Source organism: Megascapheus bottae, chromosome 17 (genome assembly GCF_031878675.1).
Source record: "Megascapheus bottae isolate mThoBot1 chromosome 17, mThoBot2.hap1, whole genome shotgun sequence".
NCBI classification, from domain to species: domain Eukaryota; kingdom Metazoa; phylum Chordata; class Mammalia; order Rodentia; family Geomyidae; genus Megascapheus; species Megascapheus bottae.
Window position 1 is genome coordinate 46,241,516 of NC_143525.1, and position 70,730 is coordinate 46,312,245.

At 45.2% G+C, this 70,730-nt stretch overlaps 2 protein-coding genes across 2 annotated transcripts; one reads left to right on the top strand and one right to left on the bottom strand.

Annotated features, from left to right (window-relative positions):
* Nucleotides 1–1,035: 1,035 nt before the first annotated feature.
* On the bottom strand, nucleotides 1,036–2,699 carry Znf830 (zinc finger protein 830). The gene has a single exon (XM_090351253.1). It carries the CDS (start codon nucleotides 2,642–2,644, stop codon nucleotides 1,529–1,531), a length of 1,116 nt encoding a protein of 371 aa, XP_090207379.1. The 5' UTR covers nucleotides 2,645–2,699; the 3' UTR covers nucleotides 1,036–1,528.
* Nucleotides 2,700–2,736: 37 nt separating this feature from the next.
* Nucleotides 2,737–26,000, top strand: Cct6b (chaperonin containing TCP1 subunit 6B). The gene is made up of 14 exons (XM_090351252.1): nucleotides 2,737–2,949; nucleotides 4,624–4,687; nucleotides 5,894–6,028; nucleotides 9,360–9,533; nucleotides 12,169–12,272; nucleotides 14,586–14,696; nucleotides 14,969–15,128; nucleotides 18,656–18,738; nucleotides 19,991–20,087; nucleotides 21,202–21,349; nucleotides 22,978–23,111; nucleotides 24,221–24,323; nucleotides 25,223–25,295; nucleotides 25,805–26,000. The coding sequence occupies exons 1-14, from the start codon at nucleotides 2,813–2,815 to the stop codon at nucleotides 25,875–25,877; spliced, it is 1,596 nt and encodes a 531-aa protein (XP_090207378.1). The 5' UTR covers nucleotides 2,737–2,812; the 3' UTR covers nucleotides 25,878–26,000.
* Nucleotides 26,001–70,730: the final 44,730 nt, after the last annotated feature.

Consider the following 70,730-nt stretch of genomic DNA (forward strand, 5'->3'; position numbering starts at 1 on the left):
TTGGGGCTTAAACTTAGGGCCTGGGCACTGTTCCTTAGCTTGTTTGCTTAAGGTTAGTGCTTTACCACTATACTTTCGGCTTGTTTTGGTTGGGTAGAGAGAGATAGAGTCTCATTCAAACCTTATTTCTTGGCATTCTTTTCTGTAAAACCTGAGTTTTAATTAAATTAGATTTGAGTTAATAGATGCAAAGTACCGAGAACCCTGCCTGGCCCAGGCTAAGAAAGTTGCATGCATGTATCTAAAATACTGCTAATTCTCTTTTTCCATTAGAATAGTTGAACCTCCAAAGGGAGATAAATTTAAATTATCAATGATTAATGCAAAGCTATGTTTCTGCTAGAAAGACAACTTAAATAGCTTCCCAATAACTGAAAGCCCTGTAAACATGAACTCTGATTTGCCACAAAACTAAATTTCACCCTGGGTTAGGTAGAAATAAAAGGAATTTGTTTCATTCAACAAATATACCTATAATCATAGTTACTTAGGAAGCTGCCAGCCTGGGCAGTAAAGTTCATGAAATTCATCTCCAAAACCATCAAAAAGCTGGAAGTAGAGCTATGGCTCAAGTGGTACAATATGCCAGCCTTCAGTGGAAAAAGTAAGGGACAATTCTCAGGTTCTGAGTTCAATCCCATGTACCAGCACACACACAAAAAAAAGAAACATCTCGGGCCAGGAGCATAGCCTAGTGGTAGAGTGCTTGCCTAGCATGCACGAAGCCCTGGGTTTGATTCCTTGGTACCATGTACACAGAAAAAGCTGAAAGTGGTGCTACAGTTCAAGTGGCAGAGTGCCTTGAGCAAAAAGTGTCCAAGGGCAGTACCCAGCCCCCCCCAAAAAAGAAAAATAAACATCTCTCAATGGTGAAAGAATATCTGTCTACCATGCAGATAGGCCCTGGGTTCAATTTCTACTAAGGAAGTGAGAGGGAAGCAATTCAGGCTTCAGAGATTGGACTTGTTTAGCATCTGTTTTCTAAATGGTCTCCCAAAGTGTTTTGAAAAACAGAATACTCAGCTGAAAAAACGATAAACAACGACTTGTAAACTTTATAAGCAGTATCCTAAAAAAATAATAACAAAAAACAAAAGAAGCAAACAAGAAAGTCAACCTGTTTGATTTAAGCATCAAAAAATATATATACACCCCAAACAGCAGTGTCCATATAAATACTTGTCTGTTGGTTACTTGCATTACTTTTCAAATTGTCTGTAAATATATATTTAACTATGCACCTTTTTTTCTTTACAACTTACAGATTTTACAACTGAAAACCAGACAGTTAAAAGACTGTGAATAAGTTTTAAAAAAGAAAGGTTGGCATTATTATATAACACAAAAATTTAAGAACAGTTTTGCCTCAAATATTTTTCACCAAATAGCACCCCAAAATGCGAATGCTCACTTTCTCATTCTCTCTCAACAACAAATGTTGATCAAAATCGCTGGGAACGAGGTAGAGACCGCCGTTTATAAAACACAGTGGAGGCAGGTGGAGAGCTTGAATCTTAACAAAACAACCTTACAGCAAAGCCCCCTTTACCCTCCAATCCTGGGACAACAAGTCCTGCAGTTCTCCCTCATCGTCGCTGTCCGTGTTCTCCTCTTCCTTTTTCTGCAGTTCTTTTATGGTTAGAACCTCTTTAAGTTTGTTCTTTATTTCGTCCTGGCGGTTCCGCAGATTCTCCACCCGACGGTAACACTCGATCTGCTCGTCAATCTCTCCGATCTGCCGGTCCAGCCGTCCCTCCTCATCCTCTTCTGCAACGATCGCTTCGGAGATGGTGTTGACCTGCCTCATGGCCTTCTGAAATTCGTCCCACTCTTTGTCCATCTGGTCCTTCGGGGCGTCGACCTTTCGTACCTTGGCGTCGACCTCGGGGTCGTCAAAAAACCCTTCGGGCAGTGCTTCTGCGGTGTTTTCTCTTCTTTCCACCACTTTCTCATGGATCTCTGCTTTCTCAATGGACCCCGAATGAGGAATCACGGGGGCCGGGGGAAGATCTGTATTAAAAGAACAGGATGGCAGCACACTCGACGCCTCCCGCGACGAGGAAGGCGAAGGTTCTTTGCCCTGGGCGTCGGAGGCCTGTGTGCCGCCGTCCTCGTTCTCTCCTCCTCCTCCTCCCCCCTCCTCGTCGTCGTCGTCGTCGTCCTCCTCCTCTTCGTAAGCGGGGAGTAGGCCGAGGCCCGCGGGTTTGGAGGCGGCGGCGGCTCGGGGCGCCTCCTTTCCCGCGGGCGGAGCGGCCGCGGCGGGGGTCAGTACCTGGGGCGCCGCGGCGGCCTTGGCTCTCTTGGCCTCCTGGCTGTCAGGCTCGGGCGCCTTCCGCTTAGACGAGGACGGAGGCGCTGCGGAGCCCGACGGCGCCTGGACGGCCTCCTTGGCGCCCTTCAGCTCGGCCACTCTCTCCCGGTGCTGCTTTCCCAGGACGTGGGTCTGCCACAGAAGCTCGCTCTTCACCGCCGTGTTACACAGGGCGCAGCTCAGCTGCCCCAAACGGTTGTACTTAGCGAATGGCGAGTCTATCTTCTTCCGGTTGGTGCTTTGACGCTGCTTCTCTTTCATCAACCGCCTCAGTTCTTCCTGGTTCACCACTCGCTTCCCCGCCGGAGTGCGGGAGGAGGTGGAGGACGCCATCTTGGCGACCAGACCTCCCGAGATTCCTGGCTCTCCGTTCCGGCGCGGCGTGACGGCGTCACTTCCGGAGGGGTGCCGATTGGCGGAAGTTGAGCCGAGTGGGCGTGGCGACCTGGTTTCGCCTCCCCGCTCGGATGCCGGCGGTTTTCGGCCCGGACGGTTGAAGCGATGGCGGCGATTAAAGCCGCCAACTCGAATGCGGAGGTGGCGCGGGCCCAGGCGGCCTTGGCGGTCAACATCTGCGCCGCCCGGGGGCTGCAGGATGTGCTGCGGACCAACTTGGGTCCCAAGGGCACCATGAAAATGTGAGGCGGCGGTTGGGGCGCCGCGCCGTGTGGGGGACGCGGGGTGCCCCGCGGGGCCCGGGCTTTCCGGGAGCCGCGGCGTCCCGTGTGGCCGTCAAGCTCTGTGCAGCAAAGCATTTCGTGTCGTGGGGCTCGAACTCCGGACCCGGGCGCTCCATCCCGTGAGCCACACGCAGCTCCGCCTCTGGCTCCCTGCTGGTTCTCGGGGGAGGAGAGGCTCGCGGGCTTCCCCGCCCCTCCGATCTCAGCCTCCTCCGCCGGAGCTGGGACTAAGCTCCGCTTCCTCCCCCCACCCCACCCCACCCCACCCCAACCCTCCCCAAGGCGGGAACTCTAGGCAAAGGCTCAGCCACCGCGTTGCATCCTCAGCTGTCCATCAGCCTGCCTTGGGTTTGCCTGGCAGTGTGTTGACATGGGAAGGGGTCAGACCCGTGTGCCGTAGTCTTCCTCCTGTGAGTGCTTAGGCCTGTGACTTGAACGCTCTGTGCCCACAGTTCTCCATTCTTTTTTCTTTTTTTTTGCCAGTCCTGGGCTTGAGCTCAGGGCCTGAGCACTGTCCTTGGACTTTCTCAAGGCTAGAGCTCTACCACTTGAGCCTCACCACCACTTCCGGCTTTTTTTCTATGTATGTGGTACCGAGGAATCGAACCCAGGTCTTCGTGCATGCTAGGCAAGCACTCTACCACTAGGCCAGACTCCCGGCCCCCACAGTTCTCCATTCTTACAACATAATCCTTACTTAGTGCCCTTGTTTTCTCTACACAAGAGGGAAAGGCAAAAGACAACATCCTGACAGGAACGGATAAACTATTACTAATAGCAAAAGAGAGCACTTAGTTACTGGATCCTGCGGAACAGAGATGAGATCGTTTCTCTACTTAAGGGGATCTAGCAGAACAGGTGTGTCAGTTATGTATGGAGGCTGGTCATTGTACTGAGGAATAACTGATGTAGACTGAAAAGATGATATTTGATCAGAGCCTTGAAAGAAGAATGAGTTCACCAGCTGGAGAAGAGCGGGCATGCCTACTAAGTAGACCAGTTTCAAGAGTAAGGAAAGCTGAATGATGTAAATGCAACAAAAAGCATGATGCATTAGGGGAGCCCGAAGACTTGCTTGAGAGGAAAGATTGGGAAAGGTCAAGAATGTCATTGGTAAATTACTTTGGATGTTACCTTGAAGGTGATGGAAAAATAAAAATCATTAAGGAGTTTTGGGGCAGGGAATTAACTGAGTTTAGGTTGCCTTTTAGGAAAATTCAATGTAGAGATTCAAGTTTAGAGAGGCTCAGGAATTGATCTCCACAATCCAGGGTGAAGGTAGTCAAGTTAAGATTCGAGACATATGTAAGTTATAAAATTGACAGCACTTGGTGATTAAAAGGGATGAGTGAGGGGAATTGAGGGAATAGTTCCCCCCAAATAAACCTGCAGGCTAGATACACATTTGTGTGGTCATAACTCATTGCTCTTTGAACCTGGTAAGTCCCCTTTGAGAATGATATAACATTTAAGTCCATCTGAGGGGAAGTGATTCTGTGAGCTGCAAATGGCGCTGTTTACCACAGGACAAGGGAAGCTTTCCAAATCAGTTCTTCACATTAAGAAAGTGGATGGCAAGTATCAGGAATGTCTTGCCATGTGAAGCTAATGACATCGTTGTTCTCGGAACAGGCTTGTTTCTGGTGCAGGTGACATCAAACTCACCAAAGATGGTAATGTGCTGCTTCATGAGATGGTGAGCTGATACTGCCCTCAACACCCTGCCCTCTCCCACTCCCCCACCTTACTGGGGCTTGAACTCAGGACCCTCCCTATGCTTGCTAGGCAGGCTCTCAGCTTTGCTGAGCCACACAGCTCCAGCTCCTTTGGCTTTGTTTTTTAAATGGGGTCTTGCATTTTTTTTCCCTGCTGAGTTTTGGGTCAGAATCCTTTTACCTGAGATTACAGGTGTTGACCACCACATCTAGTTTATTTTTTCATATGGGGTCTTAGTCACTTGCTTTGGTTGGATTGATTGGCTTTGATTCTGCACATAGCTAGAATGTTAAGTGAGAACCGCCATGCCTAACCTTGGGTCTTCCCTTTTTTTTGGGGGGGGGGATGGAGGACAACAAGATCTTGCTGTTTAGCCAAGGGTGCTTCAAATTTGCAACTCTTAATATTACACCACTGTGCCTGGCTGCTGTTGACTTTAATAACCTTAATACATTTTTCCGAATTTTATTAGCATGAGTTAATTGTACAGTGGGGATTCATTGTGCTATTTGCACTCATCCATATAATGTGCTTGAATCAAATTCACCCTGTCTGTATTACTTTCTTAAACTCCTTCCTTCCCTTAAACTTTGATAAATCTTAACTAAGGATAGGGTACAGTTTAAATATATGTCCTGTGTGACTTTATTTTTACCTATTAGAAACGTGTATGTATATATGGTATTAGGAATTGAAATCAAGGCCTTGCTAGGCAAACACTCTAACACTGAACTATATCCCCAGACTTGAACAATTTATATGTCTTTAAGCCAAAATGAATAAATACTACAGTATTTGACATACCTGTTAAGCCTCAATAAATTTTTTTGTCTATCTCCAAATATTTGTATAGTCCAAGTCCATTACATATTTTGTAATTATGGAAAAAATCCTTTGCAAATTTTCGTAAATGAATTCCTCCTTGGGATGGAAGAACTTAATCTGATGGAAGTGTCATTGCATTGTGAAGCCAAGACTTTTATAAAATGTTTGGACTCCATTAGTTATCAATTATTAAATTTTGGACTTGTCATTTATTAAGTATTGACAATATCAAATGTGAAAACATGTAGAATGGAGCTTTTCCATGGTTTAATTGTAGTACTGTCCCCTAGGTTATCTAGGTTTTGGTGGCCTCCTTTCTCTCATTCCTCTCTTTTAAATATTTGTTGCCTACTTTTTGCAGCAAATTCAGCACCCAACTGCTTCCTTGATAGCGAAAGTAGCAGTTGCCCAGGATGACATCACAGGAGATGGTACCACTTCAAATGTTTTAATCATTGGCGAGTTGTTAAAGCAAGCAGACCTTTACATTTCTGAGGTATTCACATTTCACACTTTATTTTGAGCAGTTTTAAAAAGTGGCTTAATTTTAGAGGGTACAAGTTAATTTTAATCAACATATTCTGGTCAAATATAAGTAGAAATAATAATGAACCTTCTAGGCCAAAGCAGTGCAATTATCATACATCTTGTTAAAAAATCAAGTGGGGGGCCTGGAGTTTGGCCTAATGGTAGAATGCTTGCCTAGCATGCACGAAGACCTGGGCTCGATTCCTTGGTACCACATACATAGAAAAAAGCTGGAAGTGGTGCTGAGGCTCAAGTGGTAGAGCTCTAGCCTTGAGAAAGTCCAAGGCTCAGGCCCTGAGCTCAACCCAGGACTGGCAAAAAATAAAAAAATAAAATAAAAAATGAAGTGCGTAATACATGTATAATAAAGGTAAAAATATTATCCTTATACATGTTAGTAATGACCTAAAAAAGAAAATTCCAGAGATAATTTGAAGCCAAATTACTCAGCTTTGAGCAAATAGCTAGAGAAAAATGACTAAAGGTTTCCTACTTTGTGAGATTACCTTTAGCAATCACCTATCCTAGCTAGATCCCTCCATCAAGTGAGATCACCACATATGAACCCAGAGGTATATTCCTTCCTTGACATTACCTACTTGAATCTGTCCTTTATTCATGGACTATTTCAGCAAAGCACAACCTGGTCACCGGGCCAAAAGTATTACTCCTTTGTGCTTCATTTACTGTTGTGGATTGTCTAAATTCAGTACCAGCAACTTATCTCAGAATGCTTTTGACTGTAAGTAATCAGATGCTGGAGTAAAACTTGCTTAAACTACCTCCTGTATAGAACATTGAGAGATAAGGCAGAATCTAGGGTTGCTGGTATGCAAGTCTTTTCTGTCTCTGCTCTATCACACATAATATACTTCCAACCTAAGACTAATTTCCATCTTGAGTATATGACCATAAGAGGAAATCAGTGCTACTTGCTTCAGCAGGAGAGTGCAAGAAAGAAACCATTCACCCTTCCAAGGAGGACTAGGTGTGGTTGCATCTACTTTATGGCACTGTATTGAGCTACAACACTTTGGTGTTACTGGAGTTTTTGTTTTTGGCCAGTCCTGGGGCTTGAACTCAGTGCCTGAGCACTGTCCTTGGGCTTTCTCAAGGGTAATGCTCTACCACATGAGCCACAGCACCTTTTTCTGTGTATGTGATACCAAGGAATCAAACCCAGGGCTTCATGCATGCTAGACAAGCACTCTTACCACTAGGCTATGCTCCCAGTCCATTACTGGAGTTTTAAGTGATTGCCCAGTAATGGAGAAGAGGCTACAGAGGGAGATAGGAGCCAGATCATGAAGCATGCAGAGTATGTTAGTGAAGAATCCTACACTTTGCTGGGTGGTGAGTAAATTAAGCAAAGCAGCCTGCTAATGACTGATGAGGGCAGAGTGGCATTTTAAATATTAGATGACAATTTTAAGGGTGTCAGGATCTGAAGTTCTCCTAGCAGTCAAGATCCTTGTGAGCTCTAATCAGAAAAAAAAATTCTATTAGCCCAGGTTTTTGAGGCAGGTCTTATAATTTTAAATCCTGCCCCCAGTTCTGGACTAGCACACACACATATTTCATATATACACACATTCATATACACATGTATATATACATGTATTTATATGACATACAAGACTATATATGATATAACATTTTCCAAGTGGTATGAGAATAACTGTAGGTTTGAGTTATATGTTACAGTATACAGTATACATTTTGTTGTTGTTGATGGTGGTGGACTTTGAACTCTGGGCCTGGGCACTGTCCCTGAGCTCTTCAGGGCAAGGATAGCTGTCTATCACTTGAACCACAGTGCCACTTCCAGTTTTCAGTTGGTTAGTTGGAGATGAGTATCTCACAGACTTTTGTGTCCAGGATGCTTTTAAACTGTAATCCTCAGATCTCAGCCTCCTGAGTAGCTAGGATTACAGGAATATACCAGTCCCAGGGCTTGAACTCCTGAGCACTGTCCTTGGGCTTTCCTCAAGACTGGTGCTCTACCACTTGAGCCACAACACCACTTCTGGCTTTTTCTCTGTATGTGGTACTGAGAAATCGAACCCAGGTCTTGGTGCATGCTAGGCAAGCACTCTACCACCAGGCCAAACTCCCGGCCCTTCAGGAGATATTTTTAAGAACCAAGGTAATTCTCTTCTATGACTACTGTACATACATATGAAATAGGAAATTAATATTAACATGATACATCCACACAGTGCTAACCTTCTGGGTCCCCCCTCCACACCACCAAATTTCATTCTTCTAATAGTGTCCTTAGCAGATGACGACAATCTAGGATAATGCATTGCATTAGCTGTCATGTCCCTTTAGTCTCATTTAAAATGAAACAGTTCCTGAGCCCCTTTTATGCTTCATGGCATCGCTACTCTTTTTTTTGTTTTTGTTTTTGGCCAATTCTGGCGCTTGAACCCAGGTTCTTGGGCACTGTCCCCGAGCCTCTTTGTGCTCAAGGCTAGTGCTCTACCACCTGGGCCCCAATGCCACTTCCAGCTTTTTTGAGTAGTTTATTGAAGAGTCTCATAGAGATTTTTCTGCCCAGGTAGGCTTTGAACCATGATCCTCAGATCTCAGCCTCTTAAGTATCTAGAATTATAGGCCTGAGTCACCAGTGCCTGGCTGACATTACTGCTCGTAAGAAATGTGGCCTAGCTATTTTGTAAGAAGTCCCTACTTGTCTGTTTCTTTATGGTAAGACTCAGGCTACTAATTTTTGGCAGTAATAGCATGGAAGTGCTGTTATGTTCTTATAAATGCATCCTGCCAGGAGACACAGGCGATGCTCTTTTATTACTGTGACCTTAACTTTGATCGTTGGGTAAAGGGGGTGACAACCACTTTCTCTAAATCAATGCTGGTTTGTTTCCTTCCCATTGAAAGGAGGGTTGTCTTCTGAACCTATTTAAAAGGGCACTGAATGATAATTTTAGGGTGGAAAAAAGAATTAAATGCTAGGCCTGGTGGGGCATATCTGAAAACACAGCACTTAGGAGGCTGAGGGAGAAGGATCATGAGTTTGAACTTGGGCCACTTAAGTATAGCCCTGTCTCAGGAAGGAAAAAAAAAGGTGACTTTTATAAATTTTTGCACTTGTACCTTTTTTGGAAGTTTGAGATTGTTTCAAATACAAAGCGCTGGAAAATGTACATATAAATTCATTTAATGTCATGAATGCTGATAACATTTACTTTTTTTGGGACATAACCTATTAATAGGAGAGGGTACTTTTACGTTGGATGAATTACTTTGTAGTTTTTAATTTTATATTGCTACAATAGGGCCTGCATCCTAGAATAATCTCAGAAGGATTTGAAGCTGCAAAAGTAAAGGCACTTGAGGTTTTGGATGAAGTTAAAGTGAAAAAGGAGATGAAAAGAGATACCCTGTTAGATGTGGCTCGAACATCTCTACGAACCAAAGTTCACGCAGAGCTGGCCGATGTGCTGACAGAGGTATGTGACAAGTGTTTGGTATTCACAGTGAGTATGAGCAGACCATGGTCAGCATTTCTTTCCTGTGTGATAACCATGATTGACTGTGAGTTTTTAAATGTAGCAACAGGAAGGCAAACAATTATAGTCGTATATGTATACAAGATTGGTCAGAAAAGTATTTGTCATTTTTTTAAAGTACCATAATACTTAACACTTAAGTGACTTGAAAGTTGGAGGGTCTTGGCACTCGCGGATTATCTGCTGTGGAGCCCTTGGGTAGCAGAGGGGTCTCAACTTAGAGCTCCATCTCCTGTGACACGGGGTGACACAGGAGGAGGTGGCACTTAAGGCCATTGTTTTAATGAAGCATGATTGATTGGCTGGATATTTTAGGAACGCTTGTTAAGGTGATTATCAGTTGACTATATTAGTGTTTTTCCTTAGCTGTGCAGTTTCTGAAACTTCCTAATAACCAAATTCATAAGACATTGACATACAAACCAGGATACCATGTTACTAATTTACTTTGAGAAATACAGGTACTGAGTAGGGGGGGGCACCTGAGTTGTTTTTGCTCATGCCTCCTTACCAGTAGGTACTATGGAAATCACATTCCTGACGATGACTTGCTGAGCAGTCAGAAGGAAAGCTCTGCTGCTTTTGTCTTTTTTTTTTTTTTTTTTTTTTACAGTGGTGGGGTTGAACTCTGAAGGCCTGAGTGCTGTACCTGAGTCACAGTGCCACTTCTGGTTTTCTGGTGGTTAATTTAGTGCCCGGGCTGGCTTTGAACCTTCATCCTCACATCTCAGCCTCCTGAGTAGCTAGGGTTACAGGTGTGAGCCACATGGCCCAGCTTCTTTTCTGCTTTTGAAGAGTGATCCGGTGGCCTAGGTCTTTCTGCTTAGGACAGCCCCTTTTCTGTTGAACCTATGTACACACTTGTCCAGTGGCCTATGTCTCATTTCTTCTTAGGTGCCACAATTAAATGTCCAGATTCACTCTCCTAAGACACAGTGGATTTTGGTCTGGTTTTACTATGTTTTAGGTTGTTTATCCTGTAGTTTATAATTCTGTAGCTAATTATTTTCATATTTGTATTTTGAGATATACAGGAAGATGTGATGTGTTGTGCTCTGCATCCTAAATTGCATCTGTCTGCCAAAAACGGAGGGCTCATGCTTGTAATCTCAGCTATACATGAGGCTGAGACACCACTATCTCAGATCCAAATCAGACATACCCAAGATTTTCTTATCTCCAGTTAGCAAGAAGCTGGAACTGAAGATGTATGGCTCAGGTGGTGGAGAACCTGCAGTGAATGAAAGAGCTAAGCAAGAGTGAGAGCCCCTGAGTTGAAAGCCCGGTGCAGACACGGACACACACACACACACAAACACACACATCCGTACATAAACACACATGCATATTCCTGCAACATGTGGCAACATAAATGAGATATGTTTCTCTGCAGTCTCAATTTTACTTGATGTTTTTGGGGAAAGCGTTATTTTTACACTAAAGAATATATGATGTGTGATACGCTACGATGTGATGTACGATGCAAATGTTGTGGCATGGCACAGCAACTCTTCATGATAAGAGAGATTAAATATTTCATGTTACTCTCGAGGAAATGGAGACTTTATTTTGTTTGTTTTCTTTTTGTCTTATTTGCTTGTTTATCTGTGTTTGGGGGGATACGGGAGGTACAGAATGGAGGGACACAGGCTGAACAAATGCAGCAGTGGCACTGGGGAAAACCGGGCATGAAGGAAGCGGTGATATTGTGGAAAAGAAATGTACTCATTACCTGACTTACAACACCACCTGTATGATTACAATTAAAATACGTGAAAAATCGCAGTAATGACAAGTTATTATGACCTGCGAATCTGAGCTCTTTTGTTCATTTATACCCTTTCCCTGTCCTTTAATGTGTGTTTTGACGGGAGTTTGAGTCGTGTTGGAGGCGGAGGCAGCAGTGGCTTGGCACCGAGTTCTGGAGACCGGGTTCCTGTCGAGGCACAGCCACTGTTAGATAGTATCTGTAAAAAAGAAGTTTGGACTGCACGATCTCGGAAATTCTCTTAGTTCTCTAAAGTATCCGTTGGCATGTTTATTGTTGTGTTCTTTTTTCCAGGCAAAGTCTATCTATAAAGCCCAGGTTGACCTTGAACTTACTTGGATTTTTTTTTTTGCCAGACCTGGGGCTTGAACTCAAGGCCCAAGCACTGTCCTTGGGCTTTTTCCTCAAGGCTATCATTCTACCACTTGAGCCACAGTACCATTTCCGGTTTTCCTGTGTGTGTGTGTGTGTGTGTGTGTGTGTGTGTGTGTGTGTGTGTGTGTGTGTGTGTGTGTGTGTGTGTGTGTGTGTGTGTGTGTATGCATGTAGGTGGTACCACTAGGCCAAACTCCTTGCCTAACCTTGAACTTAGAACCCTCCTACCTTCGCTTGTCACACCAAGTTCAGCTCTCCACTGGTACTGCTTTTCCTTAGTGTTGGTTTTGCCTTATTTTTTTTTAAAGCTTGAGGTCCTCTGACTTGTTTAGTGTAGTTCCTATCTAACTGGATTACTTGAGCCTCTCGTTTTTTTCTTTTAATATTTATTATTAATAAATAATTTATTATTCTTATCCATTTCTCTTTCAGGCTGTGGTGGACTCTGTTTTGGCTGTTAGAAGACCAGGTTATCCTATTGATCTATTCATGGTAGAAATCATGGAGATGAAGCATAAATCAGAAACAGATACACAGTAAATGAATTTGATAATACGTAACAATATTCTGTGTTCTAGGATATTTCTTCATATATTCTTTTTCTTTTTCCCCCCGGTTCTGGAGTTTTATCTCAGGGCCTTGTGCTTGCTAGGCCTCTTACACCTAAGCTATACCTTTACCCCTGCTTATTTTAATTTATTGTCCCAGTCCAGTGTTGGGACTGTGATCCTCCTGTCTATGCCTGATGGGTAGCTGGGATTATAGACACAAGACACTGCTACTAGCTCTTCCTTAGATACTTTTCAATAATTTCATTAGTTGCTTTTCCTCTCCTCCCCCTGGCCAGTCCTGGGGCATGAACTCAGAGTCTGGTCACTGTCCCTGAGCTTCTTTTGCTCAAGGCTAGTACTCTGCCACTTGACCCACAGCTCTTTGCTGGATTTTTGTTTTATGTGGTACTGAGGAATTGAACCCAGAGTTTCATGCATGCTCAGTAAGCACTCCTACCACTAAGTCACATTCCCAGCCTGTCTCTTGCTTTTGTTCAACATCAGAGTATTGATTCAATACATATTAATTGAGTCAGATGCTTCCTGAGTGCTGGAATGAAGAGTAAACAAAGCAATTTCCTTAATTTAACAAAGCAATTTCCTTTCTAATTTAACTAGAAAACAAACTAATCTGTATTGTTGCATGTGTTAATTTGTTCCTTTTCATTGCTGTTTAATATTTTCTTGTGTCACTATTGTATAGTTTATTGTATATTTTTTGTGTTACTATTGTATAGTTTTTAAAAATTCATTCTACTATTGATAGGCACTTAAGTAATTTTCAATAAGTGGTCTTTATGAATAGTGCTTCTATAAACTATGTGACATCCTTTCGTTAGATATAAATTTGTTCCCTTGACTTTTTAATAGGTGGTGTGTGTGTGTGTGTGTGTGTGTGTGTGTGTGTGTGTGTGTGTATTTGTGTTATTTACTTGTTCATAGAAGTTCTATTTTGTTCTTCCTTAAATCTGCCATGTTGCTTTTTCTTGCTTTCTATTCTCCACAAATCTTTTCAAATTTGCTTTTTTTGGGGGGGGGCTAGTTTTCTGAATTTTTTAATCAGTTACTGTTTCATGAAAAATCCAGACAGCATTTCATCCATTATATGCCAATTCAAGAAAAGTAGTTTTATTGTTATGAGATGGATGTTTAAATAAGGCATTGTCTAGTTTTGTTTAATATAGACCTATAAACATGGGGGTTTGGGGAGCCTCAGCTTCTGCTTTAGCTATTGTCGGCTGGCTGTTAGGACTGGCCCCCAGCACCAATGAAGCACCAAAGCGAATTACAGGCAGACTGGAATGCTAGAAAGGAAGTGCTGTTGTCAGGGCCACCTTAGCTTCATCTTTGTGTGTGTGTGTGTGTGTGTGTGTGTGTGTGTGTGTGTGTGTGTATGTATGTGAGTGTGTGTGCGCGCGCGTGCGCATATGTGTGCGCCAGTCCAGCTCAGAGCCTTGGCAGGCCCTTAGCCTTTTTGCTCAAGGCTGGCACTGTACCACTTGTGCCATGGCTTCACTTTGGGCTTTTTGTTGGTTAATTTAGAAATAAGAGTTTATAGACATTCCTGCCAAGGCTGGATTTTCAGAGCCATGATTTTCAGATCTTAGTCTCTTGAGTAGCTAGGATTACAAGTGTAATCCCTCTGTGCCTGGCTTCTTGCTTTTCATTTAGTTTTAGAGTTGGAGACCAAATGCAATGTCTCAAGTCTTCTAGGTAGGCACTCTACTATCTGATTGACTACATTTTCAGCTTCAGTTTTCCTTTTTTTTTTATTAAAGAATTTATTAACATTGATTTTACATCATATTTCAAATGATGTATTTAACAAATAAGTATTCATGAAGGGAATCTCTATGTCAGTTTTCCCTTTTAATATCTTGTTTTATATACAGTTTGCCCTGAAAATGATCAGGATATCCCTGCAAATATTTCCCCAAGGCATTATATATTTTGCAATGCCACCAAATGGCTGAGTTCTTATTTGTTGAACGGTGTCCTATTGTTAGACATTTGAGTTAATAATTTTAGTTGTAGACAATGATTCTGAGCAAATGTTCCAAGAAAGTCATTGTGTACTTGTTACTATTTGATCCACTATTTCATATTTTTGAGCCATGGAACTTGGAGAATAATTCTGGTTTGACTTTTCCTTGTGACTTACACACTAATCAAGCAGCTTCTCTCCCCTAATTTTGCTAATTACATGTAAGAATTGAAGTTGGTTCAAGAAAACCATGTACCCTATGCTAAAACCTTGAGTATAATTCTAAGTAAAAAATATTGTGTGTATTTTAATAGGCTGATCAAAGGATTAGTTTTGGATCATGGTGCCCGACACCCACATATGAAGAAGCAAGTGGAAGATGCATTTATCCTTACCTGCAATGTATCACTGGAATATGAAAAAACGTATGTCTTAGTTTTTCTTTATAACTTGAATTTTTTTTGGAAAAGTGCTTTTTATTTATTTATAGGATAAATGCTGTTTTTCTTTTCTCTCTGGCCCTTCCTTCCATTCTTCACTAGCTTGTGGGGTTTTTCTTTTTTTGAGGTGGGGTCTTGCTATGTTGCCCAGATGGCATTGAATTTGCAACCTTTTTGCCTCAGCCCCCAGAGTGCTGGGATTATAGGTATATGTTACCATGCCTGGCTGACTAGTTTGTTCTTATGAATCTTTTTAGAGAGGTGAGCTCTGGTTTCTTTTATAAGACTGCAGAAGAGAAAGAACGATTTGTAAAAGCTGAAAGAAAATTTATTGAAGATCGAGTACAGAAAATAATAGACCTGAAAGACAAAGTCTGTGCTAATTCCAACAAAGGATTTGTTGTTATTAATCAAAAGGTGAGAAGGAAGGAAAGCTTAGCTGTTCATTTGTGAGGGTTTTCAGCACTTCTCAAATGTGGTCTATGGACCCCTGGTGGGTTTTGTTTTTTTTTTTCAGGGAGCCTGAGGTGAAACTGAGTTCCCCATTTCCATGACCATCAGTGCCTTGGTACTTTGATGGTGGATGGTGTACAGTGATGGTGGAAGGCCAAGTATGTGAACCCATTGGCGTCTTGCTGCAGCCCAGGCAGTAGCACTGCACACTCCCATATACTTGCAGAAAAACTGGTAGCTTCTTAAGAAGGGCTTGATGAAGTGATTACATTTGTAGTAAAGTCTGAAGGACACACAAGCAGTTCTGCTGTATACCAAAACATGGTGGTTGTCTTGAAGGAAAGCTCTTGTGAAATTGAGCTGTGAGAAAACTAGCCAGTTTTGTCATGGAAAGTCATTTTTATTTGGAAGAATGACTGTAAAATTGTGATTATTTAGATTTGAGTATTTGGTAGATTCTATTCTGAAAAATGACTGAAACAATTATATCACTTCAAAGAAGACATCTGTCAGTATTTATTGCCAATGGTAATTTGAGCTTAACTCAGTGAACCAATATTTTCTAAATGACTGAAAAACAATGAATGATTTTAAATAAGTTATTTAAAGTGCAAGACTAGTAGATTTTAATGCAAGAGAATCTGAAAAGTTCATTATATTGTTTCATCTTCTACACTGAAACCAACCTTTGAGAAGTGTGTGTGTGTGTGTGTGTGTGTGTGTGTGTGTGTATGTGTTGGTACCAGGTGAGTACTTTGAGTCTGGAGCCTTAGATTGCTTCCTTCACCCATCTTGACACCTGCATGTGCCGGTACTTAGGGCATGAACTCTCACTTAGCTTTTTCTCTCATAACTAATGCTCTACAATTTGCCCTATACTTCCAGTTTGGGAAAAAAACGATGACATTTTGAGTTTTGTTTTACATGTACTATCAGAAAAATATCTATACTTATCTCAAGGGATAAAGCTCTAGCCTTGAGAAAGTCTAAGGACAGTGCTCAGGCACTGAGCTCAAGCCCAGGACTGGCAAAAATAAGTTTATTATTCAAATGGATTAATAAATATTTCTAAATTTTTCCTAGAGTAGTTATAGCTTATATAAAAATTTAGACTTGTATTTTAATTTTATTATAAAAGTGATATACAGATTGGTTACAGTTATATAAGAAAGGTAATGAGTATATTTCTTTCTCTTTTTTTGTTGGTCATGGGGCTTGAACTCTGGGCCTGGACACTGTCCCTTGACCTCTTCAGCTCAAGGCTAGCACTTTACCTCTTGAGCCACAGCCCCACTTCTGGTTTTCTGGTGGTTAATTGGAGATAAGAGTCTCATGGACTTTCCTGCTGGAACTAGCTTTGAACTGCAATCCTCAGTTCTCAGCCTTCCAAAGTAGCTAAGATTACAGGCATGAGTCATCGGTGACCTGCGAGTACTTTTTTTTTTTTGAGCAGTGTTTCCCCCTCTCATTTTCTCCCATTTTCCCTCTCCTGACTCCTCTCCCCACCCAGTTGTAAAGTTCTTTTTAAAAAATGTAACTTTATTGTTGTTATTAGGGTGGTGTGCACAGGGATTGCCGATTTATAAGTTTGGTAATGGACACATTTCTTCTTGGACAACATTACCACTTCTGTTACTCTCTCCTAGTTCCCCTCATGTTCCCGAAGTATCTACTGAGCACCATGACTGCATTTGTTCACCTTCCTCCCTGCATTTCTACAAGAGACAAAAAACAAATCACACTTTAGACTTCTCATAATTTCTTTTTGTCAGTTGTGTGGTTTGAACTCAGGGCCTGGGCACTGTTCCTGAACCTCTTTGTGTTTGAGGATAATATTCTACCACTTGGGCCACAGCACCACCTATGCTTTTTTTTGAGTGGTTAATGGGAGATAAGAGTCGCACAGGGACTTTTCTGCCCTGTCTGGCTTCCAACCAGATTCTCAGATCTCAGCCTCTCAGTCTTCTCAGTAGTTAGGATTACAGGCCTGAGCCACCAGTGCCTGGCTTCCCCATAATTTTTTTTTGTGAGTTATGGGGCTTGAACTTGGCGTGGGCACTGTCCCTGAGCTCTTCAGCTCAAGGCTACCGCCCTACCCTCAACCTAGCCCCACTTCCCGTTTTCTAGAGGTTAGTTAATTGGAGATAAGAGTTTCAGGTTCTTTTGTGCCCAGGCTGGCTTTGAAACTGGATCCTCACATCTCAGCCTCCTGAGTAGCTAGGATTATAGGTGTGAGCCTCTGTGCCTGGCTCTTTCTCATAATTTTTAAGAGTATAAAGTAATAGGCTCAACACCTGTAATCATAGCATGCTTGTATATATGTGTGAATATATGTATATATACCTGTCAGAATGAATCTCTTTGAGTTGTTAATAAAAAAATGTGAGAAAAGTATGTTTAAAGCTGGGCATGGTGGCTCATGCCTGTAATCCTAGCTACATAGGAGGCTGAGATGGGAGGATTGAGGTTCAAAGCCAGCCTGGGCACTAAAGACTGTAAGACCTTTTTTTTCTTTTTTTTTTTTTGTGGGTCATGGAGCTTGAAACTTGTCCTGGGCGCTGTCCCTGAGCTCTTCAGCTCAAGGCTACCGTCCTACCCTTGAGCCAACCCCTACTTCCCGTTTTCGAGAGGTTAATTGGAGATAAGAGTCTCAGGTCCTTTTGTGCCCAGGCTGGCATTGAACCTTGATCCTCAGATTTCAGCTTCCTGAGTAGCTAGGATTATAGGTGTGAGCCACTGCACCCCGCCCCCCCAAGACTGTGAGCCTCTTTTTTTTTTTTTTTGCCAGTCCTGGGTTTGAGCTCAGAGTCTGAGCACTGTCCTTGGACTTTCTCAAGGCTAGAGCTCTACCACTTGAGCCTCAGCACCATTTCTGGCTTTTTTTTTTTTTCTATGTATGTGGTACCTAGGAATTGAACCCGGGTCTTTGTACATGCTAGGCAAGCACTCTACCACTAGGCCAAACTCCCGGCCCGCTGTGAGACTCTTATCTCAAATTAATCACTAGAAGAAGGGAAGTGGGGCTGTGGTTCAAGGGGGAAGGGTGATAGCCTTGAGCTGAAGAGCTCAGGGATAGTTTCCAGGCCCAGAGTTCAAGCCCCACAACTGACAAAAAAAAAAAAAAGGAACAAAATATGTTTATGATGAGGGGTATTATCAGTGTAGCACTTGCTTAGCATGGTTTGACCTGCAGCATAGTTAAAATAAAAACAGGTTAAAAATGTGTAACTTGGGCCAGGAGTTTGACCTAGTGGTAGAGTGCTTGCCTAACATGCATAAAGACCCAGGTTCGATTCCTTGCTACCACATACATAGAAAAAAGCCAGAAGTGGTGCTGAGGCTCAAGTGGTAGAGCTCTAGCCTTGAGAAAGTCCAAGGACAGTGCTCAGGCCCTGAGCGCAAGCCCAGGTCTGGCAAAAAAATAAAGAAAAAAAAATTTGAAAAGAAAAAAGAAAAAAAAATGTGTAACTTTTATGTTAATTTGATTATAGGGAATTGATCCATTTTCCTTAGACACTCTTGCAAAACATGGAATAGTAGCTCTTCGAAGAGCAAAAAGAAGAAACATGGAAAGGTAAGCTTATAAATTATGTATTCTCAATTTTTTATAAATGGTTATACTGTGGCTTGAATGCATGTCCTCATACTCTTCCTGGGCCTTTTCTTTGTTCATGACTGGTACTCTACCAGTTGGGCCTGTACTTTGGGTGGGTGTACTTGCACATGTGCGTGTACTCATGTACACCAGTATTGGCGTGTGAACTCAGGGCCTGGGCGCTGTCCCTTAGTTTTTATCACTCAAAAGTGGTACCACTTGAGCCACAGCTTAATTGGAGATAAGAGTCTCAGGGACTTTTTTTCCTGGGCTGGCTTCAAACTTCAATCCTCAGATTTTAGCCTTCTGTGTATGTAGAATCGTCCCAGATTTCTCATATGAGTTGCTTTTCCTCCTCCTCCTCCTCCTCCTCCTTTCCCTCCTCCTGTTCCTCCTCCTCCTTTTCCTCCTCCTCTTCCTCCTCCTCCTCCTCCCCTTCTTTTGTCTCCTCCTTCTTCTTTTGTTAGTCCTTGGGCTTGAACTCAGGGCCTGGGTACTGTCCTTGAGCTTTCTCAAGGCTAATACTCTACCACTTGAGTCACAGCACCACTTCTGGATTTTTTTTGGTGTGTGTGTGATACCAAGGAATCAAACCCAGGGCTTCCTGCATTCTAGGCAAGCATTCTACTATGAGGCCATACTCCCAGCTCCCCCCCCCCCCCTTGTTTTTTTTTGGTCTGTTGTGAAGCTTGATCTCAGAGCCTGGTTTCTGTCCCAGAGCTTTAGTGCTAAAGGTTTGTGCTCTACACCTTTGGCTTATAGCTCCACTTCTGCTTTTGGTGGTTAACTGGAGATAAGAGTCTCATGGCCTTTTCTGCCCCAGACTGGCTTGTAACCATAGTCCTCAGATCTCAGCCTTCTATAGTAGTTAGGATTACAGGTGAAAGCTAACAATGCCTGGCTTGCTTTGGTTATTATTATTTTTTTAGATAGATTCTCACTTTTTTTTTTTTTTTTGCTAAAGACCAGCCTCAGATTGAGATCTTCTCAATCTGCAAGTGTATGGCATTGCAAGTGCATGCCACCATACCTTGTGTGTGTGTGTGTGTGTGTGTGTGTGTGTGTGCATTAACACGATATACCTGACAAATATGTATAATTTATAAATTAAAACCACCCAACAAAGTAATACAACATAATGCAGCTTTCTGTGCTAGATATTTGCTAGATACTCTTTCACCTTAAACATTTTCCATAACCAGAGCTATGGTAACATAATGTGTGCTTTCAGACTTTGTCTTGCTTGTGGTGGAGTGGCTATGAACTCGCTTGAAGACCTTTCTATAGATTGCTTGGGACATGCTGGTCTTGTGTTTGAGTATACGTTAGTGAGTATTTCTGTGAATAGTGGTTATAAAGTGGACCCAAGCCTGTTTTTAATGCTAACCTTTAAATTTGTATTTTGAACTGACTAACCAGTAGAATAGATTTTAGGATTACTTGAATGTTTAGAGTTCGAAATTTATTTACTCTTGATGGTTTTTTTTTTTTTTTTTTTGCCAGTCCTGGGCTTGGGCTCAGGGCTTGAGCACTGTCCTTGGACTTTCTTAAGGCTAGCACTCTACTACTTGAGCCTCAGCACCACTTCCAGCTTTTTGCTATGTATGTGGGGTACCAAGGAATTGAACCCGGGTCTTCGTGCATGCTAGGCAAGCACTCTACCACTAGGCCAAACTCCTGGCCCCTACTCTTGATTTTTTTGAGACAGAGTCTTGCTATGTAGCCATGGCTGGCCCCAACTACCTATCCTCCAGCCTTTGTTTCCTGAGTGCTGAGACAACTATTTTTAGACATATCTTTAGTGAGGCTTGATTTAAAAAAAAAGTCACATGAAGAGTGAATTCTAGTATAAACTAGGTCTTGATTTTATAATGTTACTGAACAGTGAAAAAAATTTTTTGGTTGGTGGTAGGGCTTGGACTCAGGGCTTGGGTGCTGTCCCTGAGCTCTGCAGCTCAAGGCTACTGCCCTACTCCTTGAGCCACAGGGCTACTTCCTGTTTTCTAATGGTTAATTGGAGATAAGAGTCTCAGAGACTTGAGTGCCCTGGCTGTCTTTGAATCGTGATCCTCAGATCTCAGCCTCCTAATTAGCTAGGATTATAGGTGTGAGCCACCTCGCCCGGCACATTTCCCTATTTCCTTGTGGCTTTAATTTTACTTTTAAAGAAAATAGCTCTTTTCTTTTTTCCAGTCCTGGGATATGAACTCAGGGCCTGAGCACTGTCCTTGGACTTTTCTCAAGGCTAGAGCTCTACCACTTGAGCCATAGCACCACTTCCAGCTTTTTCTATGTATGTGGTACTGAAGAATTGAACCCAGGTCTTGGTGCATACTAGGCAAGCACTCTACCACTAGGCCAAACTCCCAGCCCCCCAATTTTTTTTTTTGAAGAGTAGCTGCATCTTCAGCCTTAAAGTTATGTCTTTGTGTTATCCTTTAGGGTGAAGAAAAGTTTACATTTATTGAGGACTGTGTTAATCCTCGCTCTGTCACCTTATTGGTCAAAGGACCAAATAAGCATACTCTCACACAAATCAAAGATGCCATAAGAGATGGGCTTAGAGCCATCAAGAACGCCATTGAAGATGGTAAGCTCTTTCTGGTGATGGACACACTAACCTTACATTTATAAGTATTGATGAATAGCGTATCTTTTATTTTCAAAGACAGGAATGATCAATGTTTTCTCATTTCACTTTGGACAATTTATGATTTGGATTATAAACATTTTCCTTTGGAGTATTCTTTTTAAAACAATGTACAGTTGCATCATATTGGAATATTCTTAATGGTATGCTCCTCCATTAATGAACTCCCGTTTATGAAAGGAAAATTACTTCATTCAAATGTTATCATATCATCTTTAGTATTAAGTGCTTTTTTCTGTTACTGGAGACTTGTTAGGCAAGTGCTCTGCCACTTCACCCATGCCCTCAGCCCTTTTGTTTGTGTTTGCTTTTTTTTTTCTAGTCCTAGGGCTTGAACTTAGGGCCTGGGAACGGTCCTTGGGCCACAGCACCACTGTCAGCTTTTCTTGCATGTGTGGTACTGAGGAATTGAACCCAGGACTTTGTGCATGCTAGGCAAGCATTCTACCACTAGGCCATGCTCCTGGCCCACCATGTGCTTGGCTTTTGAGGCAGAGTCTTATACAGTTTGACCTGATTGGGCTCAAACTTAGGATTGTCTTGCCTTTACATTTTCAGTAGCTAAAACTACAGGCAAGCACCTTCCACACTGAGCTTAGAGAATACCATGGAAGTGATTTTATAGTTCTACAAAGGAATAAAGTACAGAGCATATATGTGTGTTTTTTCCCCTCTTCATACTCTTCCTTAACCTTACCTGCTTAAGGCTGACATTCTGCCACTTGAGTTATAGTTCTGCTTTCAGCTTTGTGGAGGTTAACTGGAGATAAGACGCCTGGACTTTTCTAGCCTGGCTGGCTTTACACTAGGGCCCTCAGATCTCAGCCTCCTGAGTAATAGAGACACCCAGAGCTCTTGCTTAGAACAATAAATCCACACCGCCTAAGTTTTTTCATAGGCAGCAATTTGAGTTCTACTTCAACCTAGAAAACAAATATTTGGGGCCAGGAATTTGGCTTTGTGGTAGAGTGTTTACCTAGCATGCACGAAGACAAGGATTTGATTCCTTGGTAGCACATATATAGAAAAAGCCAGAAGTAGTGCTGTGGCTCAAGTGGTAGAGCGCTAACCTTGAGAAAGCCTAGGACAGTGCTCAGGTCCTGAGGACAATCCTTCCTGGACTGGCAAAAATAAATAAATAAAAGGAAATAAAGAAAAAGAAAAAAGAAAACAAGTATTTGATTGAGACCCAAGACTTCCATATCAAAAACTGGTGAAATTATCTTACCTTAAACAATTTCATATGAGGTATTGCAATCATTTGTAAAGAAATATCTTTTCAATGTAGCCATAGAAAAAGATGGAAGCGAAAAAAATGTCTACTCATACCTGCCAGAGACTAAACAATAAGGTAACTTGTTTATAGTTATTAATCTGTGCTATGCTTATTTAACTTCAGAATGCTTTCTAGTACAACTGACATGCAACTTATTGGATTTCTGTATGTATTTAAATACATTTTGCAGATGGGCAAGATAATAGCACACACTTCCAAAGCTTGCTTTTTTCATCTTCCTTTTTTAGTGTGGCATAACTTGCCATCAACTTTTTTTTTCTCCTCCAAATAGATTGTGTGGTTCCAGGTGCTGGAGCAGTTGAAGTAGCCATAGCAGATGCTCTTGTTCAGTACAAGTACAGTATTCAAGGAAGGGCTCGCCTTGGGGTCCAAGCTTTTGCAGATGCCTTACTCATAATTCCTAAGGTACAACCATCCGACTGGCCAGATAGCAACTGTTTAACCTGAAGACCTTTGATTACTAATGGCTCATTTTATCTAAAGCAGATTAGACAAACAGGTATTTGTTGTCATCCCTACTAAGGTTTTTTTTCTTTGGTGTTTTACAACTCAAAAGAGAACCTTTTGGGGGAATAGCTTAGAATCCTTTCAGAAGTTGAGCTAAAAGTCAGATTATTTCCTGGCAACCAATTTTGAACTTTCAAAGTTGAAGTAGCTCAAAAGGTTTCTACAGAAATGGTTTGTGATTCGCCAATCATAATTTAAAGCTAAGAATTTTTAAAATTTAATTCGATTCTAGGGTAGATCTTTGGCTAGCGGTATCTAAAATGTCATGACTATAATTGTGGAAAACATTAACTTCAGGCTGTTTTAGCATTCCCCAATACAACTAGCCTGCATTTGTTACTGCTGTCCTTCCTAAACAAGGAGAAAAGCTAGGATATGTATATTTTTTTAGTGTGACAGAAGGTCAAGGAGTTACCATTTCTTTCTTTTTGTCTTAATTTGGTTAGAAATATAGAAAAATGAATTCAAGTACATTATTACTGTGAATTAAAAAATCATTAACAATACTAACAAATGTCTTTTAAGTAATTTCTATTACAGTTATTTATAATTGTGAATCCTCATTTTCCTTTCCCCAGAGCAGCATGATCATTAAGGAGTGAAAGGTTCATAGGTTGGAGTTTAGGTCATTTTTTGTCCCTTCTCACCACAGGTCCATGGCTCTTCTAAAGCTTCTGCAAATAGACTGTCATTTTTTAGCAAGGGCTTGGGAGAACTGGAATGACTCTTCCTTCCACATATGAAGTCTTTCTCACAGAAAGAAATTACTGTAGTGTTCTCAAAACTTAATGCAATATGCATAAGAAAAATGTTTTAAGTAAATATAACTACCGTGCATGTAAAATAATATTTTGATACAGATAACAATGTAATTCCTCAGAGATGATGACTGTAATATGGATATGTTTTCGTAAGACTAAAGAGTAGTTATTTTTGTATTTGAATTTCAAGTATAAATATGTGAAGGCATTCCATACATATAATTATCACTATTTTTATTCTTGAAGGTTCTTGCTCAGAATTCTGGTTATGACCTGCAGGATACACTAGTGAAAGTTCAGGCTGAGCACTCAGAATCGAAACAACTTGTTGGCATAGACTTGAACACAGGTAAGAAACTGAACAAAACTTAGCTGCTTGATAGATGGACTCTTCTTCAACGATCCAGGTCTTCACGTAAGAGGGTTTGGGTTTGAGTGATTTTATTATTTAAATTTTGAGTGCCTCTATTTACTATTTGGTGTTCAGCATTTAAGAACAGAACAAGTCAAGTTTCTAGTGGCTCATACCTGTAATCCTAACTACTCAGGAAGCTGAAATCTGAGGATGTTAATTTGGTTTGAAGCTAGCCAGGGTAGGAAAGTCCATGAGACTCTTTTATCTCCAAGAAACTACTCAGAAAAAGCTGAATTAGGCTGTTACTGAAGTGGTAGAGCAGTTAGCTCTGAGCAAAAGAAACCCAGGGACAGTGCCCAGGCCCTAAGTTTACGCCCCAATACTGATGTGTGTGCACACATGTACACATACACACACACACACACACACACACACACACACACACACACACACGAATGTAATTGAGAACCACACACTAATGGCTCACTCCTGTAATCTTAGCTACTCAAGAGACTGAGATCTGGAGGCTAGCAGTTCCAATCCAGCCAGGGAAGAAAAATCCGTGATGCCCAGTGGGCATGAAGCCCCACTAGTACTGCAAAAAGAAAGCAAGGAAACAAAAAAGGAAATGAGTAACAGAGCGGGGAAGAAGGGTGGGAGGGAGGGAACAGTGGAAAGAAGAAAGGGAGGGAGGAAGGGAAGAAGGGAAGAAGGAAGGGCGAGTTTAGAGTGTACGGTGGATGGTACTTGCAGTCCATCACTGACTGGACTTAACAACACAGAAGCCATGAAAGCAGGTTTTGTACCTTTTAGATATTGCAAAGAATATATCAATCAAAATTGACAGAATATATCAATAATGTGGTATCAAGATGATGTCTTGTTACTTTCAGGGGAGCCAATGGTAGCAGCTGATGCAGGCGTTTGGGATAATTATTGTGTGAAAAAACAACTTCTTCACTCTTGGTAAGTTGACAATAACAAAGAGAGAGAGAGGGGGGAGAGGGAGAGAGAGAGATATCTTAGGGATGTGACTGCTAACATCAAATCTATTTTTGTCACCTTACAGTAGAAAAGTTATCAAATATATGATAATGTGTGGTATCTAGTTATTAAGACTAGCTTCTGTCCTTTTACAACCACTTTTATTAGTAGTAGAAACATAAGTAACAGGAAAAGTTACTGTTTATTTGGGGTGAGAGAGAAAGGAAATTATGTAACTAATATTACCTGTGTACTGTGGAAAATTGAATGATGTGCTTAAAGATGAGTTCAGTTTTGCTGGAATAGAAATCAGGCTTGTCAGCAAAGGGTTCAACGGTTATAATAGTGGTTATAATAGTTTGATCTTGTAAAATCTCATGCCAGCATAACTGGAGGAAAAGGGCCTTCACACTGAGGATTGCTGAGGTGGGGTGGGTGTAGATGGGGGCAGGTGGAAAGCAGGCTTTGCTCATGTGCTTCTTTCCCCTCAGCACAGTAATTGCCACCAACATTCTCCTGGTTGATGAGATCATGCGAGCAGGGATGTCTTCTCTCAAAGGGTGATTCAATTCAAAACCAGCTCTTCTGCAAAACAAGATTTAGTAAACCTTTCATCCACTTGCTATTGTACAGCCTGAGTCAGTCTTAATTCCCACAAAATAAATGCAGTTTACATCCTCTCAAAAACAGTCTCAAAAATGTTTCACGAGGGTATAAAGCACAACAGAGGTATTTTCACAGTAAAGGAATAATAATGGGACTATTTTCTTTTGAGTCCTAATTCCCTCCCTATATTATATGCTATTGCAGTTTTATAAAGTAGAATCTATTATGGTTCTAGGTAACTTTTAATTATTCATACGTAGAACATAAGTTTTAGAGTACACACTAGTTTTTTTAGTTCATCACGTTATGAATATAAGTAAGATAAAATGCTTTATTCTCCCTCAAAAGTCTTTTGGGAACTTTTTGCTGCCATTGTTTTCTTTCAGATATATGCTTTACTTTTTAGCAAGTCCAGGTTTGGATTACCCTTATTTATAATGCCTTACTCAATTTATTATATTTTACCTAGCTCGGTTTGATAGATTGATTGCCAGTCCTGGGGCTTGAACTCAGGGCCTGGGCACTGTCTTTGGACACTTTTTGCTCAAAGCTAGTACTTTGCCATTTGAGCTACAGTACTACTTTTGACTTTTTCTGAGAATGTGATACTGAGGAATTGAGCCCAAGGCTTCATGCTAGGTGAGCATTCTACCACCTGATAAGAGTCTCAGGTCCTAGCCGGGTAGTGTGGTGGCCACGCCTGTAATCCTAGATACTCAGGAGGATGAGATCTGAGGATAGAGGTTCAAAGCCAGTCCGAGCACAAAAAGACCTGGTCCTCTAGAAAGCGGGAAGTAGGGCTTGGCTCATGGGTAGGGTGGTAGCCCTGAGCACAGGCCCAGAGTTCAAGCCCCATGACAGACAAATAAAATGGGGAAAAATAGAGAATAACAAAAATAGAATAAACAGGTGTAAGGTGGGCAGTTCTGTAGAGAGAAAGGTGTGTCTCTGGATTAGAAGAAAACACCAGAGTAATAGACTCATCATTTTACCTCTTTTGTGTGTGTTTGTGTATGTGTGCGCGCGTGTGCGTGTGTGCATGTGTGTGTGTGTGTGTGTGTGTGTGTGAAAGAGAGAGAGAGAGGGGGTTGGAGAGGACTTGAACTTGATATCTGATTCTTTCACTTGTTGAATGGCAGTCTACCACCTGAGCCATGCCTCTAACCATCTCTGTTTTAAAAACTCCCTCTTGAGGTCTGTGATGAAAGTTAAAAAAATACATACATATATATATATACATATGTTAAAGAATGGTTTAAAAAGTGATTCTGAATATGAAGTTTTAAGAGTATCTTATTTTGTCTTCTTAATAAGTCTTTGTTATAGACACATTAGAAAGATATTTGTGTTGCATGAGAGGCTAAAGTGGTAGAACACCTGCTAGTAAGCATAAGTTGAAGCCCTGAGTTCAAACATGAGTAGCTCCAATATTAAAATATTACCAAATAGCATATGATCAAACACTTGTGTAAATAAGTCTAAAAAGCTTCTTTGCTAAGTATAAAATAAGCTGTGAGAGTGTCCAGAAAGCACTATGTTATGGTTGGAGTGATGATATATTTTTCCCTTAGAATATAAACTAATGATGTATCTTACAATCAGTGATGTTCTTGTTTTGGTGAAACATATTATTAACCTTTTTATACATGGCTGGACTCAATGCTAGAGATTTAAGTGTGTTTATGAGCTTTGGTCTATTCTCCTTTCTGAATTTGATATGAGTGATAAAATGAGCCTTATAAAATCAGTTGTGGAGTTATTCCTGTTTTTCTTTGCAATGTCTTCAGTCAATCATATGAAGAGGCATTTGGTCCTTGAAAGCTTGTCTGCATTAGTAGTATTTTGTTTTTCCTATTGGTTGGTTGTGGGGCTTTAACCTCTGGGCTTGGATGCTGTCCCTGAACTCTTTGGCTCAAGACTATCACTTTGAGCCACAGCACCACTTCCAGTTTTCTGAGAGTTAATTGGAGATGAGAGTCCCATGGACTTTCATGCCCAGGCTGGCTTCAAATCAAGATCCTCGGATTTTAGCCTCCTGGTAGCTTGGATTATAGGAGTGAGTCACTGGTGCTTAGTTTAGTAGTTTTTAAAATGGGAAAGATAAGAGTTTTGACTACTGACTCAGGTTTGCTTTTTTTTTTTAACTGTTTTAGTTTAGGTCTCAGAATCTATCATTTTGTGTGTTTTGATAGCATCTTAAATAATCATGATAAAATGATACTATTTCTTTAAAGTTTTATGTTACTATAGCTATACCAGATTACCAGATCTATTTTGGTAAAAGGATTAGGAATAGAATACTTGTGTGTGTGTGTGTGTGTGTGTGTGTGTGTGTGTGTGTGTGTGTGTGTGTGTGAATTAAATCCAGGGCTTCATGCATGCTAAGCAATTGCTCTACAATTGAGCTATATTCCTAGATGGGATAATTTCTGTAGGATATGTTTCCTTATCCTTTTATTTTATGTTAGGTTACTCTCCGTCTCTTTAGTATGTGATCCTAGGGCTTGAATCCAGGGCCTTTTGCTAGGCAAGTGCTGTACCACTGGAGCTGTGTCCCCAGCTCTGGTCATTATCATTTAACTGGTGAGGTGAGCTCTTTTGTTTTATTTTTGGCAGAACTGGGGTTTTGAACTTGGGCATTGTGCTTGCTAGGTTGACATTGTAGTGTTATCCAGGGAGTCATGATCCCAGGGAGTTTCTTTAACTTATTATGATTACTGATATGGTCAGCTTATTTCTACCATATAAATTTGATGCTTTATGTTTACCCTTCTTCTTTTTGATATTTTTTCTCCTTTTACTGTATTTTGTTGAATTAATCCAATGTTGTCCATTGCCCCCTGATCTCTCTTTTTTTGTTACAATAGGTTAATTAAACAAAACAAAACAAAACTGGGCCAGGAGTTTGTCTAGTGGTAGACTGCTTGCCTAACATGCATGAAGACCCAGGTTTGATTCCTCGATACCACATACATAGAAAAGCTAGAAATGGTGCTGTTTCTCGAGTGGTAGAGTACTAGCCTTGAGGAAAGCCCAAGGACAGTGCTCAGGCCCTGAGATAAAGCCCAGGACTGGCAAAAACAAAAACAAAAACAAAAACAACCAACAAAAACTTACCCTGAGCCCAGTGTCTGTGGCTCATGCCTGTAATCTTAGCTTCTTAGAAGGCTGATCTGAAGACTGGGGTTTAAAGCCAGCAAGAAAGTCTATTACAGATGTGAGCCATTGTTGCTGAGTCTATTTTATTTCTAAATCCCCTAAATTAGTTATAACAATTATTGTTTAATGAAGTCAGTATATGCATAGAAAGTTTCTTACCTCCGACTAACCATCAAAAAACCACTAGTGGAGCTCTGACTTAAGTGGTAGAACACTAGCCTTGAGTGAAAAAGCTCAGGGACAGCATCCAGGCCCTGAGTTCAAGCTCCAAGATCACATAAACACATATACACACCCTTGCATACTTCATTAGTCCATAACTCTGAAGTGCCCTCCCTTAAAGTCCGTGTGTGTGTGTGTGTGTGTGTGTGTGTGTGTGTGTGTGTGTGTGTGTGTATGCAGGCACTGGGCCTATGTGCTGTCCCTGAGCTTTTTTTGTTTTTGCTTAAGATTAGCATTCTGCCACTTGAGCCACAGCTCTACTTTAGCTTTTTTTTGTTGATTAATTGTAGATAAGAGTCTCAGGGACTTACCTGCGTAGGCTGGCTTTAAACTACAGTCCTCAGGGATTCATCTCCTGAGAAGCTAGGACTACAGGTGTGAGCCACTGGTGCTGGGTCCATTTTGTTTCAAAATCCCCTAAATTAGTTATAGCAATTATTGTTTAATGAAGTCAAGACATGCATAGAGTTTCCATGTTTACTCATTTCTTTGTTCAGAAGCATTTTCTTGCATCTACTATCTTCCTTCTGGGCTCACTTCCTCTCTCATTATGTCTGTCTGTCTTGTAGACTAGACAGCAAGGCTCTTTTACTTTTTCCTCTAAGGGGTCCTTGTTGCCTCTTACTATTAGAGTATTGGCTCTCAGTACTTTGAAAATGCTATCTCTTTGTTTCCTATGAGTACACACCTTGCTAGTTTGATAAACATTACCAAATCTCCTATATTACATTGCACTCCCATTGCTCCTGTTGACAGTTTTAAAGCATGGATGCGTTTTGCTTTAGGAAGTATAATTGCATCATCTACACTTGAATATGGTATAAACCTAGGGTGAATTTCTGGTAGCAGCCAGAAGCAGAATAAGCCCTGTGCTTCCACTTCTTTTGAATATATACCCAGGTGTAGAACTGATAGATCATGTGGTAATTTTGTTTTTAATTTTTTGAGGAATTGCCATATGTTTTTTATTCCTACTAGCAATGTACAAAAGTTCTAAATTTTTCTGTCTTCACCAGCAGTTGCTAGTTTTTGATAATGGGCATCTGAATAGGTATAAAATGCTATGTCATTATAAGCCATCTATTTTCTGCAGCATTTTTATGTTTGTAAATTGGGTGTAAGGTAGGGGGTGGTCTATATTAGGTAAATGCTAGAACTGCCAGACCTGTGTATTTTTAATGAAAACTGTCTAATTTTTCTATCTTTTGGAGATTATCCAGTAGAAGAACATAAAAAATTGATGACAGTTCCCCTAAAAATAAAAAAGATTATCCTAACATTGTTTCATAAATCCCTTGGTTTCAATGAAAGAATCATGAGCCAGGAATCGTTATCCCCTGCCTGCCATTCTCCTGTTTGTTTTTTTCTTACCTATCTTTTTATAGTCCTTTCTATAACAATAACCATTTCTTTGCAATCACTTTATTGGTGCCCTCACTATTGCTTTATGCTCCGGTCCTGTCTCATAGCTGTACATTACTCCTCTCCCAGCTTCCCCCGCCCCAATACCATTGCTGTCTCAGGGGGCTGGCTCTTGAACATAATTCAGTTTAATATCTCCAGGTATTAAGGCTTGTAACACTCCGTTCACTCTTCCTTTACAGCTGCCTATATAATTGTCAAAGAGATCTAGGGGAGCAGGGATGCAGTCATTAAGGGCATCCCAAGTGACTCTGTAAACAGTCTTCTTGTCTTATCCTATTCTAGATGGGGGTCTTTCCGATTACCAAGGAGGGAATCAAGTGCCTCATGAATTAGATTTAATCTTCAATCATACTTTTTCCCGGCCAGATGTGTAGGCTGTACGGATGGTTTCTGACTTATGGTTCAACTTAATAATTTTTTTTTCAGCTTTAAAGTGGTACAGAAGTAGAAATGGTACTGCAAAGTGTGAACTTTGGTCTTTCCCCAGGCTCGTGCTATGCTGTTCACCTCCTCTCAGTCACTTATCATGAGGGTGGGCATGTATGCACCTGCAGAGCACGGCAGGGCCTAGCTGGGTGATATTTGGCAGGTCAGGTGTACAAATGCATTTCAGCTCATGATATTTGCAACATACGATGCGTCTGTCAGAATGTAATGCCCAGTAAGTCAAGGAACATCTGCATAGGAAAGGGAAAGCTTTAGTGAACAGTATATACTGGGAAGTAATGTACTATAGGGAGTTAATTGCAGGTTCTTATCCACCCTGCTCTTAAGCTAGCTCATTAATATTAGCCACTGTGTGTGTGTGTGTGTGTGTGTGTGTGTGTGTGTGTGTGTGTGTGTGTGTGTGTGTGTGTGTGTGTGTTTGCATAAGAGGACAGAAAGAAAAAAGAGGAACCAAGATGCCTGTTTTTCTCCCTCTAGAATCTACAGTACTCAGAGGACTTTGCCATGAGCCTGACTTGCCATCTCCCCTGTGTGCAGCAGAGCTCATGTTCATGTGGAACTGAGTGGATGGTAGTCCCATGTACAAAGGCTGCAGTTTTCTTTCTTCTGAGACTTTCAGCACTTGTTAAGTGCTTGCCTCTAAGACCCAGCTGGCCCAATCCTATGTCTCCTTACTGCCTAGGCCCAGATATTTTGTTGAACAAATAGCCAGAAGGACTAGATGTGGCTCCTGTCCTTGCCTTGGAGATACCTGTAGATTCAAAGAATGAAGAAAAGGTCTGGGACAAGCTTGCCTGGCCAGGGGCTTCACAAAAGCTCAAAGTGCATAAGGGAAGACTTTGACCACAGGGAGCCTGAGAGAATCGTTCCACCTTGTGTCTTTCTTCTGTAGCCCAGGAGCAGAGTCCAGGGCAGTCTGTATCCAGGAGCGGTGACTGTGAGCGGAAGTGTTGCTGCTAGGGGAGGCACCATTCATTGTGTTGCTGCTAGGGGAGGCCACCATTCATTGTGTTGGAGCCGTCCGTCCACTGAAGGGTTCTTTCCCATTCCCAGCGTTGAAGGCCAGAAGACCCTCTGTTGCTTGTGACAGTGAAAATGTCCCCTCTTCTCCAGATGTCTTCTGGAAGATGCTGTCACTGAAAGAATAATTTAACTGTCGAGGGGTCTGGGCACTTACATAGCTTGATCACTTATTTTTTGTGCTGCTGGTTGCAGGTGAGGGTTGTGAAGATTCCCTTTAGAAAGAGGAACCCTTCACTCAGGGTTTTAATCCCAGGTCCCTGACTTCAATTGCAGAACTAGAAGAAAACTTGGCAGAGCTCTACTGAGCAAGCAAACAAGCAAGCACTCAGAGACTCAGGCATCCTTTAGTAGGGAGAGTGTGGGTGTCCCCAGGAGACACCCTGAGTGATTCTAACACAGTGGAACAAATATCAGAGTTGAGATTTGGCTCAAATTCATCTTAGGGTAAATATTCCCCCTTGCTCTCAGAGTGGGCACATCTGTCATTTTTGCTGTTAGTCTGTTTTCTCCTCTGGGTCTGCAGACCTCAAGGTTGCCTGCCGAGCTTGGATCACAGATAACCTTGGGATTTTCCTCCGAACTTGGGCCGCAGATGCTTGGACTTCTCTTCAAAGGAGGAATTCTGTCATGTAGCTGGTGTTGCTGTTGTTTTAAACAGGTGACTACCCTACCCACGGAACGTTTTTCTCAGAAAACACTTTTTGTGCCCAAAGGAGTCACTTTCCCAGAATAAGTATCTTTTTTCCTTGTTTAGTCTTAGAGTTGCTAATCAGCTGGGCATGTGGGTAAGGTCAGAGAGGGGAGAGAGAGAGAGAGAGAGAGAGAGAGAGAGAGAGAGAGAGAGAGAGAGAGAGAGAGAGAGAGAGAGAGAGAGGGAGGGAGGGAGGGAGGGAGGGAGGGAGGGAGGGAGACAAACAGAGAGGCTGAGAGACAGAAGGGGGGAGGGGAGGGGGGCTCTGTTTTTTAAGATAGAAATAGTGCTTCTGGGCCCCTTTTGAAGCTTTATACCTATTTTAGAATTCGTGGCTGCTGATTCCCATGCTCATTTCCCCTGATCTATCATGCCTCACTTGGTCTCACTCATCGTTAGCCTCAGAGGTAGCTTTTTCTACCCTCCACCCCAATCCAGATGGGTGCGTGTATGGTGGACAGTCCTGCAGGGAGACAGTCTTGGAAAGCATACCATGAAGTATGGAGTGGGCTTTGTGGATGGGCTGTGCTGGCGGTTAAGAATACGGCACCCTGGAGCTGTGGAGTGTGAGGCCATATCTCAACCACTCAGTGTCCGCAGTCCTCTTTCTGTAAAGAAAGACAGAGCACCGGTGGTACAAGAGTCTCATGAGGGTTAGTTGATATGTAGAAATTGCTTCTTACGGGGCGTGATCTATTCTTGGTGCTTAACAACTGTTATTGTTATTATGATCAATTGTGTGAATCAGAGAAAGATTGGACAGAGAATTTTGAACAGAAATAGAGGTCAGCTAGTCCTAGCACTCTGAGGAGTTTCTGGCTGTGGTGGTACTTGGCTGGCAGTAGGCAGGAGTGTGTGACTGAGGCAGACTGCAGAATGTGTGGATGGTGAGTGCTGGCTGTCTGGTCTCCCTTGCCATATTCTCTGTCTCCACATCTGTGACAGATCGAACTTATTAGTGTTAGGGGCTGAGCTGCTAAAAGGCCAAAATGCCCCAAAGCCATTTTCTTCACACTGCGGAGAAGATGTTTCTAAGCCCTATGTGATGGGATCCAAGAGCCCCTCCCTCTCAGTCCAAATTAAGAATTTAGAGATGCAGGTTTAACCTTACACATATATAAGAGTAAGCTAAAAATATGGTCTCAACATACTAAGAATGTTTTGACACCCAAGCCTTCTTACCTTCTGTGGCTCAGATTTTGACATTAGCATTTAGTTCCATTGCATTATTAAATCATAATCTTTTTTTTTCCGGTCATGGGGCTTGAACTCAGGGCCTGGGCACTGTCCTGTCCTTGGACACTTTTTTCTCAAGGCTAGTGTTCTGCCACTTGTGCCACAGTGCCACTTCTAGCTTTTTTTGTGAAGGTGGTATTGAACCTGGGGCTTCGTGGATGCTGGCTGTGCATGCTTAGTGAGGACTCTGTCACTAGGATACACTCCTGGATTTTTTTAAAAAAATACAACTGTGTCAGAAAGAGTGTTCACAGGCCCAAATGCCTGCCCTTTGAAGGCTGTTTTTTCCCTTCGTTGGCATTTGAGGACTTGGATTTGTGAAGTGTACCCACTTTCCTAACTGGCGTTTCATGGTGTCTAAATTGTGGACAGTATGCTGTGTGCTGAACACTTGTTCTCCTTTTGAGAGTGTGGAATTTAGCTTGCACATGGGGTTCCAGTATGGCCAGCTGCTAATAAAGATCCCGGACACTGAGTCTCTGGTGAGCTTCCTTGTTTGGCAACATTTTACACACCCGGATGTCACGGTGGAGAATTAAGAACATTTGGTTGGAGGGTCCTTGGAAACTTACAGTTTGTTTCCTCTGGAATCATCCCAGGTGCCTTTTCCTTTGCTGATTTTACTTTCTCTCCTCTCGTCATAATAAGCCATAACCATGTTTGTGACTCCAGTGAGTTCTGAGTTTTTCTAATGAACATTGAACCTCGGGAAGGTCTTGGGGAACCCTCTGACATAAGTATTCCTGACAAGAAAGCCACATAGCAACATCTGAACAAAAATCCTCTATATAACATCAGCAAACCCAATCCAACTTCATATTAAAAAGGCCACACTGTGATCAAGAATGCAAGGTTGGTTTAATATCAAAAATTAATGTAAAGTATTAATAGATTAAGGCACAAAACTCAAATACGTGTTCCAATGTCTACACACAAAACATTTACCAAATTCATGACAGAAATTTAGACCAGAGGGAAATTTCCTTAATTTAATGAAAGGAAAGCTATCTCCTAAAAACCCAAAGGAAACTCCATTTATGAGGTGAATGCTTTGAATGCATTCTTTCTAGAAAGATCAGCAGTGGGCTATGATACTCACTTTTGCCTCTTCTATCCAGCACAGCTCTAGAGGTTTCAGGCAAGAAGAAGAAATAAGGGAAAGAAGTAGGATTTCAGCTTGAACCATGATCCTCCTGTTGCTTTAGTAATTAAGGGGGTTGTGGGCAACACACTTCTCAGGAATTTATGAGAGAGGGAACAGGATCCAGGCTGTAGGAAGTTCTGGGGGGATTGGGGAGTGATAAGTAGAAAGAAATGAGGGATGGGCTAATAGTGTTTAAAAAGAAATGTATTCAGGCCAGGAGTTTGACCTAGCGGTAAAAGTGCTTACCTAGCAGTAAAAGTGCTTTCCTAGCATGCAGGAAGACCTGGGTTTGATTCCTTGGTACCACAAATATAAAAAATGCCAGAAGTGGTACTGTGGCTCAAGTGGTAGAGCACTAGGCCTTGACAAAGCCAAAGGTCAGTGCTTAGGCCCTGAGTTCAAGTCCCAGGACTGGCAAAAAAAAAAAAAAAGAAAAAGAAAAAGAGAAAAGAAATGTGCTTAATACCTTACTTATAACAACTGTAGCCCCCTGGTCATTACCTTTACAATAAATTTTAAAATTAAAAAGGAAGTTCCAAGGAACTCATAAATACAAGTGTTCCTGAGAAAAGACAACCTGGCCAAGTTTGCATGAGGGTGAATTTATAAGAGTTCTCATTCAGTGGACTTGAAAAGAATCTGACAATGTAGAATTTGGAGATGGGAATGTCAAATATGAAAACAACTTGCCTTCTGCTTGGTTGTGGTTAACTAACCTACTGGAATGCCTCCTTAGAGTGTCTCTTGTGGGTGAATCTAAGACAAGAGCAAGGGGGCAAAGAAACTGTCAGCTGTTATCTGCTTTACTGCAATGCCTGTGCCCTTGTGAATTCTGATAGTGATTTACTGAAGGGATGGAACCACAGAGGTTTAAGTTTGAATACTGTTTCTTTTCATTAACCATGGGATTTGAGGCCGCCTATCAACCTCAGATCCCAAATGGGGATGGAAAAACTGTAATTGCAAAACTATTATAAATTAAGATATATATTTGACTGTCATCCACAGAATACAGAAGTTATTTATTTATTTTGCAGTGCTAGAGTTTGAACTCAATACTTTGTGTTTCCAGGCAGACATTCTACCACCCTTTCAGCTTTTTTTGCTCTGTGTTTTTTTTTTCAGGTAATAGCTTGTGATATTTGTCCCTGACAGCCTGGGATCCTGATTCCCTTACTTAGGCCCTGGGATCATACATCCTGTACTACCAGCCTTAGCTTGCTTGTGGAGATTGGATCTCACTACATTTTTCTTTTTCTTTTTTGGCTTGAGCTAATTGTGAACTGCAATCTCAATCTCTGTGGTCTCAAGTACTGGGGTAAGAGGTATGAGCCACCATAATGGGACTTAGAAATTTACTTTTCTCACCTTTCAAGATTTGGAGATTAGGCCAGGTACTGGTGGCTCATGCCTGTAATCCTAGCTACTCAGCAGGCTGAGATCTGAGGATTGTGGTTCAAAGCCAGCCTGCACATGAAAGTTCAATCCAATGAACCACTAGAAAACCGGAAGTGGCCCTGTGGCTCATGGGGTAGGGTGGTAGTCTTGAGTGGAAGAGCTCAGGGACAGTACCCAGGCCCAGAGGTCAAGGCCCATGACTGACCCCCCAAAAAAGACTTAGAGATGAGGATTTGGGGTTTCTTGTATCATCTGGAGCCTAAACTCTTTAGCATTTCTCTTCCACTATTCTTTTATCCTGCTCTACAATGCCTCTATGTTTCATGATGTTTGCGAAAACTTCTGTTATCATCACTGAGTTCCTTTCAGGGAGCAGAAGACAAAGGAGCTGTCTCAGAAGTCCGCACAGCAGAGTGACTTCCTCTTGCATTTCATTAGCCAGAACAGAGGCCGGCAGCTATACTTAATTGCAATAGAGGCTTTAAAACGTGGTTATTAGTTAGAGAACCAGGGTTTTCCTGCTGTGGAGGGAGGTACACTGGGTAGATAAAGCCTCTCAGCCATACCTCCCCTGCTGAGCTGATGGAAGAGCTGTGTGAGTCAAGGCATGACAAATGGCAGGCACAGAGCAGGAGCTGCTGGATGCCCTCCCTCAGACCTTGCTCACGAGCGAGCTTCGGGGGGCACTGGGCGACTGGTCCTTATGTGGCTGTGAATGGGATGACAGGAACACTTAAAGTTAGGATCTGTCCCTGTTTGGACATTTGGATCAGTGTCTGCCACTAACAAGGGCCACATGTGGCTTGTGAATGCGTAAAAGTGTGGGATTTGGTCAGGCAAGCTCTGCATTCGAGTCTTCTTTGTCACGCCCTACTCTTTTTTTTTTTTTTTTTTTTTTTGCCAGTCGTGGGCTTGAGCTCAGGGCCTGAGCACTGTCCTTGGACTTTACCAAGGCTAGAACTCTACCACTTGAGCCTCAGCACCACTTCCAGCTTTTTCTACATATGTGGTACCAAGGAATCGAACCAGGGTCTTCGTGCATGCTAGGCAAGCACTTTAACCACTAGGCCAAACTCCAGGCCTGCCACGCCCTCTCTTGAGTCTTAGTGTCTTCCACCTCCATGAAATAGGGTAACAGCTCTAGAATCATTGGAAGCATCAACCAGGCTGGCACAGTGTGAACTCAGTGTGAAATTCCCAAGCACTGAACCGATAGGGCCATCATGGAGGTTAGGGTGGAAATAGTGTGGCATGCCTCATCCTGCTGCTTTTCAGCTGTCTTGGTCCAGGCTCCTACTCTGGGCATCCTATGCAGTCACCAGCATGGATGGAAGTCAGCCTGCCTGAATCTCGCCTCTGCCGCTTCCCTGGATGACTCGTAAGTGTGTGTGTGTGTGCGCGCGCGTGCATGTGTGTTGCTGTCCTGTGGCTTGTGGCTTGAACTCAGGACCTGGGTGCTGTCCTTGAGCTTTTGTTCTCAAGGCTAGTGCTCTATCACTTGAGCCACAGTCCTACTTCTGGCATATATATAATATAATATATAATATATATGTATATATTTGGAGATGAAAGTCTCATGACTTTCCTGCCTGGGCTGGTTTCAAACTGCGATCTTCAGATCTCAACCTCCTGAGTAGCTAGGATTACTGGCATGAGCTAGGAGTATCAGGCAGTTTCCCTCTGGCTGACTCTGTAAGTTGCCTAATGGTTCTGTTTCCTCAGTTTCTTTGTTTGCAGTGGGATCAGAATAGTATCTACCTCTTAGGGTTGTTGGGAAGATGGAGGTTGTAAGAACAGGGCCCACACACAGCATTTGCTGCTGTGAGTTGGTCTCTTCTCTCTGCCTGGTTTGTCAACATCTTATATTTTCTGTTCTCCACTGGAACTCCCCCTTCTGTGTCCTTTATGAATAGAAAGCCCTTCTGTCCCCTCAGCCATCCAGTGAGCTCCCCATCCCACTTCTGGGATGCTTTGATGAATGACAGGTAGCTTGCCACCTCCCTGTCCTCCCAGAATCTCAGCAGTAGCAGAGCATAGGCTTGGGAGCAGAGGCTGTGATCGATAGGAAATGGAAGGAAGACTCTGGCTAAGTCTCCAGTGTCCTAGCCCTCACCCATCACAACGGCTCTACAAAGCCCTATGTGGTCTGGTCTCCAGAGCCTCATCCTTTACCTCCCCAACCCCTGCTCTCTCATCAGCTTCACTGGCCTCTCAGCTCCCCCTCCTCCTTCCTTAGGGGGCATTGTCCTGACTTCTTCAGCCTGGACCCACTCTTTTTCAAACTCTTGCTTCTAGTTTACTTATGGTCTTAAAAAGCCTATCTTCTCATCATGTTCTCTGTCTTCTGCTTTATATTTCCTCAGGACATCACTATCTGACATGCAATAATTGAGGGAGAGTGTTTATTGTTCATCTCCCCTAAAACCAAACAGGAGCCAGCACAGGTAGATCATGCCTGTGACCTAGCTAGTCAGAAGGCTGAGATCTGAGGATGGCAGTTCAAAGCTAGTCCAGGTGGAAACGTCCAGGAGACCCTTATTTCCAGTTTACTACCAAAAAAACCCCCCACAACCAGGCAAGCAAACAAACAAAAAGTAGAAATGGGAGTGTGGCTCCAATGGTAGAGTGCCAGTCTTGAGTGAAAAAGCTGAGGAATAGTACCCAGGCCCTGAGTTCAAGCTCCAGTACCAACACCAAAACAAACAAACACCAAAACAGATGAAGATGCTTTCTCCAGTGCAAGTCCTTATGCTGAAGACAGTCCCTGCACAAGGTAGGGGATCTAGAATCTTAAATGGTGGAATGGGTGTCTGCTTGACTCTGGTCTAGGCACGCTGTCCAGGTATGTTCCTCTTTAGTGTGATGAGCAAAGACCTGAAGAATGGCGATGGACTGAGGCATGAGATAAGACAGTCACTGGTGTGCTTCCATAGCAGAGTCTATGTTGGGACCTTCTTCTGGAAGACCCTAAGTTCTTCTCTGGTTCCAGTAATTCAAGGTGATTGCTATACACCTAAGTTTTCAAAGCGACTCTATATCCACTCTATCTCGGTGTTTACAGCAGTCACAGTGGACTCAGGGAGGTTCAGGTTATTCTAAGAATGAACATTATCTTCCCTTCCATTTTTTACCTCCCTCCCTCCCTTCTTCCCTCCCGCCTTTCTTCTAGGCCAGGATGGCCTCAAACACACCATGTAGACTGGTCTGACCTCAAAACTCATGATCGTCCTGCCTCAGCCTCCTGAGTGCTGAGTGATGTGGCAGGAACCACCATACCAGCTCTAAGGATGTTTCTTACCGAGTGAACCACAGGGAAAGCAGCATAGGTGTGCCCCTAGGAGCTAACGAGGTCCTTGGCTTAGCCACCGTGATGGGAATTTGGAAGATATGCAAGCCTTGGTGGTGGAACTGCATGGACTTTCTCATCCCTGTAAGCCTTCAATCCTTATCTTCCCACGAGGACACTAAGGATCAGAGACATGACCCACTCAATTCAGAGATCTGGAGACAAGGTTTGCAGGGCCCTCAGACTTACTGGGGTTGTACAGTGCTGCATGCTGTCCCTCTTCCTTCTTCTCTCTTGTGCTAGTGGAGAGCGGAGAATCCAGGTGAAGGACTTTCTCATGCTCCGGGCTGGCGAGAGCTGATTTGGTCACTAAGAGCCAAGTCCTCCCTGAAGGAGACAGGGCTGTAGGGCAGGGCTCCCCTTCTCTGCTCAGGCTTCAGCCCCTGGCCTTAGCCTGCCTAGGGCCAACCCCATCCACCCATGCCCAGCCTCTAACATTTTGCTGCAGGCTATTAAGGGCCCCTCATCTGCACCATCTCTCATTAATTAAACATGCCACAAACCATCTGTTTTTGAGGACACCTCTGAGAGGGGGCTGTCTGCCCGAGGTGGCATTTGCTTATACTTCTTAACTTTAATTGAAAACTCATTTTTAGAAGGAAACCCAAGCCCATAAACCCTGCGTACGGCTGGTGGAAGTGACAGAGGGCAGAGAGCCTGGTGAGCCACAGTAGTCAGAGGCTGTGGAGTTGGGAGGCTTGTGCTAGCTGCCCTGTTAAAACGGAATACGTGGGAAAAGAGGAGCTACGATAGCTGGGCACTGGTGGCTCACGCCTGTAATCCAAGCTACTGAGGAGGCTGAGATCTGAGGATTGCAGTTCAAATCCAGCCGGGGATGAAAGTCCATGAGACTACTGCTCTACCCCTTGAGCCTCAGCCCCACTTCTGGTTTTCTAGTGGTTAATTGGCGATAAGAGACTCACGGTCTTCAGTGCCTGGGCTGGCTTTGAACTGAGATCTTCAGATCTCAGCCTCCTGAGTAGCTAGGATTAGAGGTGTGAGCCACCAGGCCCGGCTCTTGGAAATATTTTTTAAAGCCTTGAGGCAGGCCATGGTCACTCATGAGATGGGCATGGGAGAGTGGGGGACGCTGGGGTGATGGAGATCTCAGCCAAGGCCTGGCCGCTGGATACACATCCCAGGGCTGGGTTTCTTGGGGACAAGTGGGGAAGAGATGGTGGTCCTTGTCCCTCATTGAAAGATTCTGGGCTCACTAATCACTTTCTTTTCAGCAGTCCCCTCCCCCAGTAAAGTAGAACACATCATTCCCTCCCCCTCCCCCATTTCCCCATTTCCCTCATTTCTGTCCCCCACTGGTGGCCAGAAAATGTCTTACTCAGGTCATGCAGCAATTTGAGCCAGTCCTGGTTAGTCAGTACAGCTAGGCCAGCTCTCTTCCCATGCATTGGTGTACTTCCTCTGGTCCTCCCCCCGCTTTGTGTGTGTGTGTGTGTGTGTGTGTTCCCGGACTTGAACTCAGGGCCTGGACACTGTCTCTGAGCTTCTGTTGCTGAAGGCTAACATTCCATCACTTGAATCACAGCATCACTTCTAGCTTTTTCTGAGCAGTTTATTGGAGATGAGCCTCTCAGACTTTTCTTCCTGGGTGGGCTTTGAACTGCCATCCTCCCATCTCAGCCTCCCGAGTTGCTAGGATTATAGGCATCAGCCACCAGGGCCCAGATGCTCTGGATGTTATAGGAGCCCAGTCTAGGTTGTGAAGCTGGCCCCATCTCAAAGGACACTGCTGGCCTTTGATTTCTCAGCGCATGTTGGTATTGTCAGACAAAGCTCATCCATATTATCCCTGGTGCCTTCTGCAAGGCCTCGCAGGGATGTGCCCAGAGTTGTCTACTGGGGGGATGGATGGATGAGGAGGAAGGGAATAAGAGGCTGTCAGCTCTGAGGGAGCCCTTCTGCCAGCCTCAAAGGGCTTAGAGTGACAGAAGCCACTAGAGACCCTCTTAATGCATCCAGACTCAGCCAAACTGCTCATTTTGAAGAATGTGTGGATCAAGGAAGTGGCAGGTCTGAGATCACAGCTGCTTCAGGAGAGCCAGGCCTGGCACCTCTCTTCTGATTCTTGTTCTTTTCCTCTTACCCCTGGGTAGGGATCAAGGACAGAAGGCTTTGAGCCACTCAGAATGGGATTCACGTCAAGTCACACCAGCCTCTCTCCACCTAATCTCCCCAAATCAATTTGCAAAACTTCCATTAATACTGTCAGGAAATGTGCAAGCTGTTTCAAGCCTGGCCACTGCGGTGACTGCAGGTGTAATGACTACGGGGATGAGGCAGACATTAACAGCATAATTAAAGATTATCGCAGCCTTGGGCAGTTCAGCAAAATTTACCTTTCTCAGCAGCTGCTTTCGGAAGAACCTTGAGTTGTGGAAGAGCTGTGCTCACTGGGGCCTGGGCTGTCTGGTGGTTCTGCCACCGCTTCTTCATAGCGCGGCTCCTGCAGGAGGCTGTGACTTACGACTTCTGGGTTGAAGGGCATGGGGACCACAGCTCAGCGACTTGCTCTGCCAGGTAGGGTAAGGCCCATCCAAAATCACCCAGCAAGGCAGGGCTTCTAGAATTCAGAGGGGCTCTGGTTCAGAGCAGCTGGAGGTGGCTGAGACCCCTGCTTCAAGCTCTTGGGGTGTGTAGGACTGGAGCAATGCTCAGGAGGCCCAGAACTGTGGCCAGAAGCTTCAGGATCCTTGTAGACTCGCCTCAGTTTAATTCGAAGGAAAGCAGCAGCCAGCCACCAGGCTACTTCAAGAGTGTTCAAGCCAGCCCTCTTGATGATGCTGAGACCACCTCCTCCCCTCTTGCCCTTCTTCCCCCCTTCCCCTTTTTCTTCCTCCCTCTCTTTCCTTTCCTCCCCCTCCTTTCCCTTAGTGCCAGCCCTAGGTTTGAACACAAGGCCAAGACACTCTCTCTTAGCTTTTCCACTCGAGGCTAGTGTGCTATCACTTGACCCACAGGCTGGAACTGCAATTCTCAGACCTCAGCCTCCTAAGTAGTTAGGATTACAAGTGTGAGTCACCAGTGCCCAGCCTTTGTATCAAATTTTAGGAGTAATTTTGATGGGGTTATTGGACAATGTTGGCTCCATTCACAGACTTAATCAAATGCCTTCAAATAATTAAAAAAATGCCATTTGATAAACTTAATGTTTCATGTTATAATTCTATACTGAGTGAAAAACCTCCCCATGCAATTAAATAATTCTTATAAAGCTAAGAGCTTTGCATAGATGAAGTTAATATAGTTTCTTCAATGTAAAAATCACACACCAAACTCAGTTATTAAATTACAGTTTAAATTGGAATTAAAGGCTGACCTGTCACTCAAGTAGGCCAAATTTCAAACATTACAAATACTTAAGGCACCAAATGTGTCCAGACTTTTAGTCTCTAAAGACATAATTCCAGTGGGTTTGTGAATCTTTGACATTGATATATTGAAGGATGAAAACTCCTTGCCCACCACTAAGAAGACTGTTATACCCTTCCCAAGTCATTTCAGGGTCACCTTCTCAGCTGGTTGAGTTGCACCATCACCAGGGCTGTCTGCCACCACTCAGACTGGATTCTTGTCAATGGCATTGATGGAACTCACTGAACTCTGTTCTGATGCACCTCCAGGGACTCTGTAAAATTAAAGAAGGAACTCAAGTATATGAATATAGCTCCAGAACTGAAGCCACGCAGCGCTCCGTTCCTGGGTCTACTGTCAGAACTTAGCAGGCTTCTCCTAGGCCACCACAGCACACGATTGGATGTGTGCATGCTAGCTTCTAGAGAACTCTAGATATCTTTCTGTCTCCAGGCTCTAAAAGCCTTTGATGCCAGGGAGATACTGCCATGGTTGGCCCTTTCTCTCTCTTTTCCTGAGGTACTAAGATGGTATCCTCTGAAATTCTGGCACATTCTTATGGTTCTTAGTTTAACTCTGTGGTTACAACCCTTGGGTATGTGCTCTGATAATAAATGTTAGCACTAAAAAGTATAGTTACTGACACCTAGAATGAAGGTCAGAGACATCCGGGAGGAGGATACACAGGTCCCTGGGGCTTTCCCCAACATTTTGTGGTGTAGGTCAGAAACCTTGAGCAAGTCACTTTACCTGCCTGAGATTTAGCTGCCTGGTCTACTGTGGGATGGTAGACTTCTAGCAGGTCCCTGGACAAGGCTGTCAGGAAAACCTGATGAGACAGGTAGCTAGCATCCAGCTCTGTTGTCATTTTTGTTTGTTTTATGATGCTAATACTGGGGCTTGAACTCAGGGCCTCAAGCTCTTGCTTGGCTAGGCTTACAGGTATGAATTAGTAGTTTATGTTTTAAGAGCTACCAGAAGTTATGCTCCTTTACTTTGAATCCATTTTCAACATAGCTGATCTCTCTCAGTTTCTCTCTCTGTTTCTTTCTCTGTCTCTTGTCTCTCTCTCTCTCTCTCTCTCTCTCACACACACACACACACACACACATACACACACACATCATCATCATCATCATCATCATCATCATCATCATCATCATCATCATCCAGCCAGCCATATCTACAATCCCATTATTATAGGGAAAGAGCAAATCCAGACACGCACACACCAGAAACATCTTTTTTTTTTTTTCCCCAAAAATGTCTTCATGTAGGCTGTGTGATTGAGAGAATGCCATCCCCAGAAGCAGGGCTCAGCTCATACCCAGCTATGCATGTGGACTGGACACAGTCCACAGGGAAACAGCTGTCTGGCTGTTGTTCTCACTGTAAGGACCACTGCGGTATTAGAATGCTGCTAATATCAGCACATGGTTCTCCTCCCCATCCCCCTAAGCCCTCTGCCTGGCAGGTCTCTGGGGACAGCACAAATACTCTACCCACTATAAAGCCATATCCAGCCCAAGTGAAGCCTTCTTCTGTCCTTTACCCTCTCAGCCCAGCCCAGCCCCTATCAGAATGTATGCAATGCTGAAATCTAGTTGGGAGTTGTAGGCTTCTACTTGCAGCCTGCGGGATTCAACACAGGAATAAGAAATGTGTTTTCTTATTGTTTTAAGAAACCTCGTGGGGTGGGGGAGGAAGAAATTGAATTAGAAGCAACGATTCATCTTGTGCTAAAGGGATTGCAGGGATTCCAGGAAGCCAAGCACTCCCAGCCCCTCCGGCAGGGCCCACCCTCCTTTTCCTTTCTTGGGGAGATAATTAGTCAGGAGAACTGGCAGTCCATTGCTCTGCCCCATACAGGAGGAGATGGGGTCCATGGTTTTGCGTGGAGACTTCCTGGTTCTAGTAGGCGCCCTCAGTTCTTTTGTTTGTGCTTTGTTTTTGAGACACTGTCTTGCTGACTTTTCCTGGATTTGCCTCCAACTCACATCCTTCCTACCTCTTCTTCTCAAACAGGATTGCAGGCATCCAGCACTACACCCAGCCCAGACTTCTCCTGAAGGGACAGTGATGGGCAATTTGGCTGTTCCCAAACTCTGCATCACATGTCAGTCACTTCTGGGTTGGGTCCCACCTAGGACAGTAAGACTGCATCTAACGGTGGCATGAACAGGAACCCTTCCCACAGCCAGGCCATTGTTTTAGGCTTTGTGTGCATGTATGATACAACAAACTCCAAGGCTGGCACCAATTTTACAGAAGAAAAATAAAGGCTCAGAAAAGAACCTACCCGAAAGGCCTTTAATTTGATCAGTTATGCTTATGGAATGGAGAGTAGGATGGTTATCTGACAGTCCATGTAGAAAGCTCCTCTGTAGAGGGTGCGTGGGTCAAATTCTGCCAAATTGCATATTGTGGAAATCTTAGTAACTTTCCTTCCTACCAGCAGAGTGTAAGCTTTTCTTTTCCCTCAAAAGAGAATATTATCAGATTTAAAATTCAGTTCAGTGATAAGAAACCACTGGTTCCTGTTCTAGCATTTGTGTGTGTTTGCTTTTTTTTTTTTTTTAAAAGAGATTGAAGATCTTATCACCTGTCTGAGCCATTTTTATTTCTTTCTCTGTAAATCATCTCATCATGTTCTTTACCCATTTTAAAATTAGATCTTTGTATTTTCTTTTCCATCTCCAGTTTGCTTTTGCTTCAGAATTAGCTTTATTTATGAAAAATATGAATTAAAGTGTATGGTCCTTGAATTTATCATTTATCTTTTAATTTTGCTTGTAATTCTTTCCATGTAAGTTAAGAAGTAGCTGAATAGCTTTTTTTTTTCTACTCAAAGCTGGTATTCTATGGCTTGAGCTTTAGATCTTATTTTTTTTTTTTTCTCCAACTTTTTGCTATTTGATTGAGATAACTGAACTTTGCTGTCTGGGCTGGCTGTGAACCTCAATTCTCAGCTCTCGGCCTCCTGGAGTAAGCAGGTTTAAGGACATGAGCCACCACTGCCTGACTACTTTTCTGAGCTTTTGTGTTGTGTCCTACTTATGAAAGTATTTTTGCTCACTTGAAGACTTCTCTCTCTCTTAGTACGTTTATGGCTTCATTGTTTATGTTGAAATCAAAGACCCATCTGGAATTTATTTTGGTATATGAAGGGAGGTAAAACTCCAAAATCCTTCCCATATGGCTGATTCCTGAAATACAAAGACAAGAGAAACGTGGAGGGGTGGGGGTGGGGGTAAGGGTGGGGGTGGTATCTTGTTTAAGCTCCTAGGACACAGGACATCAGGGCCTTGCAGTGTGACCTGTGTATGGAGTGGTTTCACCGGCCTGGCCTTTGTTCCTGGAGCTTTCAGGGCAGAAGGAGAAGGATGAGTCTCCTAGGAGTTAAGCATCCACAGAACTCAAAGGCAGTCAGTGCCTCCTGAGTGCTTCCTGCAGTGTTCTCTACATAGCCAGTAGGAATACCGTTCCTCCAGGTTGTAAACCCAGGTGGAGGGAGATTCTTGGCTAGGTTCTCCCTGCAGAGGTTGCTGCCTCTCACAGCTTCCCAGCAGCTGGGGGAAGGGGGGTCCCCTGAGCCACTAAAACTACAGAGGCCCTGTCCTGCTGCAGGGCTGTCTCAGGATTTCCCTGGGGGCAGGGAAGATTTATCAGACACACACAAGCAAACAGAAAGCACATGTTTAATATTACAATCCTTAGAAATGAATTTTTTTTGTTGTTTTGAGAAACAAACCAAGCACAAACCAAACGATGTCTTTTTCCGAGTATAAATCACAGGAAGGGCCTGGCATTTTAATGTCTCAGTGCATTGGGGCTGTCCAGAGAAAACCGAAGCGATGGCATGGATGCATTATCTGAACTTAGTATGAGATGGCTCCCACTCTTACGAAGATAGGCCAGTGTCTGACGAGCAGGGTGAGCGGGCAGTAGACACTCACGCCATCCGAAGCCTTTGCTCCAGTCTGAGTCAGTAGCCCTGAGGATCCAGAGAGCTGATGGTACGCCTATCCCATCTAAAGGCAAGGCAGCGCCAAACCAGGAAGAGCCCATGCTCTCTGGGAGCCCAAAGGCAAGGAGAGTGAAGCCCAGTCTGATGGCATGCAGGCAGGGGTGGGCCTTCAGCGCTGGACAGTGCTCACACATGTCAGGGAAAGCACTGTCCAGCTACTTAAGATCTTGTTAATCTCATCCAGAGACACCTCTCTAAAATGCCCAAATATCATCTGCTCTAGTATGTGGGAACCTGTGCCCAGTCAAGTTGACACAGAAAATCAACTATCACGTAATGTTGAAAGAGAAGAGCCGGAGGAAAATGAAGAAGGAGGAGGAGAAGAAGAAGAAGAAGAAGAAGAAGAAGAAGAAGAAGAAGAAGAAGAAGAAGAAGAAGAAGAAGAAGAAGAAGAAGAAGAAGAAGAAGAAGGTGAAAGAAAGGAGAGAAGGGGGAAGGAACTGGACAAAGAAGGAGGAAGGAGAGAAGGAAGGAAGGAGAGAAGGAAGGAAGGAGAGAAGGTAGAAGAAATTGGGAAGGAAGGCAAAGGAATTGGAGAAGGAAGGTAGGAAATAAGGAAGGAAGGGAAGAAAGGGAAAGGGTAAAGGAAAAAAGAAGAATCCAGCCACTGGTGTCTCATGTCTGTAATTCTATTTACTCAAGAGGTTGAGATCTGAGGATCACAGTTCAAAGCCAGCTTGGGTATAAAAGTCTGTGAGACTCAACTCCAATTAACCACTAGAAAAATCAAAAGTAGAGCTGTGGCTCAACATGTTAGAGCACTAGCCTTGAGTGCAAAAGCTCAGGGACAGTACCCAGTTCCTGAGTTCAAGCCCTATGTGACTGACAGGAAAAAGAAAGCAAGCAAAAAAGGAAGGATGGAGAAAAGAAAAAGAAAACAAAGACAGAGAAAGAAGAGATGTTTTCACTTGCAAATTAGAACAGAATTAAGAGGGGCTAAAGGCCACATAGGCTTTGGGAGTGCAGGTGGCTAAGAGGTCCAGGTGCTGTCCTGTCACCATCCCCCCTCCCCGAGTTTGGTCCAGCCTCACTGCTTCTATTGGGCACATTCCCTCAAATAAAACAACATGCCCCTGGGCGGGGAGTTTGGCCTAGTGGTTAAAGTGCTTGCCTAGCATGCATGAAGACCCGGGTTCGATTCCTCGATACCACATACATAGATAAAAGCCAGAAGTGGTGCTGAGGCTCAAGTGGTAGAGCTCTAGCCTTGAGAAAGTCCAAGGACAGTGCTCAGGCCCTGACCTCAAGCCCAGGACTGGCAAAAAAAAAAAAAGTTTATTTAAAAAAGAAAAAAAAAACAAAAACAACATGCCCCTTGCTCTGGGGGAAGGCTGGAGGAGTGAGGATTTCTAAGTGACAAGCAGGATATCAGGTAGAATTCTGTGGGTTGTTATGATTGCCCGCATCCTGGAAGGGCTGAGAGCTTGGTAGACAGGTTTTTTGTTTTTGTTTTTCCTTTGGTTGTGGGACTTGAACTCTGGGCTTGGGGCGTTGTCCCTGAGCTCAACTCAAGGCTACTGCCCAACTCCTTGAGCCATTTCTGGTTTTGTCATGGTTAATTGGTGATAAGAGTCTCACGGACTTTAGTGCCTGGGCTGGCTTTGAACCTCGATCCTCAGATCTCAGCCTCCTGAGTAGCTAGGTTTACAGGCGTGAGGCACTGCACCTGGCAAGAGGTTTGTTTTGTTTTGTTGTTTTTTTTCTCCCTTGAGTCTCTTGCACTTGTCTTGGCCACTCCCCCCCACCTCCTGGCACACCCCTGTCCTTGAAGTAGATATGGGATGGGTGTCCTTCCTCTGCAGAGGTGGAAGGAGTGGAGAAGAAGCTGCAGGGAGGCCCTGATTTGGAGGGAGGGGGTTGGTGGGGGAGGAACCTGCCTGAGAGCCATTCAGGAGCTCTAGCTCCTGTTTAGAAATACAAATTGCAGCCAATTTGTCATCTCTGAAGAGAAATTGCTTTTGACAATTGCACTGTTTTTCTTTCTTTGCGCTTTGATGCTTCCATCTGTTTAAGGGGAAGGGGAAAAGAATAGAAGGAACAGAATTGGGCCTTCAGTGGGGAAATGGAAGCCGGAAGAGCAGCCACCATGGGTGTTGGCGACTCTGAGTTACAAAAGGCTTCTCTCCTGTCCAAGTGGGCCATGTCGGTGCTTCTGGGCTGAGGTCTGTTGTGCAGAGACACCCTTCAACCCTGGTGGCAGCTGGGCTCATGGCTGTGTTCACAGAATCCTCCGCCCTTTACCCATGTAGCCTTGCATCTGTGGGCAAAGTACCTTCAAAGGCTAGAGTAAGAGAATGCATTGGACTGGAAAGGCTCTGCACAAGAGGAGCTCATACACCTCTCAGTGAGAGCCCTTGCCCTGAGCGCTGCCCTTCTCCAGGGCCTAACAGCACATTCGTCCTCACAGCGACTCTTCCAGAAGACTATTACAATTTCATCTCTGAGGCACAGAGAGGTTAAGTGCCAGGCTCGAGGCCAGAGCTAGGACATTGATGCAGAACCCAGGCTTCCCAGCCCTATCCCCAGATCTTAGCTGTGAGGTGGGGTCAGTGCTGCCCCTCTGAGACTAGGTATGGAGAAAGTGGGGTGCACAGTTGTTCAGTGGCCCTGTTGCAGCTGGACCTATTCTGAAGGGCAGCCTCACCTCTGGGACGTCTCTGTGTGGGTGATGGCCTGTTTCCCTCCTCAGTACAGGGCTATGATGCCCTGCCCAGCTGGGGCAGAGGGCCCTCAACTCACACAGAACATCCAGCTGTTAGATTCCTCAGCCCTTGTCATCCAGGCTTCCATGGCCTCCCTGATCTGACCTAGAGGATGCCTGGAGTTGGGGGGTGAGAGGGGGAGGCACTGCAAAAGGGGAGGTACTGAGCAATTTAGGAAGGAGTTGGGAGAGATGCTTGTTGCTAGGTGACCAGCAGGGGTCTGTTGGGGGAGGAGGAGCAGGACTACAGCTGCCAGAACCTGGTCCTCTTCTTTGTTATTTCAAGGTGAATTCCTGCACCCCCCCACCTGCCAAATTCCCAGCTTCCTGTCCTGCTTCCTGGTCTGTCTTCCCCTCTATCCCTTCTCCTGTGACATCCAAACCTTACGGGTACAGGGATGGAACCATGGGAACCATGTCTGGGTTTTGGTGCAGGTTCTTACTATTCTTCTCTTTTATTTGTATTTGGAGAGAGAGAGAGAGAGAGAGAGAGAGAGAGAGAGAGAGAGAGAGAGAGAGAGAGAGAGAGAGAGAGAGAGAGAGAGAGAGAGAGAGTTGCACATGCATGTGTGCACAGGTGCATTCATAGGCATGGTGTATGTGTGTGATTGTAAGGAGACAGACAGCTCACAGAGCTGTGGCCTTGGTGACAAATCATGGGAACCATCATTGCCCCAGTCCTCCTTGGAGGTAACTGATTATCTCACAGTTTGAACTCAGGGCTGGGATCCTGTCCTCGGAGCTGCTGTGCTACCATAGGGCCTCAGCTCCACTTCCTGCTTTTTTTTTGTTTGTTGGTTGGTTGGTTTGTTTTGGTTTTGGTGGTGGTGGTTATTTGGAAATAAAAATCTCATGGTGCTGGGGGCTCACATCTGTAATCCTAGATACTCAGGAGGCTGAGATATGTGGATTGAGGTTCAAAGCCAGCCTGGGCACAAACATCCATGAGACTCTTATCTCCAATTAACCACCAGAAAACTGGAAGTGGTGCTGTGGCTCAAGCTGGCATTGAGCCAAAGAGCTCAGGGTACAGTGCTCAGGTCCAGAGTTTAAGCCCCACAACAGACCCCCCCCCCAAAAAAATCATCTCAGCCGGGTGTGGCAGCTCATGCCTGTAATCCTAGCTACTCAGGAGGCTGAGATCTGAGGATCAAGGTTCAAAGCCAGCCCGGGCACAAAAGGACCTGAGACTCTGATCTCCAATTAACCTTGGGGAAGTGGGGCTTGGCCCAAGGGAAGGGCGGGAGCTTTGAGCTAAAGAGCTCAGGGACAGCCCCCAGGCAGACTTTAGGCCCCATGACCCACACACACAAAAATCACATGGACTTACCTACCTGGCTCCTTTTGAACCACCATCCTCACATCTCAGCCTTCTGGGCAGCTACAGTTATAAGGGTGACCCACCAGTGCCTGGCTTCTCTCTTGTTGTTTTCTCTTTTGAGCTCTTATGATGTAGCCTAGGCTGGCCTTGAGCTGGCCACTTTCCTTCCTCAGTTCATGGATGATGTGATTACAGTTACGTACCACACACCCAGTTCTATAGTTCCATTTTATCGGTCAAAACTGGAGACTTAGAGAGCTTTCATGAGTTTGTCTGGCATGCTAGTCCAGGAGATGGGAAAGCTGGGACTTGAGCTCAGATGGACTAGTTAGATACTGAGCACTGCTCTGTAGAATAAGGGTTCTTGGCTTGGTGAAGCTGTTTCTGGTCAGAAGTGAAAGTTTGGTGAAGGGCAGGAACCCTCCTAGGACTTGGCAGATGCGAGGCTCAATCTCAAACTTGTCCACAGATGATAATTTACTCTTTGACTCTGAGTCCTCGGCCTTCTCTGGACGCCACAGTACCACTCTGCAGGTGGTAATGTTGAGCTAATAATCCTGTTTTCTTAGAAGGGGCCCAGGACATCTGGGGACCTAAAGGCTCCCTTAGTCATGAGAGGGGGACAAGTTCTGGAGAGTCCCCCAAGACAGAGCTCTGGGATTCCCTGGGCGCAGCCAGGAAGGCCACCGCCTTAGTCCTCCAATGAGTCCTGGTCTCCAGCAAACATAGTGGCAAATGCCAAGGAGGTCTTAGAGCCAGAAGGTTCAGTGTCTGTGATGCAGAGAGGGAGCTGACTTGTCTCTTCCTGACCTCCCCTGCCAGTAGTTCCCAGTATCTACCATTCTGTGCCCCCATGGCCTCCTGGGCTCTGACCCTGGAATCTGGGGGCTCTAAAACATGGTGACATTTTGAGGAGCAGCAAACCCCTGGGCTGCCATCAGAACCCCCTCGTGGTTATCCCTTAGTCTCACTCAGTGGAGACCTATTATGTTCCAGGCACTCTTCATACAACCCTAAAACAATTGGCAAGTGCAGAAGAGGTTGGCTTGGAGGTAGGTGTAGACCATCTGCAGCCTGAGGTGCTTTTGCACATCTATGGGTCATTGAGCAAAACTTCGTGTTGGGGTTAAATCAGATGGGGTTTGCACTGTAGTCTTCCCAAACACCAGAGCAGAGGCTTCTTCCCCTTGGAGAGCTGGGTTTCCTACCCTGGTCAAAGGCAAGGAAATACTCCTCATTAAGCTCCAGGCTGGCCTGGCCAGCAAGGGCTAGCTGTCTCGGCTTGGCTGGCTGACCTGGAGGTGCTGGTTAGCGGTTTTCCTGGCTGGTGTGAGTGTGGACACACGCTCTGGTCGGTTCCATTAAATGAAAGGGAGCTGTGACCACAAGGTCTTTATGGAAATAGAGCTGAAGGAAGCAAAGACATTTGTCTTTCTTGTCTTATGGGTGCGTTGCTCTCCCTCCCTCTGGTTACCTTATCATCGTGTCCTTCCCCATGCTTGCTTTGCTACCCCCCCTCTCCCCCTCTCTACCCCTCCCCTCCTAGTCATCTGCCTCTGCCCAGGACGGAAGCTTTAGTAGCAGTGGAGAGGTTTGGGTGGACCCTAGGAAGTACTTCCAGAATGAGAATGGCGTTTGGAGGAAACCCAGAGCCAGCAATAGGGGCCATGGTGGGGATGGGGGAGTCTGCATTAGGAGAGGAATCTGATTCTGGAATTCTCTCTGGACAGAGGGAACCCCTGTATTCCCTCACCCCTGTGCCGAGTCTTTCTCTAATATGTTTTGGGTGGATTTTTCCCTGGGTGGGAGTTAAGGTCTAGGGTCCAGACGACAATCCAGCCCAGAGATTCTGACACCCCTTTGCTCGCCCCCATCTTCTGGAGAAAGGATTTTTGGGGGGGCCCTGGGTGCCTAGCAGCCTTGTCCCCGGACTGCCTGAGGGGGGCAGCCTTGCCTCACACACCCTGTGCAGGCCTCGCAGGTGGGGCCAGTCCTCCAGGGTTCTGAGGGGCTCCCGCTGGAAGAAGCAGCCCCGGACCCCCTTGCTGCATTCTCCCAGCCCACACAAGGGGAGGAGAAGGAGGATCTTGGCCTGTAGGCACCAGGGCACTGCTGGGTACTGGACACGTGGGTGGGCAGCTCAGGGTTTTGAGGCCAGCAGAGAGCTGGCTCAGGGGAGGGGATTTCACCACACTTCTCTCTCTAGTGGTCACACTAGGCTGTGTCCCAGGAGGGGCCCTGGACAGACAGCTCAGTGTGTGTGTGTGGTGGGGGGGATTGAGGCGCTAAGCTGCGCTGGCTCACCCTCTCTCTAGGCTGGGTATGATCTCTGCTCAGCCCCAAACCATCACTTGTTCCACCAAGGAGGCATGGGTGGGATTTGGGCTCTGAAGATGGGCTGGGGCTGAGTGGCCTCGGACCTCAATCCTCTTCCCTGTGCCTCTAGAGCAGCTGGGATCACTGCTGGGAGCCGCCGTGCCTTCTTGTTTGAGATGAAAGCTTGCTAACATTTTGCCCTGGCTGGATTCCAATGGTAAATCCTTCACTCTGTGCCTTCCAGCTAGCTGGGATTGTTGGCAAGAACCAGCACATTTGGTCTTTTATTTCTTCTTTTAAAAGGGACAGGACAGGGCTGGGAGTTTGGCCTAGTGGTTAAAGTGCTTGCCTAGCATGCATGAAGACCCGGGTTCGATTCCTCGGTACCACATACATAGAAAAAAGCCGGAAGTGGTGCTGAGGCTCAAGTGGTTCAGCTCTAGCCTTGAGAAAGTCCAAGGACAGTGCTCAGGCCCTGAGCTCAAGCCCAGGACTGGCAAAAAAAAAAAAAAAAAAAAAGGGGGGGGACAGGGCAGGGGCTGGGAGTTTGGCTAGTGGTACAGTGCTTGCCTAGCATGCACTAAGACCTGGGTTCAATTCCTTGGTCCCACATACATAGAGAAAAAAAAGCTAGAAGTGGTGCTGTGCTCAAGTGGTAGAGCTCTAGCCTTGAGAAAGCCAAGAACAGTGCTCAGACCCTGAGCCCAAGCCCAGGACTGGAAAAAAAAAAAGGACAAGGCTGGACTCACACCTTTAATCCTAACTACTCAGGAGACTTAAGATTTAAGACTGCAGTTAGAAATCAGCCCAGATAGAAAAGTTGTGAGACTTTAATCTGAATTAACCACCCAAAAAAAGAGAGCCAGAAGTGGAGTGGTGGTTCAAGTGGTAGAGTGCTAGCCTGCAGAAAACCTCTGGACCAGTGCCCAGGACTCAAGTTCAAGCACCTCAAGCACACACACACACACATTCACACACACACAGTCACAGTCACACACACACACACACACACACACCTATCTTAAATTCTTTCTATTCTGTGTGTGTGTGTGTGTGTGACTCCGAGTACCAACCCCCTGGCATGGTGCCTCTAGCTCCTAGCTCTGGACCACAGCAAATGGCTCCCTGTTTTGTTGGCTGGGACATGGGACATGGGACATGGGGTGTGGTGAGGCCAGAGGGCTAACTCAGGGGTTCAGGGTGGCTGGGATGAGGAGAACTCAAGGGGAAGTGGGCTTGGTAGGAATCTCAGCTGCTTCTGGGGCCCAGATGCCAGGGGCTGGGCACCTACCTGTGTAGATAAAGACTTACGTCCCCACACAGGGGTATTGGTTTAGAGTTGTCTAGGATGTTTTACCTTTGATGGTGTCACAGGTCAGTCAGAGTCCTGGCATGGGGTGGGTTTGGGGCAGGAATGAGTGGTACTATTGATCTCAGCTGAGCTTCTGTACTTTGCCATCCTCAGATGGAACAACAGGTAGGGCCCCGTGTGGTGGAGTGGGCTGTGAATGCCCTCTTGGGCCAGCAGACAGCTGGCTGAGGACGTGAGCTGCCCTCTTGGGGCAGACAGAACTGCTTTGAGCTCTGGCTCCGTCACTTAGTCAGAGTCACCTTGGTCAGCTCAATTAACCCCTGTGAAAAGGTGGCTAATGGTGTCCCCGTGACATGGTTATTGTGAAGAGTAAATAGGATAATGAGAGGAAAGTGCTTACACAGCATCAAACACCCTCGCCAAGCAAGGGCACCCAGCAACATGAATGCTGGCATTACCATACTCTGTGGTGTGCCAGGGTGGCCAGGCAGCTGCTCCGGTGGGCTCAGCTCCATGGCAAGGCAAGGTCTGCAAAGGTTTGAGAGTCATTGCCATTCTGGAGAGCTTCTGACCCAGGGAAAGAGCCAAACTGTGTCTCCATCTGACTGTTACTGTATGTACACCCACTATGTGCTGACACTGTGCCAAACTGGGGATCAGTGCATAGGCTAGCAAGGCGCTCAGCCTTTTGTGGCCATAGTTATGACTCAGACGGGATTAGAATTTAGAAAGGCTTCTCTCAGGGTGCTGGTGGCTCATGCCTGTAATCCTAGTTACTCAGGAGGCTAAAATCAGAGGATTGAAGTTTAATATTAACATGGCCAGGAAGGTCCATGAGAATCATTTCTCCAATCAATCACCAACTCCCCGCCCGGTGCCCCCCCCCCCCAAAAAAAAAAAAACAACAGAAGTAGAGCTGTGGTTCGAGTGGTAGAGTGCCAGCCTTGAGGGCTCAGGTCCTGAGTTAAACCTCCGGGACTGACCCACTGACCCAAAAAGGGGAGTGGCCTGAGTGGGGATGCGGGGGGGGGGGGGGAGAGGGGGAGGGGAGCTTACAAGGGAAATGGCTTGGACTCTGAATTGAGGCAAAAGACGCATAGAGAATGGAATGGTTTTTCTAAAGACAGAACAAAGGTTGGAGACAGCGAGAGGCTGGGCTGTGTTTCCTTTTTTTGATTTTTTTTAAAAAATTTTTTAGGTACTTGGGGATTAAACTGGGCAGTTTGCTACCACATGAGTCATATTCCCAGGCCTTCTGTTTATTCATTTACTTTTGTTTCTGAGACCAGCCTTGCTAACTTCAGCCTTGAATTCAATAGCCTCCTGTCTCAGTCTCCTGAGTACCTAGGGTTACAGAAACATGCCACCATGCCTAGCTTGTTAATACATCTTTTGTGTGTATATATATATATGGTACTGGAAGTTGAACTCAGGGACTTACATTTGCTAGGCAGACTTATTGTTACATGAGTCCTACCCTGGGTCTTTTTTTTAGCCTTTTAAAGGTTAGTTTGGGATAGCATCTTACATTTTTTTTTTCCTTGAGTGGATGTAAGGCTATAATCCAGTTGAGTTTTATTGACTGTCTCCCTTTAGATTGACCTTAAATTGAGATCCTTCCGATTCTGCCTCCCGAAAAGCCGGGATGCCAGGCGTGTACCACTGTGCCAGCTTGCTCCTACGTCTTCTGGAGACGTTTTCAATGACTCCAGCTAGGATGGGCCGAGGGGATGTGCCCCAGAGGTAGGGTCTTCAGGGAAAGCAGAGGAGGCCAGGTTTGGCAGGGATAACAACAGGATTCAGAGGTGAAATCTTTTATGTGGCAGGAGGTTTACTTCAACAAAATGAAAATAAAAGCCAAATGCAGGGTGGGGTTAGAGGAGAAAGGCAGGGACCACCTATGCTATCTTCTCCCTCCAGGATGCTGGGGAGACAGACACATCCCAAGTGACAGAGGGCAGGCACCTGTCAACCTGCGCTAGGAACCTGCTGTTCTGAGGACGAAGGAACAGCTTGTCTAACTTGGAGGGCTTTTTAATTCCATTTACAAGAGGCCTCGCCTCCATATTGTTTCTCACCACTGAGATTCCTGGGGAAGGAAGGCATGGAAGGGAGAAGGATGAGGCACCCAGAAAGTTTTCCATGTCATGGTGCCTGCAGTGACTTCTGGGCCTGCCTTTTCCTCTTATTTCTCATTTTCCCCAGGTAAGAGCAGGCCCCTGCCTGTAACCACTGGTGCTGAGTGTCACTGGATGGGATGCTGGCAGCAGGAAGTCATGTCCAAACTTCCCCGTCTTGCCACTCCCAACTCGAGCATGTGGACAGAGCCTCAGTATGAGAATCTCACCATCCAGAGTATGCAGGGGACTAGAACCTGAACACAGGGCCCAAGACTTGCTTGGCAGGCACGATACTTCATGAGCCACAGTGTTTTTGCTGCTTAATCAGAGATGGAGTCTCACAGACTTTTCAAAACCAACCCGAGTTGGTTTCAAGCTGTGATCCTTTGGCTGTAGATTTATAGGTAGGATCCGCCAGCATCTGGCTTCAGCCTCACATTTTAAATCTGATAAAGGAATTCATTCTCAGCCAATGCTGAGAATTGTCTCTGCAGGAGAACTGAGGATCCTACTAGGTCAGACCTGCTCTTGTCCTCTCCTGGGGCTCCTACACCTATAGCTGTGTCTGCTGCAGCAGAGGGAGGAATGGTATATACCAGGATGCTGGGGACAGAAGCATCCTGGGAGAGAAGAGGCCATTGTGTTGGGGAGAAGAGCCTGGACTTGGGTTTAGTGCTTCTGAAATGCCTGAAGACCAGAGTGGCAGTTTTTTTCAGGAATTAACATGTGGCTAGCCATCAAATCTTTCCTAATACAATGATTTTGGTGGCCTATGTGTCTTCAGAAAGAATTGGCTCTTCCTCCCTCCATTCCTCCCCCCCCTCTCTCTCTCTCACTCTCTCTCTCTCTCTCTCTCTCTCTCTCTCTCTCTCTCTATATATATATATATATATATATATGTAGAAGGAGAAGTTGAGATAAGATGGATGACTGGGAGGGGGTTGGGAGAGGGAAAGTGGGAGAAAAGCATGGGAAAGGGTATCCATTGTCTGTCCACTACTCAATAAATGTAACTGTAACCTCTCTGTACATCACCCTGACAAGAATGTTTTCTTTTACAAAAAGGAGAAATTGGGACCGGGAGTTTGGCCTAGTGGTAGAGTGCTTGCCTAGCATGCATGAAGACCCGGGTTCGATTCCTCGGTACCACATACGTAGCAAAAAGCCAGAAGCGGTGCTGTGGCTCAAGTGGTAGAGTGCTAGCCTTGAGAAAATCCAGGGACAGTGCTCAAGCCCTGAGCCCAAGCCCAGGACTGGAAAAACAAACAAACAAACCAAAAAGGAGAAATCGTTTGCATAATTAAGGTTTTAGGGTCAAGCTCCCCTTCCAGCACCTTTTCTCTCTGGCAGGAGAGTGCCAAGGCTTAGGACAGTGCCTGCTGATGCTCCATTGTAATGGAATACATATGTACATATGCAGTTATTCCTCTATTTGTGTCAGTTGTGGGACTTGAACTCAGGGCCTGAGTCCTGTCCCTGAGCTCTTTTGCTCCAAGCTAGTGCCCTCTCACGTTGAGCCGCAGGCTCTGCTTCTGGTTTTCTTCCAAGGGATAGTTGGAGATAAGAGTCTCATGGACTTTCTTTCCTAAGTGGGCTAGCTTTGATCTGCAGTCCTCAGATCTCAGCTAAGATCACAGGCGCCTAGTCCATTTGCAAGGGTCATAGGAGAAGAACAATGCCTGCAGAGCAGTAAGTGAGTGGAAACCCAGGGGACCCCGGGTGAGCTTCCGCCCTTCCCTCCCACTGCACTCTGCAAAAAAACTGAAGTAGATTTCCCAAAGAACAGAGAACTTGGAGTTGGTAGACAGGTGTTCGGGGCCTGTGAGATTCAAGTGTTGTTAGTGCCAATCATAGCCATGGCTGGTGAAGAAACGCTGCTCATCTGTTTTCTCCATGAAGAAAACAGTTGGTTAGCAGGAGAAATGACATTTAAGGGCCCCGAAGTCCTTTGGTAATGCTGGTGACAGATCTACATCTCTGTGGTATACACGTTTGCAACTTTTCTCCTTCCCCTTGGTCTTAGCAATGCACGAGCCTGAACACGTGCTCTGGTTCTCCTTGATAAGCCAGTGCCTGGGTTTCCAGTGACTCATGAATCAGAGACTGAGAATTGTCTCTGCAGGGGAACTTGAGGGTCCTGCCAGGCCAGAGCCAGCCGTGTTTTCTCCTGTGCTCTCCTATGCCGGTCTCCTTGGCCTTGCAGTCTCCCCTGTCTTTCTCTCAGCAATTCGAGATCAAAGGCTGTGTGGGGAGCTCAGTTCAAAGCCAAGGCTACTGACCATCTCATTCCAGAATTTCCAGTGGCAAAGGCCCACAGTCTGGAGTGCACCAGCTCTGTAAAGTCACAGCTCTGCCCTCCAGAGCCTGTCCTGTCTACGCTCTGACTTCCTCCCCTCCCCTTTCCTGTGCCATCTACTTTGCAGCTCCAGTCTTACCTGGGATGAAGACCAGTATTATTATGCTTGGCCACACAGCTGTAGCTTCCAGCCCTCCTGGCTTGATCCTTATAGGCAGGAATAGAGGACCAACAGATTTAGATGTGGAATGTAAGGTGTGGGGAGCCCAGGACAAATCACTGACAACCTACCAGTGTGGGACCTTGCCTCTGCCAGCCACCACCTCAAACCCTCGTAGCGGTTCCATAGTAATCACATGGATGTGGAGACCAAAGTTCCAAAGGTGTGTGTGTGTGTGTGTGTGTGTGTGTGTGTGTGTGTGTGTGTGTGTGTTATGGTCTGCAACCAGTGGAGCTGGGATTTGAACCTAAGCAGTGTGGTGATGTTGGACTCTGCACCACATATCCCTTGGAAGAAATAGACTCTTCATTTATCCTTACATCCACCCCAGGCACGGTGGAGAAGATGAAGGTTTTTGAGACAGTAAGGGACTCACTTCTGGTCGTGGAGCGAGTGAGCAGCAGAGATACGTCTTGGATTCAAGCCACACAGACTCCATGCTTTTCCTTCTATACTTTCCTGAGATGAAGGGACAACTGGTTGTTCCAGACATCCTAGAACGGAATGGAAGAAGCATACTGTGCCTTGGGTGCAGTGAGGGCTGGGTAGGAGCACTGGGGCATCCCGGCTGCTGCATTCAGGGTCTTTGGAATTCTCGGAGAATGAATTTCAGTGATGTGGACACGATCTAACACCACTCCCCCTTCTTATTTCTTCCCCCCTTCCCTCGCCTCCCCTTTAAGCCAGTACTGGGACTTGAACTCCGGGCTTTAGCTTTCCCCCACTCAAAGCTGGCACCCTACCACTTGAGCCACAGCTCTGTTTCTAGCTCTTCTGTTTGCTGATTAATTGGTGATGAGTCTCATGGACTTTACTGCATAGGTTTCCTTTGATCTGCCATCCTTAGATCTCAGCCTCTTGGATAGCTTGGTTAACAGGCTTGAGCCACCCGTACCTGGCATACACTACTACAGTTTCAAGATTTAGAAGAATCGACCAAGAAAGAAAACTAAATGTGTTCTGGCTTTCTGATGGCTAATTGGAGATAAGAATCTCACAGACTTTCCTGACCTGGCTGGCTTTGAACCATGATACTCAGATCTCAGTCTCCTGAGTAGCTAGGATTATCTGGGTGAGTCACCAGCCCAGGGCTTGAACTAGTCTTTCTAAGAGATTATACTATTTGGATTCCCCACAGTGGCTATTCTACTTTAGTTAATTAATTTGTAACTACTCACATAATATCCAACTTGCTTACTTGCACATCCATAGATACATTTTATCTATTACAAATGAAGGAAACAATGCAACCTTGGTTTCTCTGGGTTTGGCTTACTTCACTGAATATATTCCCCCCCCAGGTACTTATAGTGCTTTATGAATGGTACCATACCATTGTTTCTAACAGATGAGTAAAATTCTGTTGAGAAGATATATAGACCACATTTTCTTGAACCATTCAACCATCGAGCGGCGTCTGGGCTGACTCTGTATCTTGGAGATGGTGGACAGTGAGTATGGTTGTGCTGGTGGCTTTATTGTATCTTTGCTTGGTATTCCTTGTGTGTTTCTGTACTCCAGTGCTTGGCCTGTGAGATAAGATGAAGTGGCAGCCCAACCATAAGAAGAATGAGCTTGATGCCACGAAACTGTACTCAAGATGGGAGAAAGAATCAACTTCATAGCAAGAATATTTTAGCCCATTTCAAAAAAGTACCCAAAGGTGGGGAGTTTGGCCTAGTGGTAGAGTGCTTGCCTAGCTTGCAGGAAGACCTGGGTTTGATTCCTCAGTACCACTTACATAGAAAAAAAAAAATCCAGAAGTGGTGCTGTGGCTCAAGTGGTAGTGCTCTAGCCTTGAGACAAAAAACCAAGTGCTCAGACCCCTGAGCCCAAGCCCAGGATTGGCCAAAACCAAACCAAAACAAACAAAAAAGTACCCAAGCACCGGTTGCTCAGGCCTGTAATCTTAGCTACTCAGAAGGTTGAGATCTGAGGATCATGGTTCAAAGCCAGCCCAGGCACAAAAATCCATGAGACTTTTTTTTGGGGGGGGGGTCATGTGGCTTGACCTCTGGCCTGGGCGCTGTCCCTGAGCTCTTCAGCTCAAGGCTACTGCCCTACCTTTGAGCCACAGCCCCACTTCCCATTTTCCAGCGATTAATTGGAAAGATAAGAGTCTCTTGGTTTTTTATTGTCCGAGCTAGCTTTGAACCTTGATCCTCAGATCTCAGCCTCCTGAATAGTAAGGATCACAGGCGTGAGCCACTGCGCTCAGCTCGTGAGACTTTTATCTCCAGTTAACTACCAAAAATCTGGAAGTGGTGCTGAGGCTCAAGTGGTAGAGTGATAGTGTTGAGCTGAAGAGCTCAGGGACAGCTCCCAGGCTCAGAGGTCCAGTCAAACAACAACAACAACAACAACAACAACAAAAATACACCCAGCTCCAGAGAGTTGGGTGTAGTGGCCACACTCGTAATCCCAGCTCCTCCAGATGCAGAAGGAGGACGAGTGATGTCTTGCCTCCTAAGCAACACCAAGAACTTGAGATCCTTTTCTGAAAAATAACTAAAGCAAAAAAAGTAAATGAAAAAAGAAAGGGGGCCAGGGGCTGAAATGGTGGAGCACTTGCCTAGCAAGTATGGGGCCCTGAGTTCAAACACCAGTACTACAAAAACAAAAGAAAAAAAAGAAAGAAATCAACCCTTTTTAAACATCAGTTGAATCTGGGTTCTTCTTTTAGTCTTCCTGCTCTGTACAATGGTAACCTTAGCTTTAAAGAATTGTGGGAGACTGGTTATTGTCTCAGGAGCAGAGACTGTGTGCCGTAGTCTTCTCCCCCTTCTATTCCTCCTCTGGTGGGTACGGAGTGTGTCTGCTCTTGACCACATCAGTGGCCTTCCCACAAAGCCTTCTCTCTCTGCCTTGTAGAACTTTCCTACCATGCCCTTGATGTTTGTCCTTTCTCCAAAGCCAGAGCACTTCCCACTTCGGTGCCCTCTGTCCCCTGCCTCAGCCTCTAGAGCTTCTCCTCAGGGGCTGAGAGAGACCCGTGCCTGGCAGTTCACTGAGCCATTGAAAATTTCATGGATAATTCAGGAACACAAATCAAACAGCAGTCTGGAAGCTCTGGATTTATGAAGAAAAACGAGTCAAACTTTGCAATTTATGAGTGGCTCTGAATAGCGCAATGGAGGGAGGCAGTCCTTCAGGGCTTGGTGACCCCCTACAGGATGCAGAGGTAAAAGTGGGGCTGGAGAGTGTGCAGGGGTCCTGAGTTTTAGAATCCAGACCATGAGCCTTGTGGAAGCTATGTGTGCCCTGAATCAATGGGCTGAAAGTATCAAGGATTCTCTGTAGGCCTCAGAGGGCAGTGTCACCCTGAAGACTCCAATTTGACTTCTGTGGATGGGACCAACTCAAGGTAGAGAGAAAGGTGGGGGGGGTCGGCACAGATAGGGAGAACATCTTCTCCAGTCTTGGGGAGCACTAGGCCAAATGCAGTGGTGCTTGATTTGATTGAAAGAGGAGAGAGAGAGGAGAGAAAGAGACACAGACAGAACAAGAAAGACAGAGACAGAGAGAGACCCAAATCCTCCAGGAAATTGCATGAGGCCTGTCTCCCAGGAAGGACTTTCAGTCCCAAGGTAGCAAGGTTTTCTACCTAAGCTGGGTGCTGGTGACTCATACCTATAATCCTAGCTACCCAGGAGTCTGAGATGTGAGAATTCTAGTTCAAAGCTAGCCTGGGAAGACAAATCTGAGAGACTGTATTATCCAATTAAACAGCAAAAACTTAGAAATGGAGGTGTGGCTCAAGTGGTAGAGCACTAGCCTTGAGTGAGAAAGCCAAGTGAGGTACAAGCCCCAGTACTGACAGGGGATAAAAAGTTTCTCTACTTGAGTCCAAATACAATAGGGACATCAAGGGCCAATTTCCATGGCTAAAGTCCCAGAATTTAAGGCTTCATCAGGGGTGGGGTGAAGATCTGATTGACTAGCAGGGGCCAGTCCCTGTCCCCTCCCCAGTGTGGATTCTCCTGAGATTTCCATGTGAATTGGACTCAGAGTTTCCGGGTACCTGGTCTTAACACAAACAGCTGGCTGAAGATCAGGGAATGAGAGCCCCACAATGAACCCCACATAGACTCTGTTGCTTGTCCGGATGACCTGGGACAAGTCTCATTGCCTTGTAGGGTCTTGATTCCCTCATCTGGAAAAGGGGAATCACACTCCTTCCCCTCATTCCTCCTTGTGGCTCATAACTAAAATTTCAGTAGGGCTGAAAATGTAATTCCATCTGTGCCTGCTATCTTCTAAGGTATTCTTCATCTTTTATTAATTTTCCATGGAAGCCACTGGAATCACTACTCTTCCCCAGCTTTTGAGTTCCCATGTCTGAAGTAAAGCGATTAGATCAAATCAGTGGATCCTCAGACTGGCTCTCTTAGGTCTTAGTTCCTGATTAAAGTGTTCCTAGCGGAGGTAGAGTTTTAGAGCACTTTCTTGGAAGAGGCAGGACTGTCCAGACAGCCATTGAACAAAAGTGATTTCTAAGCAGTAGATAATGAACATGGGGTGTTGTTAATACTCAGATGTGGCATCTTGGGTGTACCAGAGTATTTTAAGCCAAAGGAAACTGAGAAACCCACAAAAAAGGTGACTTTCTTCCCTGAATTCTGTGACCTACCTCACCCCCAAAATAGATCTCGAGATCCTCATTCTAGAACCTACAACCAGTGGCCAAGAAGAATAAGAACAAATAGATCTTGCTGAGTTTCCCTTAGTTTGTAACTGTGAAACTAGATCCTTTCTGTCCTTCAATCATGCACCTCTGAATTGCCAGAAAAAAACACACACAGAGTTTGGGTCTCTAGGCTTTCATTTCTGAAGGCTCCTATGTCTTAGAATACACACCAGTTATACTTTTTCTCTTAGTGATCTGTCACTTCTTATAGGTGCAGCAGCCATGCACTTTGCAAAGGCTGAAGGAAAGGTATTGTTTTCTGCCTGCTCCTTTTCTGGGGGATTCTACTGAAGTTGTGGCCGGATGTGTGTGCATTCTAATAGCGAAATCCTGGTGAAGTAGAATCTATTTGAGATTTGAGATTCTCCCTGCCAAGAACTTAGGTTATTTGATGCAAAACATGTGCATTTTAAAGGCATTTTAAAGGAAGCTGGGAGCTGGTGGTTCATGCCTGTAATCCTAGCCACTCAGGTGGCTGAGATCTGAGGGTCATGATTTGGTTCAGTTTAATGCCAGCTAGGCCAGGAAAATCTGTGAGACTCTTATCTCCAATTAATTACCAGAAAACTGGAAGTGGAGCCGTGGCTTAAAGTGGTAGAGTGCTAGCTTTGAGCAATAAGAGCTCGGGGACAGTGCCTTGGCCCGTGTGTGTGTGTGTGTGTGTGTGTGTGTGTGTGTGTGTGTGTGTGTGTACCGGGGGGGGGGGGGCTCCAGAGCAGCTGAAGGAAATAGAATATCAAAAGATTTAAAAACTCATGAGATGAGATTAGATTAGAGTCATATATGGGGTCAGATAACAGTCTTGAGCTTCTATGATACATGTGTTTACTCCCCTCTGATTTCTGCCTGTTCCCCCACCCTCCCGCCCTGACTAGAACTGGAGTTGGACACTGTTCCTTGGCTTTTCCACTCAAAGCCAGCACTTTGGGCTCTTATGGACTTTCCTGTTCGGGGCTGGCTCTGAACCATGATTCAGAGCCAGTCTCCTGAGTAGCTAGAATTACAGGCTTAAGCCCTGCATACCTGGCCATGCCTGTTTTTTTTTTTTTTTTTTGGTTTTCTTTATTTGTATTACCAAAGCCTTTCAAACAGATTATCCAGAGTTGATAGTTGTTATCTGTGGGGGCTGTGTCTGTGTAGCACTGGCCCTGTGGGGAGAATTCCCTCCCATGTCACCTTCCTTAGGAAGCTGGGCATGGAGCGAGACCATCCAGTCTAAACTCACCATTCCTCAAGCCATAGGCTTGACTCCTCTCTCAAGCTGTGGGTGAAGGGGACTCCCCAGTTTTCCAATGATGTCAATTCTGCCTCAGGGAGCTCGTCAGACAGTCACCCACCGGATCTGCTTTGCATGGACACCCCTTCTGGAATTGCAGGTGTGTCGCAGCCGCTGGGGAAATGGACTTTTCCTAAGTTCCCTTTTCCTTTCATCGGAGATACCAGAAAAACCAAAGCACCAGAGTAAACTCTGAGTGCTTTAGAGAATTTCATGTTTTGGCTTTGTAGAGAGCTAACTTTCTTCCACCTTTTTTCTTCAGGGGGGAGGAAAGAAAAAAAAAAAGAACCACCTCAACCTCTTGTGTATCAGAAAAGACCAAGCCAGAAGAGAAATGGCCCTTTGATGGCTGAGAATTATTATTTTAAAGGCTTTATTTTTCACCTAATCTTAACAAAACCCAAACACCTGGCTTGTGGCTCCTGTGTGCCAACCTTAGCTGGAGGGGCTGGCCATGGGATGGCAGGCGACCAGCTGGGAGGGGTGGGAGGGAAGATGGCAGCGCCTGTGCCGTGTGGTGTGCTGCTGTGTTGTGTATTCTCCACGGGGCTCTGTGGGCAGAGAGAGAAACCATGCTCTTTCTGACAGACATATTCCTAAAGGTGAATTGATCTCTGTCCATTCCTCAGGTCTGATAGAAGCCCGGCTGTGAGGAAAGGATGGTTGGTTTCATTGTTCCAGCACATTCTCAATGCCAGATATGTTCATATCCATGGCTGAGTTTGATTCTTGGAACCATGAGGTAAGTAGCAATATGTACATATTTTCATTCCAGATCAGAAAACCAAGAGTATAGTGTACTCTAGTTTACCCAGCGAGCAGGTGGCAGAAGTATGATCCAGTCTCAAGATCACTACGTCTCTGGTCTGGGTCACACGAGCCGTAGACTGACTTCTTGAAGCATCCCGCCATCTTCCTCTTCCAAAGGGCTTTAGTTTGTTCATTCTTTGCCTCCAGGAAAGACTGAGAGCTGTCCACATGAACACCCTCTTTGCAACAATGCAAAAGCAACTTTCTTTTTGTGGGTCATGGGGCTTGAACTTGGCCTGGGCGCTGTCCCTGAGCTCTTCAACTCAAGGATATTGCCCTCCCCTTGAGCCAAGCTCCACTTCCCATTTTCTAGAGCTTCATTGGAGACAAGGTCTGATCCTCAGATCTCAGCTTCTTGAGTAGCTAGGATTACAGGTGTGAGCTACTGCACCAGGCTAAAGGTAAATTTTTATGGTTCCAGGCTGCAGTTCTGGCCTTGACAAGAGCTGTGTGCTGTTGAACCAGTTACCTAACTTCTCTGAGCTTAGATTTCTCAAGTGAGAGTAAAACAACTCACTGGGAGGATCTTGTATGGAGACGGAAACCACTATTCTGTGCATAGCTCAGAAGAGGTACTTAGCAAGAGTGGGTCTCTTTCTTCTTTTCAGCCTGAGCGGCATCAAGACCAGCCCCCAAACTAAGGACTGAGGTGCAGAGAGCCCATGCTGGGAAGTGAGCAGGCACCAGAGGAAGCCCAGCTGCACAGCTGACTGCTCATGGAGGTCTGGGAGGGGACTGGGTAAGAGCTGGGTCACCAGCTTTCCTGTGGTGGCCCCTGCTGGGAGTTTTGTGTCTGGTGAGCTGTTGAGGTCTAGAGGTCTCTCAACAACCATCTCCTCCAGCCTTTGTATTTTATAATCAGGGGATGGAAACCAGAGAAGGAAAGAGACTTTATGAGGGCAAATAGAAGGCAGAGCTGACAGTGGACCACAGCTCTTCAGCCTCGGAGGGCAGAGCTAATGGCAGTGGGGGGGAGTGGAGAAGCTCCACCTGAAGGTACCAGAACTACTTGGTACCCAGAAATGGCATATCTTTGGGGGCTCAGCAGCCCATAAAGGAAGCCAGGAGGGGCTATTAAAGATGCTCAGTGGACGGATAGAGTGGGGGTTCTGTTCCTGCTTCAGCTCTGTTTGCTCCACCCTGGCCATATTCTAGCTGGACTCTCCCCACTGGTACTTCATGGCCAGGCAGGGCTCCGTGCGGCCAGGCAGTGAGGACTCCTGGAACCTAGGTCTGTTGCTGCTGCAGGGACTCCTTGTGCCCAACAAAGCTCCCTCCTTTCTTCTGAGTCTCAGTGCCTCACACCTGCAGTCCTCGCTACTCAGGAGGCAGAGACACAGGATCGCAGTTTAAAGCCAGCCTGGTCCATAAGACTCTTAGCTTCTATTAACCACCGTCAGTGGTTCAAGTGGTAGAGCACCAATCTTGAGAAACAAACAAAAGAAGCACCCAAACCCTGGAGTTTGTCTTAGGAAAAAAAAAAAAGGTCATTGCATCTGAGCCACTACAAAGAGACTTTTGTCAGGATTTGACCTCTCCCCACTTTCCTCTAATGTGCTCTTCCCGCCTCTTCCCTGCACTCTCCCCCTCCTCCTCCTCCTCCTCCTCCTCCTCCTCCTCCTCCTCCTCCTCCTCCTCCTCACCCCTGTCTCCTCTCAGGCTATTTGTGGAGTATCTGAGTGGGAAAGGGGAGGACTGGGAGGTGACCTGGGCAATAGAATCACACAGGAAAGGTGTATGTTTGGAGAATGTTTTTCTTTTTCTTTTTTTCCCAGTTGTAGGGTTTGTGGCTTGAACTCAGGGCCTGGGCTCTGTCTCTGAGCTCTTGTTACTCAAAGCTGGTGTTCTACTACTTGATCCACAGCACCATTTCCAGTTTTCTGGTGGTTAACTGGAGATAAGAGTCTTGCAGATTTTCCTTCCCAGGCTGGTTCAAACTGCAGTCCTCAGATCTCAACCTCCTGAGTAGTTAAGATTACAGGTGTGAACCACTGGTAACTGGCTCAGAGAATTTATTATTATTATTATTATTATTATTATTATTATTATTATTATTATTATTGTCAGTCTTGGGGCCTAGACTCTGGGCCTGGGGGCTCTCCCTGAGCTCTTCAGCTCAAGGCTACTGCCCTACCCCTGGAGCCACAGTGCCACTTCCAGTTTTCTAGTGGTGAATTGGAGATAAGAGTCTCACAGTCTTTAGTGCCTGGGCTGGCTTTGAACCTCGATCCTCAGATCTCAGCCTCCTGAATAGCTAGGATTATAGGTGTGAGCCACTGTGTCTGCCAAGAATTTCTTAAGAGCCCTAGTAATCAGAATGGAAGCACAGGGAAGGCTGAAGAGAGAATGCAGGAAAGGGAAAGGTGGCTGTGGGACAGTGAGGCGTCAGGACAGTAGGAGGATGGAGGCCAAAGACCCTGAATTTCCCTGTACCTAAGACCCGCTGAGCCTGCCTGGCTGGAGCTGAGGTCTGGGAATTCTGTATCCAGCACCCAGTCCTGTACCAAAGGACCCAACATCCTTTGTCCAACCAACCCCAAGGGATCCATGACGGAATGGCTCCTCTCCAGAGGTGGCAGGGCCTGTACTCTGGGCCTGGAGGGGGCTGGTGTTAATTATTCTTGTGTTTCTGTGACATAATATGAACAAGTTAAAAGAAGAAGTATTGTTTATTTTGGCTCATGATCTCCCAGGTATCAGTGCATCCTAGTCTGGAGGGGTGGCTGAGTAGAGAAGTTTACCTCATGATGGTCAGGAAGCAGAGAAAGGGAAACCAGGAAGGGGCAAGGCAAGAGATTGCCAAGAACCCACCCCTAGTGGGCTACATGATCTAGCAATGCCCCCACCTCGTCAGGTTTCCAGAACTTCTCCAGGCAGCGCCCCCTGTGGGGAGCTGGGGGCATGAGCCTGTGGAGGACATTTCATCTTGAAGCCATGGCAGGCCCTTGTCTTCTTGGCACTGGGCAGCTGGCATTGCGGTGGGGCCTGTCACAGTGGTTCCTCTGGGGTTGGGTCCACTCTGTCTTTGGTACTGTCCCGCTGGTAAGTGGGTTGGGGGCACCGTCTATCCAGGGATTAGGGGATGGGGGAATCTATGATGTCTCAAAGACGAAGACGCTGTCCTAGCCACCTGGACATCCCCCAGCCTTAGCCTACCCTTGACCCAATCAAACTCAAGGCAGAGGCTACACAGTCAGGCAGAAAGAACAAGGAAAATATCTGCAAGGGAAGGGAAAGGGACATGGAATAATGTGCAGTGGCAGCAGAGGCTTCTGCACTTCCTCTGTGGAGTCCTGTGGTGTGAACAGCTCGTGAGAGTCCCCCAGAGGGAGGCAGAGCGGCTCGGACTTGGCACTCCAGTTGACCAGTCCCTGGAGGTGAGGTGGACACTTGGGTGAGGCAGCTTCTCAGGGGAGGGACGCGGTTTCAGTGCTAAATTAGTCAACAGTCTTAGAAATTGGAAAGTAAAGACCTCAGTCCTCAAGGGCCCGGGGGTGGAGGATTTGTGTTCGTGTGTGGGGTGGGGGGGGCGGGGGGGGAGCTGAGCAGGACACCACAGCAATAAACACTTTGCTGAGCCCCATTTCCACAGCTGTCTTGTAGAGTTGGTAGATCAAGTCTTCCATGTGATTCCTGTGGGTGTTGGAGAATGTGTCCCCAAGAGAAAGCAGGTCCCTGCCCCACAGGGAGATTGTGTTCTAGCTGGCAAAGAGACAGAGTCAGAAAGCACTTGGTTATAGGGAGGAAAATAAAACAAATTCTGGACATAGGCCCTGAGGTTGAGTTAGCTGGGTTCCCCCCTCCCATCCCCGCCCCCAGCACTTTCAGTGAGGGGGGTTTATCCACCTTGGCACTTGGTGGCATTTTACAGTGACATTGCTCTCGTTTTTGGCTATTTAACAGTATCCCTGGTTTCTACTTAATTCTGACAGCCAAACCGGACAAGAAGGAACTTGGGTGAAGCCCCAGAGGCGAGGGCAGAGGGGGTGTGTGGCTTGTCCTCAGAGCGTGGCTGGATGAGGACTGCAGAGGAATGGAGAGATGACCGATCCATGGGGGCGTTGTGGGTTATTGTTAGGATTTGGGTTTTGGTTTGCAGTGAAAAGGAAGCCTTGGAGCAGAGAGAGAGGATAGGATCCGACTTAACATTTCAAAAGAATCCCTCTGGCTGCTCCTCACGCTGGAGGTGAAGACTAAAGATGAGGCTTCTGACACATCACAGGTGTTTTGTGAGGTCATGTCACAGCTCGGCTTCCATCCCGTGT

Excerpts from the sequence above, each read along its gene's own strand:
- Cct6b (XM_090351252.1), top strand. The coding sequence starts at position 2,813 with ATGGCGGCGATTAAAGCCGCCAACTCGAATGCGGAGGTGGCGCGGGCC. Across the intron at positions 12,273-14,585 it reads AAATCAGAAACAGATACACA|GCTGATCAAAGGATTAGTTT; the intron begins GTAAATGAATTT and ends GTATTTTAATAG. Across the intron at positions 20,088-21,201 it reads TTGTGTTTGAGTATACGTTA|GGTGAAGAAAAGTTTACATT; the intron begins GTGAGTATTTCT and ends GTTATCCTTTAG.
- Znf830 (XM_090351253.1), bottom strand. The coding sequence starts at position 2,644 with ATGGCGTCCTCCACCTCCTCCCGCACTCCGGCGGGGAAGCGAGTGGTG.